Source organism: Capsicum annuum, chromosome 5 (genome assembly GCF_002878395.1).
Source record: "Capsicum annuum cultivar UCD-10X-F1 chromosome 5, UCD10Xv1.1, whole genome shotgun sequence".
NCBI classification, from domain to species: Eukaryota; Viridiplantae; Streptophyta; class Magnoliopsida; order Solanales; family Solanaceae; genus Capsicum; species Capsicum annuum.
The window spans coordinates 111,521,288-111,593,376 of NC_061115.1; the positions used below are offsets into that span (position 1 = coordinate 111,521,288).

General features: G+C 34.3%; 1 protein-coding gene across 1 annotated transcript; it reads right to left on the minus strand.

Moving 5' to 3' along the window:
- Nucleotides 1-34,367: 34,367 nt before the first annotated feature.
- LOC107852993 (PHD finger protein At1g33420) lies at nt 34,368-43,357 on the minus strand. Its single transcript, XM_016698025.2, has 5 exons — nt 42,569-43,357; nt 36,797-36,923; nt 36,265-36,480; nt 35,505-36,122; nt 34,368-35,365 (listed from the first exon to the last, which is right to left on the minus strand). Exons 1-5 carry the CDS (start codon nt 42,885-42,887, stop codon nt 34,546-34,548), a joined length of 2,100 nt encoding a protein of 699 aa, XP_016553511.1. The 5' UTR covers nt 42,888-43,357; the 3' UTR covers nt 34,368-34,545.
- Nucleotides 43,358-72,089: the final 28,732 nt, after the last annotated feature.

Sequence of the window (72,089 nt, forward strand, 5' to 3'; positions counted from 1 at the left end):
ACATGCACCGGCTAGCACGGTTTCTAGTGTTAGTCCTTTGGACTCCACTTTTATAACCCTGCTACACATCCTACTTTAAATCCCAATTAAAATATTTGTTACACATACACAACCATTAATCCATTTACTTACCAAAGGCATCTCACTTGGATCATCATACCAGCCCCACTTGGAAGCGTACAACATACCATAACCATTATTAATCAACTTGGGACTCAAACCTATTGTCTAAACAACGACATAAATTCAATTCAACATTTAGGGACTCAAACCTACTTAGTGTTTCAATTAAATTTATGTACCTTAAAACCCTTACAAAGTCATTCATCCTTCATTAAAATTCTTATGCCAAGCATTAGTTCGAAACATAATTTAAACTTGTGACAAGATCATTCTCTTTGACAACTTCACAAACAGGTTGATGCATGCCATTATCAAAGCAAAAGACCAAAAATTTAGGGTTAATCATGACCCATTAGTTAAACCATAGTTCCCATGCACCTATATGTGCAAACCCATTATCAAAACATGTGTAATCATAATTTAAACCATTAGAAAACAATACTCAATATTGTGTATTCAAACCCTCAACTATAGTTTTCAAAACCACCATTAATGACTCTTGAACAGTGCTCTAAACATATGATTTTAGTGAACTAACAATGAAGGAAGAGTTAAATGCCTGAATTACAAAGATTCAAGGAGAGAATTTGATTCTAAATCCCTTAGATAACCACTTTGAAGAAATCCTAGCCCAATCTTTCTTGAGAGGTTTGAGAGAGAGTTTTAATCTTGTAAAGTCTAAAATAAATGACTAAAAGGTGTCATAAGATGTGTGGTCTTAAAGGCTTAGGGTGGAAAATATCCAAAGTACCCCCAGCTTTAAGTTGTAAAATCTTGCTTTTGGTCATGAGTGAAGCCATTGACTCATCACCACAACATACGACTCTTACAATTGAGTCATCACCAAGATAGATAATTAGACACCACACCTTGTCCAACTTACGTCTTCCTAGTCCCACTCGTCACTAGGATATACAACTCATATGGTCTAGTCGTGACCATCATAGAACACTAAGGTCTTAGACACTGGACAACATACGACTAAATCCTATCCACTCATTACATGATCATACAACTCGTGAGGAGTCTCTCATAACCATGATAGAACTTGGCTAATAACACATTGGTTTGATAATGACTTGGGACCCTAAACCCATAAATATACTATATGACTCGTATGGTGAGTCATCCATAGGGTTGTAATACCTCAAAAACGTGTCCCGATATATAATATGGTGCTCGAGACTATGAATATCCCTAAGCTAACACTATAAGTCTTCTACAAGTCCTAAAACTCAAAACAAGGACAATCTAGGCATGTGATAACACTGAAATACTGAGTATTGTCTAAACTAAACTAAATTTAATTGAACATAATGTCTAAAAGTATTTAACTTAAAAGTTTAGACAACCAACACTTGAAATCTAAAATGTTACTGACATTCGAATAAGCCTCTACTTCTACTAGCTAGAGAGTCACTGGGATAGACCCCCAGCTGACTCAAACTGAATCAAAAGCAACTGATCAAATACTGTAATAAGCTAAGAATATGAATAATTGGGTCCTCAAACTATGAGGACTCACCATCTATCGAGATGTAGTTAGAGATACTTACGGTTAATGACATTGCTGGAACTGAGCACCTGAACCTACATTATTAAACAATATAGCACATAGACGTATATGTGTATTAGTACTTTTAGAATGTACTGAGCATATGGGGGTGAATCCATAAGTAAAACAAAAGTTCGATATTCATACAAAACTTTCAAAGGATACATGCTAAGTGTAAATGACTCACCTTGGGTCGAGTAAAACGTGTACAACATAATAGTAAAACATGAGTATGTAAAATATAGATAATCTTTGTGAGCCATAACACTTAGTTATAAAAGTTGTACTTTTACTCTTTCTATTGGGATTTTCTTCTAACCAACATATACCATGTGAGTTGTCATAGAGTCCAACATCTTACCCATATTGGGGAGAGTTGTTCTACCCTTGCCATCGAAATAGAACCTTATCTTAAGTGATCACTGACTTAGCCCACTATGGGCACTTAAACCTACGGTGGCATGTAGTTCTGGGGCATGATACCTTTGGAATCATACCCAACTCGGTGCTAAATACCACTCTCTTACTTATCACTCAGACTTTAGGAAATCCACCTTAAAATAGCACAAGGGTTTGTAAGGAAAACTAGTTATGCTTCTCTTTGATTTAAATCATAAACTATATGAATAATGTGGATTACTTATCTTAGTTTAGGATCAAAGATCAACTCTTTCTTAAATATTAGTAAACAACTTATAAAAGAGGCTTGAGATCATAGTTTTGTTTAAATCTCAAAACTCATTCTTGGGTTTAAAGCATATGTACTTAATTTTTAGAATTCCATAATAAAACTTCATTCTCAACATTCATCTTAAAATTATTTAACAATCTCAATTCACGATAAGGAAGTGTAATACATGACATAAATCTTCAAGTCAAAGCATTAATCGACGAGATAAACATGCACTCCAATAGTTAAACCACTAGTAAACTCATAAATTCAAAATGAAATACTTTGGGTATGGACCCTAATTTGCAAATCATGAAATCTTAAGTTAAAATCAAGTTTTGAGCACAAGGATGAAAGAGTATCATTGTTCATAACCCCACATACCTTATTAGGATAATTGGATGAAGAAAGTTGACTTTGGATTCCTATTAATGTTCTTGAAGGCTTCTTCTTGAAGTTCTTAAACCCGAAAGCTTGGATTCTTGATTATCTTAAAGAGAGTGTGATACAGCTTTCGATTTCTTGAAGTTAAATTAGGGTTTCTTGGAGAGAAATTTGATAAGTGTAATTTTCTTAGAATAACATGTAATCTTCTATTTTTATGACTTGGGGTGGGGGAACTGACCTAAATGCCCTTCTGGGGTTTAAAATCATAACTGAAATGTTGTTTATGGGCTTGGCATGGTGCGGTGATCATCTCACTATTATTACTGGTATGACGCAGGTTAATAGTACTGAGCCACTTAAATTGCAATCCAAACACAGCTCAAACCTCATCCGAAAATTCTGAAACTTCCCCGAGACATGGTCCGTACTCCCCTAAACATGAATCAACTCAAAAATTATTGTCTCAGAACCCGGATGGTCAACTTAAAAATCCTCAAAGTTAAGAGGTCAAAAATGAGACTAAGTCCCCAACACTTAGTTTTATTTTCATATTCTAAGTGTCTTAAGTAAGTACTAAGGGCTGAGCTGAACTAGAAACGTATGGGGTATTACAATATCTCCCCCTTGGAAACATTCATCCTCAAATGAGATTGGCTAAACTGAGAAATATTGAGGGACTGAGATTATGCATTAAACTTGGATGACTGAAAAATTTCTACATGATTAAACTGATTTATGAATGCGTGAATTTTCATAAGAGTGACTATATAAAGCTAGAACTGAGAATGGAAAAAAAAATAATATGAGGAAACTTGATACCTTAAACTGTGTCTATACTTGTGGCAAAAAAATGAGGGTACTTGGTTTACATATATACTTCCGCTTCCTAAGTGGCACCCTCAATGGACTGATTCCACCAAAGAACTTTGACCAAGAGAACTTCTTTGTTCCTTAGTGTACGAATCTGGTGGTCAAGAATCTTTATTGGAATTTCCTCGTATGAAAGGCTATCCTGAATATCTGCATTTTCTAAAGGTACTACCATAGCTGGATCACCAATACACTTCTTTAATACAGAGACATGAAACACAAGGTAAATGGATGACAACTCAGTAGGAAATTCAAGCTCGTACGCTACCTTCCCAAAACGTATCAATATCCTATAAGGGCCAACATATCGGGGACTAAGTTTCCCTTTTTTGCCAAATCTCTTCACCCCCTTCATGGGTGAAACCTTCAAATATACTAAGTCATCGACTTTAAACTCAAGATCTCTTCTCCTCACATCTACATAAGATTTCTAAGAACTCTGAGCTATTTTCAACCTCTCTTGAATCAACTGAACTTTCTCCATGGCCTCAAACATTACATCTGTCCCTATCAAAGCGAGCTCACTCACTTTAAACCAATCGATAGGTGACCTATATCTTCTTCCATAAAAAGCCTTAAATGGGGCCATCTGAATACTAGAGTGGTAACTATTATTGTAGGCAAACTCAATCAATGGTAAGTGATAATCCCAAAAATCCTTGAAGTCGAAAACACACGCCCTCAACATATCCTCTAGGGTTTGAATGGTCCTCTTTGCCTGACCATCTATCTGAAGGTGAAAAGCTGAACTAAGATGAACTTGGGTACAAGACCCTTCTGAAAGGCTTTCCAAAAGTGAGAGGTAAACTAAGTACCCTTATCTGAAATGATGGACAAAGAAATTCTGTGCCATCTAACTAACTCTCTAATATATAGCTTAGCATAATCATCAGCTGAGTAGGATGTGTGAACTGGCAAGAAATCGGTTGATTGGTCAATCTGTCTACAATAACCCAAATTGAATCATGTTGACGATGCGAATGGGGTATCCCTATCACAAAGTTCATGTTCACCTATTCCCACTTTAAAGTGGGAATACTAAACTCCTTCAAGGTGCCACCAGGTCTTGGTGCTCCACCTTAACTTGTTGACAATTAGCTTACTTTGCCACAAATTCTGCAATATCATTCTTCATACCACTCCGCCAATAGACTTCCTACAAATCGTGGTACATTTTAGTGGCCCTAGGTGAATGGAGAAATGCGCACCATGCGCTTCTGCCATAATCCACTACCTCAAACTATCAATTCATGACACACATAGTCTACTCTGTTATCTCAACACATTGTCTCCCCCTTGGGAGAAAACCTCTACCTTCTGATCTCTAACTGACTCTTTCAGCTTACCAAACTGAGGTCCTTATCTTGTTTCTCTTTCACTTCAAAAACTAAAAAAGATTCTAAACTACTCTGAACCCAAATATTCCCCTTAACTGAGTCAACCAATCGCACACCTAATCTATCCAACCGATTAACTTCCTAAACTAATTCTTTCTTATCACTTTCCACATGAGCAACACTGCCCATCGACAGTCTACTAAGGGTATTTTCCACTACGTTGGCCTTGCCTGTATGATACAAAACACTCATGTTGTAATCTTTAAACAACTCCAACCACCTTATCTAATAGAGATTTAACTCTCTCTGGGAATATACATACTGCAAGCTATTTTGGTCTGTGAATACATCAACATACACCCCATAGAGATAGTGCCTCCAGATTTTCAAGGCATATACAAAAGAAGCTAACTCAAGATCATAGGTAGGATAGTTTTTTTTATGAGGCTTAATCTATCTAGAGGCATAGGATATGACCTTACCTCTCTGCATCAAAACACAACCCATACAAACTCTAGAAGCATCACAGTAGAGAACAAGTCCATCTGTACCATCAGGTAGCACTAAAATTAGGATTGAAGTGAGTTGAGCCTTAAGCTCCTAAAAAATCTTCTCACATGAATCTGACCACTAAAACTTAACTTTCTTTTGAGTCAATCTAGACATGGGGGACGCAATAGATGAAAACCCCTCAATAAACCATTGGTAATAGCTAGCTAAACCCAAGAAACTCCTGATGTCTGATGGGGAGATGGGTCCAGGCTAGTTTCTCACGGCTTTGATCTTTTGGGGATCAACTCTAATGCTATCACCGAAAATAATATGACCGAGCAAAGATATTGATATTAATCAAAATTCACAATTATTGAATTTTGAAATAACTAAAGATTTCTAGGAATTTGCAACACAATTCTTAGATGGTCTGCATGGTCATCCTCACTATGAGAATAGACAAGGATAACACTGATAAAGACTATGACAAACATGTCCAAATTCTGTTTGAACACTCTGTTCATCAAGTCCATGAAGGCTGCGGGGGCATTTGTCAGTCCAAAACACATGACTAGAAACTCAAAGTGAATGCAACGGGTTCAGAAAGATGTCTTTGAAACATCACATTCTCTTACTCTAAGCTGGTGATATCCGAATCTAAGGTCTATCTTAGAGAAGTAACTTGCGCCTTGGAGCTGGTCGAATAAGTCATCAATCCTACGAAGAGGATATTTATTTTTTATTATGACTTTATTCAACTGATGGTAATCGATGCACATTCAGAGACAACCATCTTTCTTATGCACGAACAGGACAGAAGCGCCCCATGGAGAGACACTGGTCCTTTCGAAACCTTTATCTAAGAGGTATTTAAGCTTTCTTTAGCTCCTTAAGCTTGGATAGAGCCATACAATATGGAGGAATAGAGATGGGCTGAGTATCAGGAAGGAGATCAATACCGAATTCTATTTCTCTGTCTGGAGGTACCCCTGGCAGATCTTTGGGAAAAACTTTAGAAAACCTATTGACTACACAGACTAACTGAATTATTGGAGTCTTAGACTTAGTGTCCTTGACTCGAACTAAATGATAAATGCACCCTTTTGATATCCACTTTCTAGCATTAAGATAGGATATGAAATGACTCTTGGGAGACACTAAATTAACTTCCCACTCAACGACTAGCTCATGAGGAAACTAAAACTTTACTACTTGAGTGCGATAATCTATAGATGCATAATACGAATGGAGCCAATCCATGCCTAGAATAATGTCAAAATCGCTCATGTTTAATTCTATTAAGTCTGCAAATATAATCTTGTAAAGGACAGTGATAGAAAACTTTCTATAGACTTGTTTGCCAATAACTAATTCACCTACTAGGGTGGACCCTAAGAAAGGAGTAGAGAGTTTCTTAGGACCACCCCAAAATTTATCGCAACCAATGGAGTTACATAAGAGAGATTTGATCCTAGGTTCAATAATACATAAACATCAAGATGAAAGACACGAAGCACACCAGTAATAACATCTGGTGAACTCTTCTACTCCTGACGAGATGGTAAAGAATAAAACCAATTCTGGTGCTGACCGCCACCTATACTGGATGATGCGCCCTGAAGAGAGACTGGGCGACCTAGTAGAGCTGGTGCACTAGTAGCCTAAGTCTAGGGACGAATATCCCTATTTTCTTGCTTAGCATATGGTCACTCTTTGATTTTATGACCCAACTTACCACATCCATAACAACCTTTCTGTCCCCACAAACACTCACCAGGATGAGTTTTACCACACTTAGCACATGTTGGATAATTGGGCCTTCCACCCAGACTGTTTTGAGACCTCGACATAAGAGTCCTACCCCACTGCTCTTGTTTGGTTTCGGGTATAGGGGCACTAGTTGAAGATGGCGCTAGCATATGTGAGTGACCCTGAAACTGTAAATGAATGCCCCCTCCAAACCTTGCTTGGCCATACTCAAACTGTCCAATTCTAGTTGTCTTATTTTCTCTCCCTCCCCCTTTAATTTCTCTACCTCAATCTGTTGAGCATGAGTCATCAGTCTAGAAAAATCCATGTCACCAATAAGCATGGCAGTCCTACACTCCTTGACTACCAAACCAGACACTCTAGTAACATACTTACTCATACTAAATCTAGGGTCAGCTATCAAATCAGGAGCATACTTAGACAACTGGGTGAACTTAAGCCAATACTCTTTCACTGACATCAAGCCCTGCCTCAGGTTCATAAATTCCTTGACCCTAGATTCTCTCATCTCACACAGAAAGAACCTATCCAGAAACCCATCTTGAAATACCTATCAACTTGTAGGAGTTGTATCCTCTCCTGTACCATTCTTCCATATAACAACCCAATCATAGGCAACATCCTCTATCCTATAGGATGCGAATTCCATACTCTCCTCCTTAGTAATATGCATAACTTGGGTGATCTTTCTCACCTCATCAAAGTAGAGCTATGGGTCCTCACCAAATTTCGACACAAAGAATTCAGGCGGATTCATTTTTATGAAGTCATGAATTTTGGATGCAGCTAAATCACTATTTTGCTAAAATGAGACTGTAACCTGATGGTTGACCAGAACATTAGCAGTCACAGTTTAGGCCAACACCTAAAAAAAGACCAATATTTAGCATAGGACACATTCTCATTCAGAGGATCAGCAGGCTGGGGTGGCTGGTTATCATTTCTGTGTGCATTATCTCAACAAGGAGGCATATTCTATCATATAAGAGCATGAGTTAAAGAAGATAGAGACAACTATAAGCATAATAGATTCATGAGAGAAAAGAATAATTTCCTAAATCATTTCATAGCCTTTTGCTCATAAATATGGTGCATTTCACACCCATGATCAAGACTCTACATAACTTGGCTTGTCTAACCCCTAGGACTCTTTAAACCTTAGGATTTGATACCAAGTTTGTAACGCCTCAAAAATCTATCTCGAGATGTCACACAGTGCTCGAGACTTTGAATAGCCCCAAGCTAACCCTATAAGCCTTGTACAAGTTTTGAAACTCAAAATAAGGATAATCTAGGCATGCGATAACACTAAAGTACTGAATACTGTCTGAATTAAACTTAATTTAATTGAACATAATGTCTGAAAGTATTTAACTTAAAAGTATAGACAACTAACACTTGAAATCTAAAATATAACTAACAGTCGGACAAGCCTCAACTTCTACCAGCTAGAGCCCTACTGGGACAGACCCCCTACTGACTCAAACTAAACTAAAAGAAACTGATCAAATACTGTAATAAGCTAAAAATCTAGATAACTAGGTCCTTGAACTATGATGGATCACCAACTATCGGGATGTAGATAGAGATGCTCGCGGTCAATCATGTCGCTAGAACTGAGCACCTAAACCTACATTATTAAACAATTAGCATATACACGTATATAAAGATCAGTACTTTTGGAATGTACTGAGCATATGGGGGTGAATGCATAGGTAAAACAAAAGTTTAATATTCATACGAAACATTTAAAGGATGCATGCTTAGTGTAAATGACTCGCCTTGGCTTGAGTAAAATGTGTACTGTGTAATAATAAAATGTGAGTATGTAAAACATAGATAATCTTTATGAGCCATAACACTTAGTTCTAAAAGTTGTACTTTTACTTTTTTAATTGAGAGTTTATTCAAAATGGCATAAACAATATGAGCTGTCATGGAGTCCAACGTCTTACCCATGTTGGGGAGAGTTGTTCTACCCTTTCCATCAAAATAGAACCTTATCTTAAGTGATCACTGACTTAACCCACTATAGGCACTTAAACCTATGGTGGCACGTAGTTCTGGGGCATGAGACCTTTGAAATCATACCCAACTCGGTGCTAAATACTACTCCCATACTTATCACTCAAACTTTAGGAAATCCACTTAAAATAGCACAAGGGTTTATAAGGAAAACTAGTTATGCTTCTCTTTGCTTTAAATCATAAATATATGAATAATGTGGATTCCTTATCGTAGTTTAGGATCAAAGATCAATTATTTCTTAAATCTTGGTAAACAACATATAAAAGAGGCTTAATATCATAGTCTTCTTGAAATCTCAAAACTCATTCTTGGGTTTAAAGCATATGTACTTAAATTTTTAGAATTCCATAATAAAATTTCATTCTCAACAATCATCTTGAAATCATTTAAAAATCTCAGTTCACGATAAGAAAGTGCAATACATGACATAAATCTTCAATCCAAAGCATGCAATACATGACATAAATCTTCAATCCAAAGCATTAATAGATGAGATAAACATGCACACCAATAAGCAGTTTCATATGTTATTGATTACTGTTTATCCATATATTTCTTGGCCAAATAATTAGAGTGATCTTGTTATTCTTATTGAGAACTGCCAACATGAGATGAAGGTTACTCAGGTTTGTTGGTCCAAGCCATATCATACAATGGTAAAGATTAACATAGATGAAAGTGCTTTGGAAAATCCCAAAAAAATTAGAGCAGGGGGTACTCAGAGAGATAGTGAAGGCAAGCTGATTTTTGCTTTTGCAGCACCTTTTAGAGTTGGTTCTAATAACCAAGTGGAGGTTCAAGCGTCTATTATTGTATACAGCATGGCTATGGTAGATTTATATTAGAAGTGGATTTAGAACTTCTAGTCAAGTGGCTCAAATATGATATTACACCATCGTGGAGCATTTGCAAGTACATTGAGGAGCTTTAGCATCTTACTAAGATACTTGATTATTTCAAATGTGTTCATGTATACAGGGAGGCAAATTTTTTGGTAGATGTTCTATCTAAGCATAGCCATGAGGTGGATTCTACTTAGTATTAGTATAGCTTTCACCTTCTTCCTCAGAAGACTAGAGAATTCTTTACTCTTGACAAAATTGGTACTTCTAATTTTCGAAGAAGGATGTTAAAGCACATCAAGAAACCACTATAGATAGAGTTGAACTTTATTGCTCTTGGAATCTTATATTTTTTTTATCTCAGCTCTTCTGCTTCATCTACTCTATTCTTTTTAGTTTATCACTTTTATGAAGTGGCTTAGTTTTCTTTTGATTTTCTTTTTACTTTGTAAAGGGAGAGTCTCCCTTATTTATGTTTTCCTAGATTATATTGTACTAAGAGGAGTCCTCTCTTTTAGGTGCTTAGATCTAGGTTCCATTTCTAGTATCGGGGATGAGTTGATCAGCCTTAGTAGGCTAGTCTGCTTTGAACAACCATAGGATAAGAGGTTAGGTCTATGTCCCTCTCCATGTATTTCCTTTTATTTTATTTATGATAAAGCTTGGGGGTGTACGGCTCAACCCCTGACCACTACAAGAGGTGAGACCCTCGGGTAAGGTCCATTTCACTAAAAAAAACACTTGTAAACACATAAATTCAAAATGAAATAGTTTGGGTATGAAGCCTAGTTCGCAAATCATGAAATCTTAAGTTAAAAGCAAGTTTTGGGCACAAGGATGAAAGAGTATCCTTGTTTATAACCCCACATACCTTATTGGGTTAATTGATAAAGAAACTTGACTTTGGATTCCTATTGATGTTCTTGAAGGTTTGTTCTTGAAGTTCTTGAACTCGAAAACTGGGATTCTTGATTATCTTGAAGAGGGTGTGATGAAGATTTGGATTTCTTGGAGTTAAATTAGTGTTTATTGGAGAGAAATTTGATGAGTGATGATGTAATTTGCTTAGAATAACATCTAATCTTCTGATTTTATGATTTAGGCTGGGGGGGGAAATAACTAAATGCCCTTCTGTGTTTAAATTCACAACTGAAATGTTGTTTATGGGCTTGGGGTGATGTGGTGACAGTCTCGCCATTATTACTGGTGCGACACAGACAAATCGCGCTAAGCCACTGGAATGGCAATCCAAACACAGCTCAAACCTCATCATAAAATTCTAAAACTTCCCTGAGACAAGATCCTTACTCCCCTGAACATGAATCAACTCAAAAACCATCATCTCGAGGCCTGAAAGATCAACTTAAAAATCCTCAAAATTAAGAGGTCAAAAATAAGACTAAGTCCCCAACACTTAGTTTTATTTTTAGATTCTGTCTTAAGTAATTACTAAGGGCTAGGCTGAACTAGAAACGTACGAGGTATTACAAGGGCAGTAAGCTCGAGCTCAGGAAATTTGCAAAGGCCAAAGTCTGGGGCATGTCAGCCTTCCCCACTTAGGATCATTCATCCTCTAATGATGGGTCAAGGCAACACAAGCACTATTGGATTCCATATACCTCTACTCTTACCTTTAACTAAGTTAGAAAACAAAGATGCCAGGGGAGATCATCCTTTCCTTTAACCAAATAGAAAATATAGCTGCTAAGAATATATAGATACCTCAAGCACAAATTTTCAGAATAAGGAATAACAATGGGCACTTGGACTTCATGTCCTCCCCAGCTTTTGACCGTGCTCAAGCGCACACGCAAGTGTCCACAGTCTACCAAGTAATATAGTCACCTTCAAGAAAGCTGAATATTGATCCCATAGGGACTTGTGTTAAACAACTACTCAAGTCTAGTTTAACAACTTGAGAAAAATAATCAATAGAGTTTTAGAATTGTAAACTAAAAGTAAACTAAACTAATGCGGAAAAGTAATGACTTAGCAAAATCAATGGATAGAAGACTAGGGTTAAGGCTTACGAACAATCATACTACATTATTGAACTTTATTCATTAGATTTCTAGTCTTGGCTATTGATTCGTGGATTTAATCGCATGATCTTGGTCTCCCGATCTATAACCATTTACCTAACTTGGAAAATACAACGACATCATTGAGTGGGGATGTAAGAATCCAACTAAGTGATTTAAAGTTATCATCCTACGTGTGAATCAACTAAGGCTTCTAAGTATATCCTTGTCCTAAATGCTAATATGGATTCCATATTTTATAAAACAATACAGACCATACTTTGCTTATCCCATGTTCTATCTTCCTATTCCCTCACCCAAGATCATAAGGTCGACAATATATGTATCCTAAGGATATCTAATCCCTAAAATAGTTAAAACAAGGATAAATAAACAATTATAATGACAAGCGAATCAACAAACTTAATTCAAAACGAAAGTATTCATGATCTTGCCTTAACTCCAAAAAGGGAGTTTAGCCTTTAATGGAAAAAATCATCAACCAAACCCTTAGATTGATGATACAAACCATAAATAAAACTAAATTAAAGAATGATAAAACCTAAAAAGATGTTGTGATAGCCTCCAATATCTTCCAAGGACATCCAAAAGTATATAATAATGTTTACAAAGATGTATTTGTAGTATCCAAGTAGTCCTAATCAAAATAGGAGTTGTAGTGTAACTTGTGGCCGTGTTTGGATGGGGGTCGCGATGCGTAATCTAGAAACGGGAGTGTAAGTAGTGTCGTACAAGATGGAAACTGGAATATAGGTTGCATCGAAAGGGTTAAAAGGTTGTGTAGAGGCCGATACGCGCCCTCATCGCAAGGGATCACTATTTTGAGTCCCTTATGAAGCTTTTGGATTATAGAATGCACCAATTTGCCTTTCCTACAATCTACACATGCCCTGGACATTCCAGGACTACAAATTTCATCCAAGTTGTGTATTGTGCTTTCGTTGATCCATTCTGAGCCTTTTTGAGTTGTTTATACTTGATTTGAAGCTTGTATATCATTATTATATCATCATAATCCATTCACCAAACATCCTATAGCATTAAAAACCACAATTTAGAGCTTAAAATAACACAACATCCAAAATGGTGAACTAGAAACACGAGCTAAGCATAGGCTTCATTCACTTTGATTTCTAACTTATTGCTTTGACTCTTGTCTTGATCCAATTGACTCTTGAACATTTCCAAAAAGTTTTTTCACATATAAATATACAATAACAACCTTATAAACTCAGTAAAAATGTTAGAACCCAATAGGATAGACTATACAAACACCTAGCTCAAGCTAGTCACACTAGTTTTCTCGGTTGAACTCTAAATGATCAATTTGAATCAAAACTATCTTGGAAACACCATTAAACATTGTAAACACATACATGGACACTTATATGTATATCAATCTCATTATTAACGTATTAAGAACATGAATCATCCTCAAAACAAGGCTAAATAGTCTAGAATAGTAATGCTAGAATGTATAATTACACCCAACATCACCACCCCGCACTTAAAGCCTTGTTCATCCTCGAACACCTCTTCACTATAAACATCATGAATTGAAGAGACTCCACACTATACTATGTGGAAGACACTCAAGCTAGTACTATAATGACTACACGGAATGCAAGTTTACAACACTAAGCATGTTATACATAATTGAAATCTCAAGAATCCTACTTCAACACATCCTACCTCAAAATGGACTCAACAAGTAGCAAACTCATACATATTGCTCAATCAAGAACATCATAAAAATCAACCACATTCATCAAACATGTGCCCATCACAACAAAAGATTTACCTTTAATCACTCATAATTAAGCAATTTATTACATGACGGGTACAAGAATGAAATAACACTCACTCTCATAAAGAATTCACAAGTTACAAATAATGAACCATAAGATTTCCCTTATTATAGTGCTCCACTAATATAGAAATGATGAATCTTAAGATCAAATAGGTCTTTTCGAGGTTGTAATGTAGGCTAAGGGACGGGTAGGAACTATTTTGATCAGGAATAGTGACTATCTTCCCTAAGCACTTTAATGCAACACATGATCAATTAAAACCATTCTCCAATAACTAATTTACATCACTTTTATCTACCCACATCTTTTTCTTTCACCCCATCTCAGTTAAGCATTTTCACAAACACTATAGTGGAAGCATGCTATGAACAACTTATCCAATTTGAAAAAATTTTTATTCTTTTCATTATTCACTCCTAACCACAACACATCAATTTTAAACACCAATAACTATTTCTTTTGGGGCTTTAATTTCACCTTTTTCTTCTTATTTCTCAAACTCCTTAATTAATTTTTCATTAAAGCACTTAAGAGCTTTTGGATCAAATTATGGTTTATCAAAGAAGGGATTAGGCTACTTATGCAACTGCCAAAGAGAAACAAAAGGCTCAACGGGGCTTACTAGGATTATGCACAAAGGGAAGGTCAAAAAAAAGGTATAAAACTAGGCTATCAAAGAAATGCCTAAACCATCTTCTAAACTCACATTCTTTATTTTGCTTCACACACACACCGGGCAAGTTCTAGACATCACATGCAACAAGAAATATATAAATACCTCACACGCACATGGCACATGTTCAACTCACATAGGATCATCATAGACTCCCGACCAAATAATACAACAAATTCAAAGTTAAGCCAACAAGTACAAGAGTCACAAACATGACCCTAAGAGTCTCAAAAATAGCAATTCACTCTTTCAACATGCTTTTATCAAACAAAACACTTGCACCATGTAATCAAAAATAGCACCAACAAGAATATCTTCTTTATTCCTAAACAAAAAATGTTAAATTGAGTCCAAAATTGGGAATTTCCCCGCCCCACACTTAAAAATCTACTTTGTCCCCGAAGTCAACTTTTAAAGTAAGAGATAGAAATACTCCCAGAGGCCTCTAGGCCTAGCTAGTGGTATCTTTAAATATCAAGAAGGTTTGGGGACCCCACACTCAGTCTTCGCCATGATTCAAGCTCAGATTTTTGGTACTCAGACTTTCGATCAACCTTAACTTGGGTTGCCTCCCAAGAAGCGCCTAATTTAGTGTTGCGGCACGACCCAATCAACTTTTTCCTCCACCTTAAGAATATGAATTTTACCCCTAATATTGCATCCATCTTCTTACCTCGATCATAGGGAGATGGTACAAAAATTAAAGAACTGAGTAATAGAATGTGCATGGTAAACCACTCGGCCTTGAGGTGAGGTATGTTTTTATATTACTTATCCGATGTAAAATCAAGAATATAAGATTCTTGTTCCTCATCTTCACGGTCTTCCACTATTTTAAATGATTCCACAGATAAAATATCATCTAAACATAATATAGAAAAGTGATTTGAATGAGGCCCAACCAATCCTTCTTTAAAATTTACACTATCCACTACACCCTCACTCTTATTTACCTTCTCAATTTCAGTCTCAAAAGAAAGATGACAAATGAATGGTTGTGATTCATATGGTGATGGTAGTATCTCCTTAACATGTTCAACAATTTCAGTTTTTGTGTACTCAGACTTCCTTGAATTGTCAACAACTTTGTATTTAATAGGTTGGGAAGTCAACTCTGCATCTACCTCCTTAATTGTCTTTGGAGGTTCTTCATTAAGCTCTGTACCGTTCCTCAAAGTGATTGCAATTACTTATTCACTGTCACTTGGCAAATCACCTTGAGGGCTGGTATTATGTACCTGTTGCACTTGCCCTATCTGCATCACCAAGTTCCTTATCATAATTTGTTGACACTCTAAGTTGGCCTCATAACTCTTTATATCTGCTGACAATGGTGCTTGATTAGGTAAAATTTGTTTTAGAATCTCTTCCAAATTGCTCGTTTGAAACAGCGCCTGGTAATTCTGAACCTGTGGCTGTTAAAATTGTTATTGCTGATTGTAGGCGTTCACATAGTATTGCCTTTGATCATAGCCCACAAACATTACTGAATTGGGATTGACAGCACACATATCTTCAGAATGACCACTATTTCTACAAACCATAGACCATATAGAATCATCATCACTCGCAAACTATCTATCCCAGGCTATCATGTCAAGAAGTGTGATAAAAAAGAGAAATAAAAGAAACTAAAAGAAACAAAAATACTAAACCATTTACAACTCAATGTAGCTAAACTAAAAATAAGATAGTTGTCAATCTACAAGTCCCCGGCAATGGTGCCAAAAACTTGACAGCTCCCAAGCGCACACGCAAGTCTACATGGTCTACCAAGTAATATAGTGGCCTTTAAAAAAGCTGACTATCGATCCCACAGGGACTTTTATTAAACAACTACCCAAGTCTAATTTAACAACTTGAGAAAAGTAACCAATAAAGTTTTAGAATTGTAAACTAAAAGTAAACCAAACTAATGCGGAAAAGTAATGACTTAGGACAATCAATGGATAGAAGGCCAGGGTTAAGGCTTACGAACAACCATACTATGTTATTGAACTTCATTCGTCAGATTACTTATCTTGGCTATTGATTAATAGGGTTAATGGCATGATCATGGTCTCCCGACCTCTAACCGTTTACCTAACTTGGACATTACAACTACATCATTGAGCGGGGATGTAATAATCCAACTAAGTGATTTAAAGCTATCATTCTACATGTGAATCAAGTAAGTCTTCTAAGTACATCCCTGTCCTAGATGCTAATTTAGATTCCTTATTTTATAAAAGAATACAAACCATGGTTTGCTTATCCCCATGTTCTATCTTCCTATTCCCCCTCCCGAGATCATAAGGTCGACAATATATGTATCCTAAGGGTAGCTAATCCTTAAAATAGTTAAAACAAGGATAAACAAACAACCATAATGATAAGTGAATCAACAAACTTAATTCAAAACAAAAGCATTCATGATCTTGGCCTTAACCCCGAAAAGATAGTTTAGCCTTTAATGGAAATATTCATCAACCAATCCCTTGGATTGATGATACAAACCATAAATAAAACTAAATTAAAGAATGATAAAACCTAAAAAGAAGTTGTGGTAGCCTCCAATATCTTCCAAAGACATCCAAAAGTGTATAATAATGTTTACAAATATCTATTTATAGTATCCAAGTAGTCCCAAGCCAAATAGGAGTTGTAGTGCAACTTTTGGCCATGTTTGGAGGGGGGTATCGATGCGCAATCTAGAAACGGAAGTGTAAGTCGCAGTGCACAAGCTAGAAATGGGAATGTAGGTCACGTCGCGAAGCTTAAAAGGGTTTGTAGAGGTTGATACATGCCCTCATCATGAGGGATCACTGTTTTGGGTCCCTTCTGAAGCTTTTGATCTATATAATGTGCCAATTGGCCTTTCCTACAGTCCACACATGCCCTAGACATTCCAGGAATCCAAATTTCATCCAAGTTGTGTATTATGCTTTCGTTGATCCATTCTGAGCCTTTTTGAGTTTTGTTCGCTTGATTTGAAGCTTGTATATCCTTCATATATCATCATAATCCATTCAACAAACATCCTATATCATTAAGAACAAAAATTTAGAGCTCAAAAAAACACAACATCTAAAACGGTGAACTAGAAACACGAGCTAAGCATAGGCTTCATTCACTTTGATTTCTAACTTATTTTTTTGTCTATTGTCTTGATCCAATTGACCCTTGAACATTACCAAGTTTTTTCACATATAAATACACAATAACAATATTAGGAACTCATTAAATACATTAGAACTCAACATGATAGACTATACAAACACCTAGCTCAACTAGTTTTCTCGGTTGAACTCTAAATGATCAATTTGAATCAAAACTTGCTATGAAACATCATTAATCATTGTAAAAACATACATGGACACTTATATGCATATTTATATCATTATTAACATGTTAAGCACATGAATCATCCTCAAAACAAGGCTAAATAGGCTAGAATAGTAACGCTAGAATGCATAAATACACCCAACATCAGCTTCCCAAGTTGCTTCCTAAAACTTTTGGTTCCGTCATAGAACCTTTACCAAAGCCGCATCCTTTATCCGCAACCGATGAAATTAGCCATCTAAGATACTAGCAGGACCTCCTCATAGTACAAAGAATATGAAATAACAATGTTCTCTAAAGTAACAACCAACGATGGATCACTCACGCATTTCTGTAACATGGGCACATCCAATACCAGATGAATGGAACTCATGCTAGAGGGAAATTCCAACTTATATGCAATATTACCAACCCTTATAAACACCAAGTACGGGCCAACATGTTGGGGCCTGAGCTTTCCATTCTTTCTAAATTGCATTACTCCCTGGGAGACACCTTCAAGAACAATCGATCTCCAACCTCAAATTCCAAGTCCCTTCGCCTCACGCCTATATTGGACTTTTGGTGACTTTGGGTGGTGTTAAGTCAATTCTGAATAACCTTAACCCTTTCCATAGCTTGATGAACTAATCCGGGCCAAACATCTCTTCTTTACCAATCTCTAACCACCTAATAGGAGATCTACACTTTCTACCATAGAATGCCTCAAACGGGGCCATACCAATGCTAGATGGTAACTATTGTTATAGTAAAACTCAATGAGAGGCAAGAGGTCATACCAACTGCCACCAAAATTGATTACACAAGCTCGCGTCATATCTTCCAAAGTTTGAGTAGTTCTTTCAGCTTACCCATCCGCCTCTGGGTGAAAGCCAGTGCTAAGGATCACTTTAGTCCCAAAACCATGCTGAAAAAAGAGTTAGAAATGCGATGAGAATTGAGTACCATGATCTAAAATAATTGAGACAGGCACACCATAAAACTTTATGACCTTCTAAATAAATAACTTTGCATAATCCTTGAAAGGATAATTAGTCCTCAATGGCAAGAAGTGAGCAGACATAGTCATCTAATCCACGACGACCCAAATAGAGTCACACTGGTTCTGCAATAACAGAAGACCAGTAACAAAATCCATATTAATTGCCTCCTACTTCCATACCGGTAATTCAGTTTCTTGGAGTATCCCACTGATTCTCATGTGCTCCACCTTAACTTACTAACACACCATACACTTAGCCATAAAGTTGGCGACGTCCCGCTTCATATTATTCCAACAATACATATCCTTGAGATCATGATACATCTTTGTTGAACTAGGATAAACCATATAACATGATTCATGGGCCTCGACCAAAATCCTGCCTCGCAACCCATCAACATCGGGAACACACAACCTCTTTTGGTACCTCAAGATACCATCACCACTTATATCGAAGGCTATCACCTTCTTCTTACCCACATCATCCTTGATTTTCATCAAGAGAGGGTCTAATACCTGCTTCTCCTTTATTTTAAAACCATGATATGATTGTGCCACTTATTGCACAAACACACCACTATCCTCAGAGTCAAAAAGATGAATTCCAATACTATCTAAATGGTGAACAGGTTTCACCAATTCTATCTTATCCTAATCCATATGAGCTAGACTTCCCATGGATAACCTACTAAGAGCATCATTAACTATATTAGCTTTACTTGGATGGTAGTGAAGACTAATATCATAGTTCTTTAGCAACTCAAGCCACCTCTTTTTCATAAGATTGAGCTCTTTCTAAGTGAATAATTTCTGCAGGGTCTTATGATCAGAAAAGATATCAGCATGCACTCTATAAAAATAGTAACACCAGATTTTCCACATGAACACCACGGCTAACAACTCCAAGTCATGAGTTAGATAGTTATTCTCATTAACCATCAACTAGAGGCATAACCAACCACCTTACCGTATGGCATCAAAACACAATCCAAACCAACCCAAGATGCATCATAATAGACGACGAAAACCTTCGTGCCTTCAGGTAGAGTCAAGAATAGAGCTGAAGTCAACTTATCTTTTAGCTTCTCAAAACTACCCTCACAAGCATTAAACCACAATAACTTCACCTACCTCTGAGTCAACTTGGTCAATAGGGCAGCAATGGAAGAGAAACTTTCCACAAATCTTCTATAGTAGCCGGCTAAATCCAAGAAGCTCCGATTATCAGGTGGAGTTATGGGTTTAGGCAAATTCTTAACTACCACAACCTTTTGTGGATCTATCATGATCCTCTGACCAAATATAACATGACTCAGAAATGTAACAACGTTCAACCATAATTCATATTTAGAGAACTTAGTATACAACTGCTGATCTTTCAAGGTCTGCAACACAATGCAGAGGTGATCATCATGATCTTCCTTACACTTTAAGTATACCAAAATATCATCGATAAAGACAACACGAATAAATCCAAAAATTAATGGAAACCCTATTCATCAAGTCTATAAATGTCGTTGGGGAATTTTTCAAACCAAAATACATGACCAAGAACTCAAAATGTCCATGTTGGGTACGAAAAGTTGTCTTAGGGATATCCGCCTCCCTAATCTTTAACTGATGATACTCGGACTGAAGATCAATCTTAGAGAAGAACTTGCCACCCTGAAGCTGATCAAACAAATCATCTATCCTTAGAAGAGAATGTTTATTCTTTACCATTACCATATTCAATTACCAATAATCAATACACATTCGAAGGGAACCATCTTTCTTACCCCAGAATAACACTGGTGCACCCCACGAAGACATACTAGAACGGATGAAATCCTTATCTAAGAGATCATTTAAATGCTTCTTGAGTTTTTTCAACTCACTCGGAGCCATTTAAAACAGAGGAATAGAGATAGGATGAGCTTCTGGAACAAGATCAATACCAAAATCAATCTCTCTAGCGGGAGGGACACTATGTAGATCATAAGGAAAAAACTATAGAAATTCACTAACCACGAGAATGGATGTCAATAGAGGATCCTTCGAGTTAGAATATTTAACCTGAACCAAATGATATAGACATCCCTTGGAAATTAATTTTTGGGCTCTAAGATACAATATAAACCTTTACTTAGGCTCTAGGGAACTTCTCTACCATTCAACAATTGGCTCACTAGGGAACTTAAACATGACGTTATGGGTTCAACGGTCTACAAAAGCATAGCATGAGTGCAGTCAGTCCATCCCTAAAATAATATCAAAATCAACTATGTCTAACTCAAACAGATCCACCAAAGTCTTCTAACTACCCATGAATATCAGAAAACCCCTATAGACTCTCCTAGTAACTATGGAGTCACCTACCGGGGTGGACACAGAAAAAAGATTAGAAATATACTTAGGACAGAAACCAAAATACACAGCCATAAATAAGGTCACATAAGAAAGAGTGTACCCTGGATTAAGTAAACAGTACACATCATGGGAAGTTTCAACATACAAGTAACGATATCGGGAGATGTCTCAGAGTCCAGACGAGAAGCAAGAGTATATAAGTGATTTTGGCCAGTGCCGGTACCAAAAGTAAAAGTAGCACCCTTTGGTGTTGGAGCTGATGAAGAGGAAACAGGAACCTTATTGTCCCTAGAAGCAACCCTAAAAGGACAATCATACTGCATATGGTTAATTTGACCATAATTAAAACATTGGTTTCTCCCCTTCTCACAATAGCCACGGTACGGCTGACCACAGAATCTGCAAGGAGGATATGATGAAGTGGACTAAGCCCCAACAGCCTAAGATTTAGGCACCCTACACCCCATATCCTCAATCATGCTAAGAATAATAATCGTCCAATGGCTTTGGGTAAGAAGTACTAGTCATAAAGAGAGAACCAAAACTCCCTAACTTCTTCTTAGGACACTTTCCCCTATCTCTACTACTCTACTAACGGCCTCCACCCTTATCAAAAATCTAAATCTCTTACTCTGCCTCTCATAAATCTCAGTCTGCTTCTTTTTTTTCTCCTCAACCTACTACATATATAGCACAAACCGAGAAATATCCATATCCTTATTCAACAAAGCATCCAACTCTCCAGAATCAACTCACGAGAAAACCCAGAAGGAAACTTACGTATTCTACCTCTCATGCTAGACACTAACTCAGGAGCATACCCAGATAACTGATGGAATTTTAAGGCATACTCTTTGACCAACATCCTACCTTGTCTGAGATTCATAAATTCCTTTGCTTTCACCTCTCTCAACATCCAAGGAAAGAAGCAGTCCAAAAAGGCACTAGAGAAGCCATCTTATAGTGCAAAGTCAGTATCATCTCCCCTGGTCTATTCCCACTCTTCATACCATTGGTTTGCCACATCCTTCAATTGATGGGTAGCAAACTCCACACCTTCAACATCTGAAGCATATATAATCCAAAGTATCTTCTCTATATCATTAATAAAATCTTAAGAATTCTCCTCAACCGTAACACCAGTAAAAGTTAGAGGACTCAACCTTATGAATTGGCCAACCCCAGTGGCCTCAGAAGCTAGTGTACTACGATCAGAATGAGAAGCTGCCAACTGAGCCAATATATGAATAAACTGATGAAACTCAGTATTTATCATATCAACTTAAGGAGATCAAAGAGGGCAAGAGAGAATCGATGGAACTCCAGGAGAGTAATGAGGATCTGGACCCCTAGACTGAGTCTGAACCCCATAAGTAGGGTGTGTCCCATCAACAGTGTCCCCAAGTAGAATAGAGGAGCTACCATAAGTTTCGTATCGTCTGGGAGGCATGATCTAAAAAAAAATAGAACAAAAAGAAAGAGAAAAATTCCTAAATGTCTCATAGCCTCTCTCTTATAAGTGTGGCACGCTACACACCCATAAAAGAGACTCTACTTGACACGGATTTATGGATACCTAATTGACTATAAACCAAGGCTCTGATACCATCTTTGTCACAACCTAAACCAGGTCCTGGCCGTGATGGGTATCTCAAGTCCAACATGGACCAGAGAACATCCTCTTTACCTAATCGAACCAACATAAAAATCTCAAGGGTCGAATAAATTCCAAATATATAACAAGATAGCATATAACAAAACTAATGATAGTTCATAATATTTCTATACCAACCATCGATAATCGGACAACCATCTATCACCAAAATAATCAACCAAACCACCCAAGTCCACAGTAATCCAATAAAGCCTTTACAATATCAAAATCAATAAGATATTGGGACATGTCCCCGACAGTAGCCAAAATAAGGACCAAGAAATAAAGCCTTCCAGAGTATGGAAGCTCACCATTTCAATGTCAACTCACAAACTAACTCGAGCACCTGATCACTACGCAAGAAAAGTAGAAGAGGTTCTGGTGCCTACATTACATAGGGATACAACATTCGAAGATAGTTAACAGTTAGAGTGCTAGTATGTAACTCAAGGATAGAAAAATTACCATCATTCAAAACCAAATCAAATAACCATATATAATCACATATATACATATATATCATGTCGGAATTGGGAACAAGGTTTAGCATGTATTTAAAAAACTTAACCTAGGCATGTAGCATAACCATTATATAACAAGGCACCCACGGGCTATATGGGCCCAGCTTTCCCCAAGATGGAAGGGCCCCAGTGCGTGTAACTTTACAAACTAAAGAATATCCATATTCATATATGCCTTTATGGGGGACTTAAACCTCCCAGCATAATCAAGGTAAATTAAGCACCAATGCATACAATAAAGGGGACTCGAACCTCTCATCCATACATCAATTCGGGGGACTCAATCCTCCTGGTCACATATACACCCATATCGGCTAGTGCGATTTCCAGTGTTAGTCCTTTAGAGTCCACTTTTACAGCCCTACTACACATCCCACATTAAATACTAATTAAAATATTCACTACACATGCACAACTATTAATCCATTAAATTACCAAATGCATCCCGTTGGTATTGTCATACCAACCCACTTGCAAACGTACAACATGCCATAACCATTATTAATCAACTTGGGACTCGAACCCATTGTCTAAAGAAAGACATCAATTTAATTCAATATTTAGGGACACAGACCCATTTAGTGTTTCAATTAAATTTATGGTCCTCAAGACCTTTACAAATCCATTCTTCTTTTACTAACATTCTTATTCTAAGCATTAGTTCAAAACACAATTTAAACTTGTGACAAGTTCATTCTCTTTGATAATTTCTCAAACACGTTGAGAGCATGCCATAATCAAAGCCAATGACCCACAAATCTAGGGTTAATCATGACCCATTAGTTAAACCACAATTACCATGCACCTATATGTGCAAAACCATTATCAAAACATGTGTAATCATAATTTAAACCATGAGAAAACAATACTCAACATTATGCATTCAAACCCTCAACCATGGATTTCAAAACCACCATTAATGACTCATAAACAATGCTCTAAACATATGTTTTTAGTGAACTAACAATGAAGGAAGAGTCACATGTCTGAGTTATGAATATTCACAAAGATAATTTGATTGGATGACCACTTTGAAGAAACCCTAGCCTAATCTTTCTTGAGAGGTTTAAGAGAGAGTTTAGAGAGTGTTTTAGTCTTTTAAAGTGTATAATAGAGGACCAAAAGGTGATATAAGACATAGGGTCTTAAGGTCTTGGGGTGGAAAATGTCCAAAGTACCCCCAGCTTTAAGTTATAAAATTTCGTCTTTGGTTACGAGTCAAGCCATTGAATCATCACCATAATATATGAATCTTACCATTAAGTCATCACCAAGATAGAGAATTGGACACCACACACTATTCAACTTAATACTTCCTAGTCCCACTCATCAATAGACCATACGACTTGTATGGTCTAGTCATGACCATCACAAAATACTAAGGTCATAGACACTGGATAACATATGACTAGACTCTATCCACTTTTCATATGATCATATAGCTCGTAAGGAGTCTCCCATAACCAGTACAAAACTTGGCCAATAACACACTGATTTGTTAATGACTTGGTCCCTGGACCCATAACCATACCATACGACTAGTATGGTGAGTCATCTACTGGGCAATGAGATCGAGCTTAGAAAATTTGCAAAGGCCAAAGTCTGGGGCATTTAAGAAAGGTACCTGACTGTCTCTAGTTCAAAGTTCTTATATCTGCCCAAACTGGTGCTCTCACTTCTTGATAGCAGTGGCATATGACTCGACCTTCTGGGTCAATCCTAAAATATTAGCCTTAATCTCTTTAAGGTTGATCTCTTGATTTTCTTGACTCTTCACCATCTTAGCCAGCATCTCTACCATTATGGATTCTACATCTTATCATCCAGGTGGAATGTACCTATATCCCTTCTCTCTGTAGTTATTTTTTTCCTCCAGTCACTTTCTCACTCTCTGCTACGGTCTCTGTATCTGTCTAGTTCTAACCTTGGTTTCCTTGCCCTTGGGCTCAAAAATATGCCATCGGATGATCCAGATAATTCACTTTCTCCTCCACCTATGAATCATAAGCTTTGGAAGCTGACCCCTATGATTCTACTACATTCACTTTCTTAGAAGTCATTGCTGCAAGTTGGCTTTTCTAGTACCTCTAGATTAGTTCTTAGCAATACAATCTCTTGTGTTACTGTGTCATTAGCTACTTTCTGGTCGTAGGAGGCTCTAATAGCATAAGTGTCAGATCCCCCCTCAGCCTTCTGAGATTTTTGGCCTTGTTTAGTGAGTGAAATCTAATCTAACATCTCTGAACCTATCTCTCAACTTAGTTTCATAAAAGCACCACTATATATGGTGTCCTTCATAGCTCTGGAGTTGATAGTCAAGGATCAATAAAATATCTCCAATAAGCTCATCCCTGACAATGATGGTTTGACACTATACTCAGCTTCTTCTTGAATATAAACCATGCCTTGTACATAAATTCTGACTGTAGCTGCCTAAAATTATAAATCTCATCCTTAAGATGCAACATTCTGGATAGAGGAAAGAACCTGTTCAATAATTTTCTGTGAAACTCATTTCATGTAGTGATAGAACCTCTTGGTAGTTTCTATAACCATAAAGATACTTCTCCTATAAGTGAGAAAGGGAACAACCTCAATCTAAGTACTTCCTGATTCGTCTTTTTATTTGTATACAAATTATAGATCTTGATAAATTTGGCATGAAACAAGTTTGCATCATCAGTAGGCAGACCTGCAAACATACCCTTTAGATTTAAGAGCTGGATCATGGCACTCGTGATGTCAAACTTAAAGCCTGGGGTAAAATAGGAGGAATAATGTCTCCATCTATGCCAGCTCGATGCATCCCAAATCTTCCTCATCATCTATATATGGTTGTACGTACTGATATGTTGGGATTACTTGAACACGGACACCTATAGCTCGGTTCTAATTTCTATCAAGTGTTTCTCAGCAGTTTGTTGTTTGTCTCTGCTTTGCTAGCTCTGCCACTCGAGCTACCAACTGATCTTCTTCTATTTCCCTCCTCTCAGCTTTATCTTGAGCTAATATCTCACCAGTCTATTGATCAACAAAATCTTAAACTCCTTCAGGAAGAGGGAGAGGAACAATATCACAAACCCCTTCAGGAAGTTTATCTCATTTTTGCTCAAACATTCTACTAGGTGTTTGTAGAATCCTCTCTGTATTTGGATTTACTGAGAGTAAGGGACTGCCTCTACTCCATGTGTTAGGCATACACCATTGTATACCCAACTAAGAACAAAAACCAAAATATAAAAACCTATAAACTACAACAACTTTAAATTATAAATCAATATTGTGTTCCCCAGCAACAGCGCCAAAATTTTGATGACATCCAAACTACACCTCTTATCAGAAGATAATACGATCTCTATTAAAATATAGTAATCCAAAAAATTTTGGGGTCAAATCCCAAGGGAACATGTGGAATTGTGGATCTCAACAGTTGTAGTCAATGGGCAGAACAAGAAAAGTAAATAGGGGGTATTTGTGTAGTAATCTTGAGAAAGTAACTTTATTAACTTTGGTTGTAATCAGTCATAGGTGAACACTAGGATTATGTCCTCTTGGATTCTCAATTCCATAGGCTTATCATTCTTTGTATAACCAACCCGATACTTTGCATGTAGAATTGATAAGTTAAATACCTTCTACGGTATTTTAGAAGAGTAAAGGATTTTAGCCTTTACCTTTTGAGTCTCAGTATGTCTCCTTTCTAACTCTTATCTTGATCCCAATTATCTATTACCTTTTGGGTCTCTAATTATTAGATAAAATCTAACCATCTTACTAAGATAATACCTAGAAGCGTGGATCGACAGTTAAACTCCATATTACTATTGCTTTGTCTTTTCCTAGTCACTACTACTCTTTTGGAGTAAGTAGCAATATCTAGGCAGTATCCTAATGTGTGCACCCATTAAGAAAACTATTATAATAAAGATAAAGCAATACATACATAGGTATCAGTTCAGAACAACAACAGGACTTCCCCTACTTCGTCAATCCGCCAGGGTTTCCACAACCCTAGCTATAAGTTTTTAGCCGCTCATGCTTATGAAGAAATCAATAACATTCATAATCAAAAGCATAGATGAAATCACAATGATAAGAAGTATAAAAACCTAAAATCGTGAATGAATCAATCAACTAAAGTTAATAAAAGAGAATTCCATGATCAAAATCGAATCTTGGAATCAAAATATATTTGTGAGTATCAAAAGTGTGTAACTCCTACTAAAAACACATAAAGGGTATTTATAGTACATGAGAAAACCCTACAACCAAAGCCCAAATAAAATAGGAGAAAACATGATCGGTGGAAACATGTAGTCTGTACTTGTACCCTGACCCTGGGCGCAGGTAGTACCTGCGGTCAGCAAGGTAAATGCAGGTACAGATAGTAGTACCAGATGAAAAATTTTGTAAGTCAGCTCTCGAGATTTTGGACTTCTGGCACTTACTTTGCCTACTTGCAGTCTGTAGGTCCTACTTGCAGTTCATAGGTTGACTTAATAGTGTTGGGAGTCATCTTTACAGCTCTTCTTCAATTCTTGAACATGTTTTGATCATGAACAAGCCAAAAAAAATCCTGAATATCCATAATTGCTCTAAAAAGTAGCCAAAAATACCTTTTTCATAAATTTAGCATCCAAAATGTGGTTTTTTGCAAAACATACCCACAACACATTATATCTAACAAAATAACCTCAGAAACTTGCATATTTTCCTCGTTTTAAGCATCGAAAGTGCTATATTGCTATAGCACATTAAATACGATCTTATGACTATTTTTTCTAATTAGGGGTTAAGCTATGTGGTAGCTAGTTGTCTATTAGGTGACTATAGCACTTAATGGCTAGGAATGTAATGTACTAGTTAATAAACCTTGCTTAGTTAAAATATGGTAGATAGCGATGGTTGATACGTGCTAATATTGATGTTGGGTTTAGTGTAGGTGGAGATTATTTGATATTGATGACTAAGTTTATGATGTCGATTAGTTGTTAAACAAGGAGTTGTGTATTAATGAGGCTAGAGATAAGAGATGTTAGCGATAAGAAATGACTAGTTAATATGATGAATAGTTGATAAACGAGGATTAGTTGGTAAACGATGGTTAGTTAATGAATGGTGTTAGTTAATAAAATATGGTTAGATGATAAATGGTAGTGTGTTGACTACTAATGATTAACGAATATAGGATGACTGTTAATAATAATAAATAGTGGATAAATAGCGATTATGGTCCAGTTATGAACCTTGACTAGATGTTAGATGTTGGTTATTTAATAGATAATGGTTAGTTGTTATCCTATGAACAAGGATTATGTGAAAGATAATGTTAGCTAATAATTAGAGGTCATGTAATGACTAGCGAATTAGTGGTTTAACAATAATAAGCATTGGTTAGCTAATAATGAGTAGTTGGGAAGTATTGACAAGATAGATATTTTATGGTGATATGATTACGGTTATGAGTACATTAGTATATGTTATTCAGTTATGGTAATAGATGATATTTACATATGTTGGTGAATGGCGTTTGATGAGAAATATGGAAGAACTATGGATAATGAGTAGTGGTAATATATCTATGTATATTGATGATATTGATACCTGGTTCGAGTTTGAAGGATACTATTATGATGATATATTGATACCCAACAAGGCGGGGGGACTTTGTTATGATATGTTGATACCCAAAAAGGCCAGAGGATACTATTGTGATGACATGCTGATACCTAAAAAAGTCGAAGATTGATTATAATAATAATATTGGTTACGATAATGAGATTGTGATATCGATTTTATACTTTTTATTCATTCCTGCATGCGCATCGCCTATCACCAGTATGCACCTATTTCTATCAGCCGGTATGGGACGATTGCATAGATATGGGTGATGAATAAGCCTTGTGTTATTTTATGTTGACTGAACTTTTCAAGCCTAAGGCGATAGGGGTACGCATAGGCTCGGCTAGGTATTTGGTTATCCTGAGTAGCTGGTTATTCACATTATTATTGATATTGTTGTTATCGTTGTTATGATCATTATTGTGGCTAGCTTATGGCAGATTGGTCATTGATTCGATATCAAGATTTAAGGTATGTCTACAGCCTCTTCCATCTTATGATGGCGTTATTATGCACGATTATTTCATGTCTAGGCATGTGGATTAGAAACCCCGATCATGATACTATTAAATCATGATAGTATCATAAATCCTAATATATATATATATAGCTATATGAAGCTATGGCACAACCGTATATCCCTTCCCTCGTTTGTTCATATTATATATTTATTTCTTGTCCTTGTATATTTCTATGTATCTTTCTTTCACTCTTCATTCTTATATTTGTCGGGGATGTATAGTATAGTATTGGCGTTTATTAAATATGGCTGGAATAGGATAGTTCACCCTGATACTTCCTTAGCCTTATTATGTGGGTCTATTGGACATGAACAGAGTAGTTGTCCCTTATTGTTCTTTTTGACTTATTACATGGTTGCTGGACTCTTAGGTGTAGTTTCAATTTTGTTTATATGTTGTATATATCTGCTTTATCTTTGGAGCTCAGTTGCCAGTTGCCTACTGAGTACCATTCATTTGGTACTCATACTACACCTCTGGAGCCTGTAGATCATAGTACGGGCATCGTTGATGTGTGCGTCGTGCGGAGCAGCCATGGTTCAGAGACTTAGAGTGAGCTCCTGACGTTCAGAGTATTACTTATCTCTCTCTTATGTGTTAGACTAGTCTCTATGTTGTATTCACAGATAAGTCGTATTAGTTATTTCTCTTGATATTTCACTTTTGTACTCTTATTATATTAGAAGCTCTTGTACTGATACCACCAGATTTTGAGGTTTTATTACATAATGATCTTTATTTTCATTTATTCAGCATTTCTTTCCTTATATTATTAAGTAGTCCATTGCTAGTTGTTCCGGACTATGAGTTGGCTTGCCTACTGGTGGGTTATGGTAGGCGTCATCATGACCAAAGAAATGGGTTCATGACATGAATGCTTTATTACTGACTATATCTACAGATACTAGAATTTTTGCTAGGATTTCTTTCTGAGATATCTCTTAACTTCCTCATGCCTATAGGGCCATCATTCTATAACTTTTAGAATAAAGTGATAAAATTTGGCATAAAACTGCCTTAGGACGTTGACCTTCTCAAAGCCATGTAGGGCTATGGGCAGCACGCCATGTTGGCCATATACCAGGCCTGCTAAATTTTAGCTTTCTAAATTTTGCGCACTACGGCAATGCGGCGGCCATAAGCCCGGCCTGTTTACCCGCCCAAAATTTTGTCAAGTCATGGAACTTTTTATAATGATTTCTAATTGATCCTTACGCCAAATAATTTGGTCCTGGGGCTCCAACACACACACGAGGTGACTTAAAACATGATCTGAGACGTGAGGTGTTACAACTCCAAGTATGTTAAAGTCTTAAAGGAGTTGTTGGTTGTTACCATTCTATACATATTCTTTATGCTATTAGCATTGTTATTCTCCTTGGAATTCTTAGTTGTGTTTCAATTCTTTGGATTCCCAACTATCTTTCCACTAGTCAGAATTTCACTTACTAGTGCATATTACATTAACTGATTTATCTGTACTTTGATCACAATCCCTGTTATTTTTACCTTGTCCTTTCCCTCTATTGTCATCAATCTTCTTGACTGCCAGTTCAGGGTGCAGAACCCTATAGTTTTCATTTGCACGACCTTGAATAACATCTATTATAGTACCTTGGTAAGAAGTCATATTGAATTCTCACTTTTTCAATCCTCACAACTCCAGTAATCTCATTTGTGATTTACATATTAACACTCTTGGGAAGAGTAGTTACTAGGTCCGCCAGTACTTTGATTCGTGCACAACTTTGACGAGTGTTATTCACATTTGTCATGTCCACATGTAGTGGCTTTCCAGCTAGGAGAACGGGCCTTTTTGACAAAGAAAGTCGGTAAAAGGTTTGGAAAGGAAATCTAAGTCATAGCTTGTATAGTTTCAACATCTATTTTGTATTTTGAATCATATATCAGTGTCCTCGTCAAGTATGTTCCACCATCTTTCAATTTCAACAAATAAAGTTTTTTGACGTGATATTAATAAAATCTTCCATTACCGCACACCAAAATAACACATGTTGATTTGGGAAAAATTCAGTTTTATATTCACCTTTCAAGCCATATTGTGTTGGAATGATTTTTCATAATTCTTCAAGAGAGGCCCCTAATATAAAAATATAATTTTTAAGTTTTTTATGACATCCATCCAATTCACTTTTTCCTCTATCGTTAGATAACAGGTTCTTTATTAATGATAATTTTGCATTTTTTGTGGGAATAGCAGGTATCTCCACCTTGGCACCTCTAATGTAGTTTCTGTGTGAAGTTATATAGTTAGGGTTTGAATCTTTGATAGGTTGGACAATAGGATGCTATAGTGAATAGAATTGAGAGGGAGAAGTTGAACAAAAAACCTGGCCAACTGCCCAAGGAGGTTAACCAGTGATCGGAACGATTATGATTAAGGCTTAGATTGTTTTTGGTAGGATTTTCATGGAGAGAGAAAATAACGCCTTTTCTCTTGTTTTGAAATTTCTTGGCCAATGGGATTTATTTTAAAAAAAAAAAAAGTATACCCTTCCTACATCTCTATGGATTTCATAATTATAGGAATTAACTCTCTAAATGTTATGAGACTTAATATGAGACTTAGGACCCGTTTGGTAGGCCGTATTAAGTAGAATAATCCTTGGATTAAAATTTAGTCTCATTCAATATATTGTTTGGTTACTTATTTTAACTTAATACATGGATTGTTTATAAAACACATGTGGTATTATTTTATCCATAGTAAGTGGAGGGACAACTTATCCAAGGTTTAATAATACATGGATAAGACCCCTAAATGATCAAGTTATCCCTCAATTTCTTTTTCTAAATTTCTTTTATAATTTGATGTCCTCTTTAATTATATTGAGTTAATTATAAATGTCCTATTTAATTTTTCAAATTCGATTCATTGTAATTTGATGATTTCATAATTAATGTTTGCTTCTTCTTCTTTTTTTTAACATATTTGGTTTGCTTTTCTTACTGGATTGAATTTTTCTTGGTGGGGAAGGGGGGCTTTTTATATTAAAAAAAATTTAGTTCATGGATTGGTGACTGGAATATTTATTTTTTTAAAATAAGTTTTAGGTATTTAAACATTTATGTAGCCTTAAATCTATAATTTAAGGCATATTTGACCAATAAAAAAAGTATTGAAAGTACCCCATGCTATTAAGGATTTTCGTAGTGGCATATCACACCTGAAAATTAGTAACAAATTTTTATTAATATTTTTATTTTTAACTTGACTAATTTAATGTAACAGAAAATCTCACAAAAATTCAAGGGTATAAATGTAAAGAAGATTTTTATAAAGTTTTAAATCAAACACAATCCATGATATATTTGGTTTTTAATACAATGAACCAAATACTTGATAAAAAATAATTTCTGCATTACTAATCCCTACATTGTTAATCCATGTATTACCTATATTCCTCCCAAACGACCCCTTAATGGATTGTACGAACAAATTCTCATATATTTAGAGGTGCTGCAACTTTTTTTATTCTTAGGAAGGACTTAAGATAGAACTTGTCTAGTTCATCTTAATGAAATAGGTGAAATAGTTATTCCAAAGCCAAAAATATTCATTATTTTCACAATGCCACAAATTATGTTTTGGAATGAAAGATAATTTCAAATTTTCATTGAATACGAACAAGGAAGTTACACGTAATGCAACTATTAATCTCATAAAAAATTCAATCCTAACTCCGAATGAACATTGGCAGCATGCATAACCCATGCAAGTCAAACGGGAAATACAAAAAATGATGTTTCTAATGACGAACGCTGAGTAATGCGTAAGAACTTAGTCCTTCGAAGAAAATCAACCGAAATCAACGGCTAGTACCTATAAATTGAGGAGCAAACCAAAAATAACAGCTCATGCCCATAAATAGAGGAGCAAATGGAGGGATGCCCAAGGAAGAGCTCGCATCTAATTAGCTAGTTGATAAAGCAATAGATTACCAAAGCAATGATCATAGCCAGTCCAAAGAAAAAAGGATCTACCACATTGAGACTAAAACACGATTCACTCTTATAACAGGCAGTAGAGAGAAACTCTCAACAAAGACAAAAGCATGATGGAGTACTGTCACGTAGAGATATATCTCCACATGTCATAAACTTCTCCCGGAGGAGAATTCATAAAGATATCTAGAGAATAAGCATCGTCTAACTATGCAACATCGATGGAAATAATCAAAATGATGGAGCATAAAGCATATGTAAGAGGCTTTTCAAGTGATCGAAATAATCAAAATGACATAGCATAAAGCATATGTAAGAGGCTTTTTAAGTCCATCGTTAAATCCCAAGGCTCAATCCTAAGCAGTGAAAACTACCAAGATAAAGCATAGCAGGGGCAATGGTAAATTCCAATGAAATCCCAAAATGCATAGAGATCAATATCTAAAGTCATTCGATCCCCAATGAAAAATCTTCATCAAATCACCAACGTAAATCACAACTTTTATCTTACAGTTTCCCACCTCGCGACTTTGGTCAGACATTCAGTAGTCCTTTGAAATGAAAACTTGTCCTTCAACGGACTCCACAATCAAAACCAAGACATCTATATTTATTTATTGTATCCAGTTCACTGCTAATAGTTAAAAAGTAGACAAGACCAATGCAAATAGTTAAAAAGTAAAACATATTTTCAATTAGATTTAATAACAGATTTTCAATTAGATTTAATTAACAGTAATTTTGTTAGTAGTCTTTTTCCTTTTTCCTATTAACATGCTGCTTTCAGTAGTTTTGTAAAACATATTCGGAGATCAAGCGGCAGCCATCTGAAGAACATGTAAAAATACTGAGAAACAAGGATGTGACAACTTGTGAAGAGCATGGAGAAAGAAACTGGCCAGAATGCGCTGCTGAAATTTCTTCTCGCAGCCTGGCCTGTATGTACATATTATATCAAACCTGACAAAGGAAAAAACATAAACACTACTAAAAATCCCAGTACGCTTCAGACAGCATGAGCCAGACTCTTCCCTAATCCCGCACCAGCAACTGAATCATCCTTGCAATTACCGCTTGTATTCATAGTCTGACAAACACATCTGCACCTATGACAAATGAACCTAGCTGGAACAGCATCCAAGTCGGAGATCCCAGCACATCTGGTGTGCTGCCAAACACCACACACATCACAAGCTAACATCCTCTCTCCATCATCATCCTTTGCTCCACAGTAGCAATCCACAGTCCATCTCTCCGTTCCCCTTTCCATTCTATATCTACTCAGCCCATTTTTTCCCAGGAATTTTCCACGGACAGTCACATATTCAGCTGATCCTAGGAGTAGTTTGACCTGAGTAGATTCTTTCACGCCACCATATCCAACTAACTCATCAGCTTGGAACCGTCTGAACATCAAATATACATCTTGAAATGTTCTTGATGTCTCCAATTTCAAGTCAGAAATGGTAGCATCGGAGGGGAGAATCAATAATTCTGGAGGAGGGTTTCTCAAATGTACATCAGATTGCTCCATGATGTCCACCTCACATAGCACCTGGATTGCATCTGATTTTGTGATAGGCAAGAATCTTTCAGGTTGATATACCTTCATAAATTGCTTGCAATCAAGAACCGTAGTAGCAGAGTCAACAGCAACTTCCCTTCTGGTTAAGGGAACATGATCAGACATCGTCAGTGGGTTTAGCATACACTCGTACAAGTACTTCAGATCTCGACGCAGATGTTCCTCGGATGGAAAGTTTGGTGTGCAAGGTAATCTATTCTCGTTTGTATTCACATTAACCAGTGGGTTGCCAGGCTCAAGTCTGCAAAAGGTAAGAAAAATTAGTGAGAAAGCCAAAAAACAGAATAATCTACAACGCCACAAATTGTGCTATATACAAAATTGTAAATATTATTTAGCTTCCAAAAAGAAATATGGAACAGAGGAATTGATCTACTGACTTAAACTCCATGGTGCCGGAACCAGAAACGCTGCGGGCATTGACAACCATTCCATCAGCTGCCTGCTTCCCATGGAGTTCCTTTAGGCAATAATCAAGGAGTTCAGGAGAACCAGCTTTACACACAGCACCTCTAAGAGCACGCCAGCTCACCCAATTGGAACCAGAGACGGCCCGTAGAACTCTAAACATGGCTTCTTCAACACGTAAAATATCACTACTTGTCCATGCACACAAGACCTTGGAATCACAAGTTTTGCGCTTCTTACAACTGGCATCATCAGCGCCCAAGCCAGATTTGCGGGCATCACGGATTGAACTAGTTAAGAAAAGAAAAAGGTTTCTAATATTTACAAGCTCACGCTCTGACAAGGACTGATAGAATGAAATCAAGTCCTGCAAACGAGTGCGAGGCTTCCGTCCTTGACATAGAAAGATGGTCAAGGGCAGAGACGATAGGTTCTCTACAGCTTGTCTGTAGGAATCTTGAGTCAGAGCAAAACTACCAGCACCAAACTCATAACCCCATTCACCATACCACGGATGTCCTTTTGTGATGGCATGTAATAAACGTAACTCCAAACCATACTTCTTTGAAACATCCATCACGCTGATTTTTCTGACCACATACAAGGAGAAGATTAAATCATCAAATATAGCTCATTAGCGAACCAAACTTTAAAAGATTGCTGCAGTACTTGGTGTAACATGTTAAATTTTATAGTTCCTACGACATAACGTCTAAAATAAATGATGCTTACCTCACTCCAAGAACCTTACAAAGTCTGTCCCAGAAATTTATTATACGACTTCCAGAAAGCAACCTGGATCCACCTTCTCTACCGTTTATCCTGAGAAGATGTCCATAGCCATTGGCATGGATCACGCCATGCAGAAGATGACTGGTATCCTCTAACTGGTGGTACATCCAATCTTCAACGTCTTCTGTGGTCATGACATGATTGCATGACTTGCACCTGACAAGACAAACTAATGTATTTAGTTTAAACATAATTAAGATCAAGATAAACAAAAAAGAGTTCATATAGCCATTGGCAAGAGGATTTAAGCAGACCAGATCCACAGAGATAACTAACTCAATTACTCAACAGTTTCCAAAATGACTAAACCACAGAATAAATCGGAATATTGCAAAATTCAATGGAAAAGTGTGAAGGACGTTACTAGGGGAACATATGGACAATGTCATGACATATGAAGCCACATCAAAAGGGAGAAACAACAATTTCAACTTGCCAAAGAAAATCCTAAGGGAAGTATATAAATTTTTACCTAGACTCCGATAAGTGAAGGGCTTCACCACATCCAGAACAGGACTTGTTATAACCCCCAATTGAGTTTCCATCTGCCTTAATAATAAAGTGGAAACGCGTTGCACAAACTGGATTACTGCTCCAACCTAAAATTCAACGAGAACACAATCAATATTCAAATCCCAAAAGATTTCTAAAGAGAAAAAAACACAATTCAACCTAATATTATATTTTTCAATTCCCTTTCAAACAATAAAAGATATCACTGAATATCCAGAATCCATCTATCTTGAATACAACAATTTAAACAAGAGAATCGCACAACTTCTACAATTCTATTCTTCATCACCCAATTCATTCAAATATCAAGATATTTTCTATTTTTAGGAATTATAGTTAGTAGTTGGTGTAAAAAAGATCAAATAAAATAATTTGTAGTTGATTTGGTATTTTAAAGACAAAAGATTAAGTCTCGTGAATAGAAATTGTAGAGAATATCCGGTGGCCATGGAGGAAATGAAAGTAGTTATTTAGGTAACCACTCTATAAAAATTTATGAGTCGGGGTCTTCCTGGAACAGCCTAGCCTCTCTATCTCACCTTCGAGATAGTGGTATGGACTACGTACACTTCCGTCCCAAGAACCCACTTTGTGGGAATACACTGGGTATGTTGTTGGTACTCAATAAAAATTTATAACGAAATTAAGGTGCTTATTTAAAATCTGGGTGTGTTAAGGAGGAAAAAATTTTCAAGTAATGTTTTTCAATTTTCTCATGTTGAATTAGTCAAAAATATTGCTAGGAAAACAAGTTCCTCTGGGAAAAAGACATTCCTAATGGAGTAGAGAAAACAAGTTCCCCAAATTACATTTCATATTGATTGTGTTCTCCTAACCTCCAACAAACCTCAAAACTTCACCTCCCCACATAGCCTCCATCCCCAACAACACCCCACATCTCCTACCCCACCTCTCATTTGTATTCGTCTAGATTATATATAAATGTTTTTAAGGACACTATTTTATTGCTTACATATCGAACACAAAAAAATAAATAAGAAGGCGTACGATAAGGTCCCCAGGGAGGTCTTGTGGAGGTGCTTGGAGGTTAGATGTGTGTCAGTGGCATACACTAGATCGTTTTAGGACATGTACGACGAAGCGAAGACTCGTGTGTGGACGATAGGAGATTCAAACCACGTTCCTGTTTTGACTGGGTACAAAATATGACTCGTAGTCCGATTTTATTCGCCTTGGTGATTGATATATTGACACGGCACATTCAAGGGGAGGCGCCTTGGAGTATGTTATTTGTTGATGATGTAGTGCCTATTGATAAGATCCGGAGAGGAATTACTAATAAGTTGGGAGGTTTGAAGACAAACACTAGAGTTTAAAGGGTTTAAATTGAGCAAGACCAAAGGGTACTTAGAGTGTAAGTTCAACGATTTGATGCATGAGGCTAACGTGGTAGTGAAGCTGGATTCTCAGGCCACTCGGAAGAAAGATAGTTTCAAGTATCTTAGGTCTATGATTCAGGGAAATGGATAGATTGACCAGAATGTCATGCAACAAGGGAGGCTCGCTTCGAGAGACTTGCGTGATAAGAAAATGCCTCCTAAGCCTAAATGTAAGTTCTGCAAAATGGCAGACCGACCGACTATGTTGTATGGAACGGAGTGTTTGCCAGTTAAAAACTCCCACATCCAAAAGTTAAAGGTGGCGGAGATAAAGATGTTGAGACGGATGTGCGGACTTACTAGAAGGGTTAGGGTTAGAAATGAGATTATTCGAGAGAAGGTCGGAGTGGCTTCGGTGGAACACAGATCGAGAAGGTCGTAATGGTGTGCCTAATGGATGCTACTCTAATTTCAACAAACATCATCCTGTGCCACATCATCATACAATTACTCCAATCCAGTTAATTTGACCGATCAAAGGACTATGACAAAAAGAATAGAAGTAGCGGGTTCCAAAAGTGGCCGACCAAAATAGGCCACCCACTTAAAATAAGTACCAAAATATGTCATGTATTTAAAGTAGTACCAAAATAGGCTTAACTCATAAAGAAAAAAGCTAAACCTTTTTCTGTTAATGGAAAGTCGAAAACAGTCCCTCTACCTCTTTTGGGGGTAGTGGTATGGACTGCGTACACTCTACCCTCCCCAGACCCCACTATGTAGGAATATACTGGGTTTGTTGTTGTTGTTGTTGGAAAGTTGGATTACGGAGTTATGTTTTATAAAAAGTGTGAACTCACTTTTTTGTGAGCTATCCTTCTTATTTATATATAGTTCACAAAAAAAGTGAGTTATATTTACGAAAAGTGTAAGGCTCACAAAAAAAGTGAGATATATTTACGAAAAGTGTAACACACAAAAATAGTGAGTTATCCTTATATAAATAACTCACAAAAAAGTGAGTTATATTTATTTTTATAATTGTTAACTTATACTTAATGTACTAATGTCGATCTCATTATATTAGGTAATTGTCTTCTCAAATAAACCCAAGGAAGCAGAAGGAAGCAGAAACCAAGAAGGCAAGAAGAACATTAATCCAAAGTTAGTAAATTATAGTATAGTATGCATTAAATAGAATATAATATACTACTAAAATAATAACATATCCAACATAATTTCATGAGTATATTAGTTTGTGGTGGGTTGGATGTATGTAGTCATTACCCCTATAAAACACAGATAGAGAATTTATTTCCCATAGCTCTTCAACTCAAGAAAAATGTTTTCCAGAACATTTTTGCAAAACAAATTATACACTATACAACTAAAAAAAATTAAAAAAAAAAAAAAAGAAGAAAAAAAATAGAGGAACTTGTTACACCTACTTCCAGATCTCGACTCAACTAACACTATTTGCTTAACCTAAAAAAGGAACATAATTTGGATATCAATAGAATAGAGTTCTACACACAAATATGTGTAGGGTGGCCTCAAGACACTAATTTTTTATGTGCAATCATGTTCACTTTTCCTATGATAAGAATATTAAAAGACTGACATGTTACTCATTCTTAGTGCAGAAATAATGATACACAACACGTGCCAACAACCAAAACAAAGTGCAGGTGAAACCAAGAAGGCAAGAAGAACATTACTCAACAACAACAACAAACCCAGTGTATTCCCTCACAATGGGGTCTGGGGAGGATAAGATGTACGCAGGTCATACCACTACCTCCAGAGAAGTAGAAAGGTTGTTTCCGATAGACCCCCGTCTCAAGATAAGGAATAATAAACAAATCCGTAATAAAGCATGGGACAAGATGACAAGACATAAATACGCCACCCCCAAGGAAAAATAAACAAGGAATATTAAAGAAATTCGTAATAAAGCCTGCAACAAGTTGGCCTAACAAGAATAATACACCTACCAAGTAATGCCCTACCCCAACGACCCAAACTGGCACTAGCCTTCTATCCTAATTCACGTCCTCCAAATCTTCCTATCTAGGGTCATGTCCTCAGTAAGTTGTAACTGCTCCATGTCCCGCCTGATTACCTCTCTTCAATATTTCTTCGGTCTACCCCTACCCCGCCTGAAACCATCCAACGCTAGCCTCTCACACCTACGAACCGGGGCATCCATGTCTCTTCTCATCACGTGACCGAACCATCTCAATCGAATTTCCCACATCTTGTCCTCCACCGAAGCCACTTCAACCTTTTCCCGAATAGTCTCATTCTGAACTCTATCACCCCTAGTAAGCCCACACATCCAACGCAACATCTGCATTTCCACCACCCTCAATTTTTGAATGTGAGAGTTCTTGACTGGCCAACACTCCGCTCCATACAACATGATCGGACGGACTGCCACCCTGTAGAATTTGCCTTTAAGCTTGGGCGGCACCTTCTTATCACACAACACCCCCGAGGCGAGCTTCCACTTCATCCATCCCGCTCTAATACGGTAGGAGACATCCTCGTCAATCTCACCGTTCCCCTGAATCATGGCCCCAAGATATTTGAAACTATCCCTCTTACAAACCACCTGGGAATCCAACCTAACAACCACCTCGTTTCCCTGCCTCAAGTCATCAAACTTACATTTCAAATATTTTGTCTTGCTCCTACTCAACCTGAACCCTTTAGACTCAAGGGTCTGTCTCCACACCTCTAATTTAGCATTCATACCTCCCCTCGTCTCATCGATTAAAACTACATCATCTGCAAAAAGCATACACCAAGGCACCTCACCTTGAATACGTCGCGTCAACACATCCATCACAAAAGTACACAAAAACGGGCTAAGAGTAGATCCCTGGTGCAACCCTGTCAAGACAAGGAAATGCTCAGAATCTCCTCCCGTCGTCCTCACCTGGGTCTTAGCTCCATCATACATGTCCTAGATTGCTCTAATATACGCCACCGGGACCCCACTCACCTCCAAACATCTCCAAAGAACCTCCCTAAGAACTTTGTCGTACGCCTTCTCCAAGTCGATAAACACCATATCCATGATAGTATAGTACGGTATGGATTAAATAGAATATAATATACTACTACAATAATAGCATATCCATGATAATCCCACGAGTGAATTAGTTTGCGGTGGGTTGGATGTATGTAGTCCTTACCCCTAGAAAAATTATTTCCGATAGATCTTCAACTCAAGAAAAATCGTGTTTCAAAACATTTTTGCAAAACAAATTATATACTATATGAAACAGCCTTTCTACTTCTTTAGAGGTAGAGGTATGGACTACGTACATCTTACCCTCCCCAGACCTCACTATGTGGGAATACACTGGGTTTGTTGTTGTTGTTGTAAATTATATACTATACAACTACAATCTTTTATTAAAAAAAACACAGAGAAATTTGTTACACCTACTTTCAATTGGAAAACAACTCAGTGAGGCCCCCCTGCACCATATGTCTTCCAGTATAAAACAGATAATTCAAAGTTACAAAAATAAATAGAACTCACAAAAAAAGTTATAAAAATAAATATAACTCACTTTTTTGTGAGTTATATATAACTAAGAAGGATAATTCACTATTATTGTGAGTATTACACTTTTCGTAAATATGTCACTTTTTTATGATCTATATATAAATGAGAAGGATAAATCACAAAAAATTGAGTCATACTTTTCATAAATATAACTCATATTTTTGTGAATTATATATAACTAAGAAGGATAACTCACAAAAAAGTGAGTTTTACACTTTTTATAAAACTTAACTCCGTCATCCATTTTTCGTCAACACAAAAAGATATACCTCGCTTTTTTGGTAAGTTAAGCATGTTTTGATACTACTTTAAATAGATGACATATTTTGGTACATATTTTAAGTGGGTGGCCTATTTTGGTCGCCCACTCGAGGTTCCACCCTAGAAAAATTACGTAACTGTCAACTCTGTGTGTGACACTAGTTGTTTTCATTCCTTTATTGGGGAAGGTTATGTTTGTAAATTTCAAATATGGTGTAAAGGACACAACAGACTTTGGGAGCTCCGGGGCTGCCACCAACTCGGAAGGACCCACTTTACCATACCTAAACTTCATTGGACCCCACGTTCTAAAAGAATTTGGTATTAATACTTAACTTAATAATTAAGAAAAGGTTCAACGTGAGCTAGCGCTGTACTAGATTTAATTTTCCTCTCAATTTAGCTAACCAGAAAAAGCCAACCATCTGATCCAGAGGAAAACCACACCATATTAGCAAGTCTTAAAATATGGCACCGTCAACGAAGCGAGCTACAAAATGACATAAGAATATTAGATATATCATTTACTTGACTCGGTTGGAAAACTCACCAACGACTCGGCACTGGTCGCAATAAACGGATCTACATCTGGAGACGTCTTCTTCGACGACATCGAGGCAGACGACGGACGGAGAAGAGTCGTTGCCGTCGGTGAGGTCGCCGACGCGGAAGAGGATCTGCCACGTCAGAAGGTGAGGAAACAACGAAGAAGGCGGTGGCAAGAGCGCGTGTTTCAACAAAAACGCCTTCACCGTCGACCTGAACGGCCCACTACCTGAGATATTGTCGTCGGGGAACGTGAGGAAGTCGTTGAGGTCCGCCGTTACTCTCCTCTTCAACCGCTTCATCGACCTACCATTCACGACCATACTTCTTTTGCACTGATCTAGGCGCGTGGCACCCAAATCTCGGCGCGTAACGTCGGAATATTTAAATCCTCGTCGCAGATCTTAACCAGTACCCCAGATCGGACGGCTACTATCCTGTCAATAAACAATACCCCACGACCCAAACTCAACAAAAGAGCAAAGAAACTAAGTTCCGAGAGATAGAGAGAATACAGGGACGATGAGGAAAATAGTTGTATAGGGGAGAGAAAAAGAGGTAAAGAAGAAGGGGTGAGGAGGGAAAGTCTGAAGAACGTTTGTTTCGGAGTGAGAAATTAGGGTTTGGTAATTTTTTTGGAGTTTCTATGTACTTCTATATTTTATTTTATTTTTCCAAATCCGTTTTGGTTTCGTTAAAATGTCCACAACGCAAATTAAAAAAACTCGTGTAGCAAGTGAAGGGACACGGATAGGAGTGAATTAATTTTGGAATAAAATAATAGTTTTGAGAGAGAAATTTTAAGGTTTTGTTTGGTTGCTTAATTTGAAATAATTTATTTCGATATTAATAAATTATATCAGAATAAGTTATTCTTTACATTAGATGGGATAATAATATCAGCCTCGTTTATCCATGGAATAAAGGCCTGAAAAGACACAATTACCCTCTACCAAACTTTTGATTATTTCTTTCACATATATATTCAAGTGCTTTTGTGAGTTTGCTTTTCTGATGATTCTTTTCATTGATGAACTTCATATGGAGAAGCTACAGGAATGATTGAAGAAAATTTTGCCATTACTCACAAGGTTAAAAAAAAATTCAAAATCCATTTCTCTCACTACAGGAATATATATTAGTGCTCTACTTCTGATTTTATTCTATGGCAGCACTAACACAAGAATGAGATCATTCTTGAGAAATCATTGATATATCTAATATCTTTCCGGCTTTCTCTCATATATATGTGTGCGCACATATAGTCTTATATGTGTGTTTTTGTGTGTGCATGCATAAATAGTCATGTATGTGTGCGTGTGTATGCATATGTTTATGCATGACACAGAATGACATTCAATCTCTTTAGTGATACTCTATTATGATATATATGCTTTGCTAGTAATTAATTATTAAATTTTCTCCTATAGCTATTGACAGAAAAGAACGAAAGTTCTCTCTTATTATAAGGTGGTTCCTACCTTGGTGTTATTGAAATTTCAATGGCTGCTTTATGCATTATTGCTAATTAATGAATAGAAAGCTTGCAACATAGTTTTATAGTTGATCCGCAATTCCACAAAAGCATATTCTTTCTTTCAAATAATTATTGAAATTAGTGATTATTGCATCAAATAATCATGTTTGATAAACTTGATGTTTTTTGAGTTTTTAAGCTATTTTCGACAGCTTGAACCAATTTAATAGGTGGATCAATTTTAAGCAAATGAGAGGTTTGCTTGTTCAGGTACATGAAAATAACTAAATTAAATAAGGCGAAGGGTATTTTTATAAACACACAATATATTCTTAGAAATAATGCAATACATATTATTTTTAGTATCACAAACCAAATAACCACTAAAAAATAATACCAGGAGAACTAATCCAGCATAACTAATCACGGTACAACTAATCTAGGTATAACTTGTCTTCAAACCAAACGACCCTTAAGGAATAAGTTGACTATTTCAGGTGAAGAAATCAATATTAGCTTATTTGGGATTACTTTTTCCTCAAGAAAGGTGAGCTTATTTGAAATTTGTTTTAAAAAAATATACTTTTTTGAGAAAGGAAAAAAATTGATTTTTTTTTATGAACTTGTAAAAGTGTTTTTAAAGAGAAACAAAAGCAGAAAAAATTATTTCTGGGAAGAAGCAGAAAATTTCTACAGAAGCATAAGATTATTGTTTTTATAACAAAAATATTTGTATCACATACACACATATATACATATTTAATTAGCATATATTATTAGTCTAATTTTAAAATTTTATACTTTATATTTGCATTATAATTCTTTATTTCATTATATGATTTATATATTATTATTTTATTCTTCACTCATTTTCTTCAAATAAAATTAAAAATATCGTTGATGATGATGACTAAAGAATATATAACTATTTTTTTTACTAATAATGATAAAATGACAAATGAATCGCATTGCAAAATTAAATGGTATTTTGGCAACATTTGTAAATTTGCTTCTCGAATACGATGTTGTTCTGCCACTAATAAGAACTTAACTATTATGCTAATAAAGACATGATCACAGAGATTGAAGAAGGAGATGGGTTTTCTAGTATACTTTCATAAATATCAAATCTTTTATTAGTAGCTGTTTGGCCATGAAAAGTTTTTACTTTTTTCAAGAAAATTATTTTACTTAAGTGAAAAAAGTGAAAACTGTATGTATTTGGCCATGAGAATTACAAATATAATTCTAAAATTATATTTGAAAAAAGTGGAAACAAGTTTTACTTGTTTTCACCTTTTTCACTCATACTTCTCTCACAAAATTCAAAACAACTTTAATTTATATTTATGGTCAAACACAACTCCAACTTAACTCCAAATTAACTCCAACTTCAACTCCAACTCCAACTCTGAAAAATTATAATTTTCATGACCAAACAGGGTCTAGTATGGAGACATAGTATGATAAAATTATGGACGAAATCATTGAACATTTTTGTGATGTATGAAGGACTACTTATTTTTTTGATGATTTTTTTTAGTGTTTTAATTTATGAAATAATTTTTAAATTTATTTTTGTTTGATAAAAAGTAATACTTAAATTATTTAAGTAATATTAGATTATTATTTAATATTTTTTAATAAATCTATGTATATAAATATTATTTAAAAATTTTATAGTACGTAGTCTTTAAGTCAATAAAAATAAAAATTTAATTAAAATATTATAATAGATTTTAAAATAAATTTGCTCCGTAAAATAATTTTAATAGTAGAAGCCTATTGATACATGTCCTGTTTGGTCATTTCTCTCTCAAAAGAACTTCTTAAAAAGGATTGTTCGAACACAATTTGTTTATCAAAAGCAATTTTCAAATGAATTTATCAAACACAAATTATTTTTAAAAAAAATACTTTTCTAAAAAGCTATTTTATAAAAGTATTTCTCAAATAACTCATGTTTAACAACAATATCAAATAGGCTCCAAGTATTATTAGATTGTCTGAAATACCCTTGATGGGTAATTGGAGACACCTTCGAGGAAGGTTCTAGATTTCAAGAAGTTAGGAAAACCGTAATTAAAGAATTATTTCAATAGCCACCCCGTTTAGCTCTTGGTATTAATTTTATGGAAAATGGTCAATGTTTATCTATATCTATATTTATGTTTTATATTACTAGTTTTGGTGTACGCATCTCGTGCATGTATCTCGATTTAAGGAGTTTAATTTTATAAAATTACTTGAATATAAAAAGGCAGATAGTTATCACATAATTATTAACAATTTGAGTGTCGATGCTAATAGTAATAAGAATAAGTGAGACATTGCTAGCTTAACTATCTAACAAACCGTCTTCCCCAACTATAACCTCCTATCTAAGTTCATGTTTTCGATAAGGTGAAATTGTGTGATGTCCATTTCATACAATATAACCAATATAACTACCATTTTATACATCTCATCTTTACTGTTCTTAAACAAAAATTAATCACAAGAAGTAAATTGTTAAAGAAATTTCATACTTTTTTTCATATGGCATCTGAGTCTCAAAATTTGAACTCCAACTTAAGCACATTAGGCACGACGACAACATAAGCATCTATTGGTGCTAGAGAATCAAACCTAAAGTGATATTAAACCTAAATTTGATTAAAGAACACACATAGTAATAAAATCTAATTGTCAACAAAACTTTGAACATATAATGTCCTAATTGGTTGTAAGACTAAGAATTCCAAATAAAGAAAAATCAAAAGAATCCTAAACCTAAAAGCACGCACAAATCAACTTTTTTATTTTTTCACCAAACAAAATGGTAATTATATTAAGATTTTATTCAACATATAATGAATGCATTTATACAAATAAAAAGCAAACAACAAACAAACTCCTTGCTAAAAGTTTTCTAGGTATCCTACGTAATCAACTCAAATCTGCATAGACAAAACATGTCTGGATATTATTTTTTATCTAGATATAAAAAAACATATGCCTTCAAATTCTCTCATAATCAGTATGAGCTCTCATTCATATGTTTCACGTAAATCTTTCTTCACCTGCACGAATATTAAAAATAGATCAATAATGACTTATATACAGAAGTAGATTCAAGAATTTAACATTATGGGAGAAATTTACCTTAAAAATTAAAGAATCTTCGACCTATTAATAGCTAAATTTTAACTAACAACGAAAAAATAAGAAAAAGATTTATAAGATAAAATTTTAAAAAATACATCAAGGAGGATTTTTAAAAAATAATAGTATCAATATGAACAAAAAAAAATTCAGGAAAAAATACTTGCCTTCAAATCCGCTTGTATTGGCACGACGTTTGACGTAATCTTACTTCACCTGCACAAGAATATTAAAAATAAATTAATAATTACTTATATACAAAAGTGGATCTAAGAATTTAAGATTACGAAAAAAACATTTCATCTTAAAAATCAAAGAATATTCAACTTGTTAATAGCCTTATCTTCTATGTATATAAGAAAGGAGGATAGTCTAGCCTAAATATAAGTCAAGTGGCATCTTGAGATCTACCTATTTGAATTCTTACAACAAAAAGCTATCATTATACAATAAAAAACTATTTTGTTAATTTTTTAAATATTTAATATTATTTCTTATTTCATATCTATCTATATATATAATAAAGGAGGATAGTCTAGTCTAAATATAAGACAAGTGGTATCTTGAGACTACCTATTTGAATTCTTACAACAAAAAACTACCATTTTACAACAAAAAAATATTTTGTTGATTATTTAAGTATTTAGTATTTTTTCTTATTTCATATTGTGGTAAAAAAAAATAATTAAGATCGATTTCTATTGGATGAAAACTACTATGATTTTTATTGATTATTTATTTAATTATTTATATCATTTCATATTGTGGTGTAAACAATGAAGATTCATTTCTATTTGATGAAAACTATGTTGATTTCATATTATTTTATTTAATATTATTTCATATTGGAGTAAAAATTAATTAAAATTTATTTCTATTGGATGAAAACTATTATGATTGTTTAATTATTTCATATTATGATTAATAGTTAATTATGTCATATTATTCTATATTTCATATTTATTTCACATTGTGGTAAAACAAAAACAGCTAAGTTTGACTCATATTGGATGAAAAAGCTATTAAGATTGACCCTTATGGTAGATGAAAACAACTTGAATTTTTTCTTAAAACCGTCTTCTCGAATTATATATTTTTAAATTCTTTCAAAAGATTTGTGAGGATTATTTTTTAAAAAAATTATGACGCCACAATCATGTATTGGTCAATTAATATAATCAATCAATTTATATATATAATATTATAGTCATTCCAAAAAAAAAATTATTAAAAAAAGATGTCATCTCTCAAAATATGCAAACAATATAAATAATAATATTATATAGAAAAATATTTATGATTTTATAACAATTGGGTAAATCTAGATTTAAGAAAAATTTGTTAGTGAATAACCTGAGCGGAGGACCTAACTAGCTTCAACCGAGTTTTTGGTAGGCTAGGAAGCATTTCCTTTACTCTTCTATGTCTATTAAGTGTTTTGATCCTTGCACCGATTCTCATCTAACCAATTAGTAATCAACCAACTTATATGAAAAAAAATATTATGGCCAAAAAGTCACTCCAAAATAAAAAATATTTCAATAGAGATGTCATTTCTTAAAATATATGAATAATTAATTTAAACAACATAAATAATAATATTATAAAAATTTAATATTTATGATTTTACTATAATTGCGTAAATCAAAAAAATATTACAAAAAGTCAATTAGTAAATAACAATCAAGCCACTTATATGAATAAGATTATAATAATCAAAAAATCATTCCCAAATAAAAAATATTTCAATAGAGATTCGTTCCTTAAAATATGTGAACAATTAATTTTAACAACATGCATGATAATATTATAAAAGTAAATGTTTATGATTTCACTAAAATTGAGTAAATCAAGAAAATATTACAAAATATTAATTAGTAAATAGTAATCAAGCAACTTATATAGATAAGATTACAATAATAAAAAAGTCATTCCACAATTAAAAAAATATTATGAAAAAGATGTTATCCCTAAAAAAAATTTACACCATTAATTTAAATAATATAAATAATAATATTATTTGAAAATCATTTATGATTTTACTACAATTTAGTAAATCAAGAAAGTATTACCAAAAAATCAATTAAAGAATAACTAATTAATAATCAAGTAACTTTTATGAAAAAAAAATTCTTATGACAAATGAGTCATTCCAAGATTAAAAATATTATGAAAAAGATGTCATCACTCAAAATGTGTATATAATTAATTTAAATAATAATATTATACAAAAAAACCTTTTATGATTTGAATATAATTGATTAAATTAAGAAAGTATAAAGAAATTTCAATTAAGAGGATAACCAAGAAGTAATCAAACAACTTATATGAAAAAAAAATTATAATAATCAAAGAGTTATTCCAAAAATAAAATTATTATGAAAAAGATGTGATCACTCAAATGGTAACTTTGGACTACAAAATGGAAGAAATTTATTTCCATATATTTCAATTAATTTATATTTAAAAAATATGCATTAATATTTATTGCAAGAATTTTCATTCGATATATTTTAAGTAATCTATATTTAAAATAATATGCATTCATATTTAATGAAAGGATTTTCATAATTAAGAATAACTATCAGTAAGTAATTACACTATCATTCCATATTAAGAAATGAATAAATGATAGTTTTGAATATAAAAGGAGGGTAGATTGAAAATAAATAAATATTGAAAAATGTTTAAAATGAATATTACCACACAAAAAAAATTGCATAATGTTTACCGGAAATAACTACTAAAATTACATAGTCTTAATTAATATTTGAAGTCAAATAAAATTTTACTCTACAAAATTATTCTTTAATTGACCAATTATATAACATTTTATATGTCTGTAAGAATAATTCTAAATTTTAAAATAATCAAATTTGAAAAATATACTTCTTTTTTATGAACAAAAATTAATTAAAAATGGTTAAATTATCTTATATAAAAATTTAAATGCGTAGATCTTACAATTATTTTGTACTATTATAATATACATGAAAATATAAATAAATATATTATAATGACTTCTTTGCTTTCAAAATGAATTAGGAATAAATATTTCTTAATAATAAAAGTATCAACAAAATTTATAATAATTTTTATATGATGAAACATAGGCGTGAGTTACTAATAAATTAGAATATATGCAGTTGACATATTATCATAAAAAGAATATTTATATGACAAAAAGTATTTATGATTTCATTCAATATAAGTCAATTAAGGAAGCATGACAAAATTGATTGGTAAATATAAATAGAAAATGAATAATCAATTGACAGTTATATACATTTATATGGAAAAAGATATTGTACCAACTGTCAATTAATCTAGAAGTTCTAATGCCATAGTAATTTACCACTATGTAAGAAGGCTATACTTAGTAAAAACTAATTAATTTCTGCCATCACATGTTGGAAAAGTTGAATTATACAAGTGATATGTATGGACGTTCTAACTAGAATCTCAAGTTACTTGAGAAAATTGAAGAATAGGTGTCTTTTAAGTCTTGAATGAAGGATTGGTGACATTGACCAACAGATAGGGTCAAACATTATTAGAAAACTTGATCAAGTTAATTGTGGACTTGATTAATATTTTCAAAACTTTCTAATCTTTTCAAAAATACAAATCAACCCAACCCACACCCTCTTCAATCCAAATCAACCACTTTCTGCTCTCTCTCAACAGCTTCTCTCAACTCTTTTCCAACCAAAATTTCTACAAAATTTCTCCCTTCAACCCCCGATGATAAATAGTTGGGCTTCGAGTTCCCCTCTTCAATTCGATCAACCTGTCTCTCATCCCTCTCTCGACAGTTTCTCTCAACTCTCTCCTAACCAACTGTTTTGCAAATTTCTTATTTCAATCCTCGGCGACTTCAACATCCGACTACAAATAGTTGGGATTCTAGTTCCTTTTCGACTTCAATCGATGTGACATCCTTTTTCTTCAATCAGTGGAAGGGCTATTAGCATCTGCATCATCTCTTTTGAAACATTCCTCCTCCCCGTGTTCATTATATTCTGCTCCCGATTGAGATAACGCTTGTAAAGCAAGCTCATAGAGTGGTGGATGTAGCCTAGCTGCTTCACTTGTTCCTTTACTTGGACTTGATTCGATTTCTGTTCTTTTGGGAACCATATTATCTAAAATTAATAGAAATATAAAATAATATATTATTGTTGATTAATGCATCGTTAAAAAAGGATAAAAGTAATGATTGAAGAGATGGATGCACATTCTAACATATATTAGCGATGATTTATGCAATGATTTATATGTAATGATTATTCTAGCGATGATAATGTAATGATTGATATAAATCATTACATATATTATTGTTAGAATGTGCATCCGTCGCTAATATATGTAATGATTTATGTTAGAATGTATGTTAGAATGTGCATCCGTCGCTAGTTCCAACCAATCGAGAGTTGGAGATGCTATTTTTTCTTACTTTACAGTTTGTGCAAAATTTATCGGACCCTAAGTTCATCGACAGAATAAAAATGCAATTGTTTGGAGCAACAACCATTACAAAAAAAATAATTTTGGAGGGCGGGCTTGTTGTTGTTGATGGAGCTGTTGGTGGTGGTAGTGGTGCTGCTGTTGGTGCTAATGATGCTCCTCTTGTAGTATTTAAAGTAAACCATTATGAGTATGATCATGCTGGTTATACAGATTTTGCCTCTCCCAGCGAATGTTCTGCATGCAAATGTCAAGACTGCAGGGCGAAACATGATGTAGTGATTAATGCTATTAATGCATTAACTACTTCTGTAAAGGAATTGACATCTAAGAGGGGTCTCATTCCATCAAAGAGAATTTTATTTCCATCTGCTCAATTAGAGATTAGGGCTAAGAGGAGAAGGAGAGTGATTTTCAGGGTATTATCAGGCATCCAAAAAGGTGAAATTACAACTCCTCTGTCTGCGTGTTGCATTGAGCAACATACAATGTCCAAAGGAGAGCAGCACGAGCTGAAGAAGGTGAATATATTATATGTCTTCTAACTAACAAAATAAACAGACACATATCTGTTTCAACAGATGACACATCTGCTGAAAATTATCAAATAGATATATACATCTGTTGTAACAGTTGACTAACCTGTTGCACCAGATACTTTATCTGGTGCAACATATATCTCATCTATTTTAGCAAATCAAATAGCTCTTCGTACAACTTTTATTTGTACCAACAGATGACCTATCTGTTGCAACAGATGATTCATATGTTGCAACGGATGATTCATCCGTTGGAAATTATTACACAGGGTCTTCCTCATATAGAAATTTGTCCCAACAGTTGATTCATTGTTGAAACATAAATATAATATGATTGGGATAATTTAAAATGGGAGGAAGACCTGTTTGATTTGCTGAGTTATCCTTTTTCATTTTGTTGTATCTCCCTGATTAGCATTAACCAATTCTAGCTTTCCAGGTGGATGTAGAGGAAGCTACTGCTGAACAGCATTGACAATATGCTACTCTTTTTATGAAATACAAAGAATAAAAAGCGCAGAAATCGTACGTAAGCGACAATGAAGATCTACAACGAGCAAAGCCGAATTCCATAGCACCGAATGAAGAGTAACTTATCCATACTGAGTAGATCGTTATAGCTTGAGCTTGTCAAAGCAATCCTTAGCAGTATACTTAAACTGTTGTTGATGTATTTATTGAGATCTGTACCCATAATAATTTTTTTACATTTTATTTACTCGTTGACTTATTTCAGCTAATTTATGAAGGCTTCGATTTATTTTATTTTGTCTACGAATTTTATTTATTCCTTAGATTTGAACTTATTAATTGAAAAGGAATACTAGATTCAAATATTACAACAGATAATGTATCTGTTGCAACAGACGACACATCTATTGGAAAATTCAAACAGATTTAGACATATGTTACAACAAGTAGGTGATCTGTTGAAATTTATCAAACAGGTCTTTCCACTGTTGCAACAGATGAACTTTAGATAAAAATATTAAGATAATACAACAGATGATACATCTATTAAAAAAAAAGAACAGATTTAGACATATGTTGCAACAGATGGACTTTATCTATTGCAACAGACGACACATCTATTGGAATAATTGAACAGATTTATACATATGTTGCAATAGGTAGGTTATCTATTGGAATTTATCAAACATGTCTTGCCACTGTTGTAACAGATGGACTTTAGATAAAAACACCGAGATAATGCAACAGATGACCAACCTATTGCAACAGATAAACTATATGTCAGAACAGGTAGGATAACTGTTACAATGGATGGAGAATCTATTGCATTATAAAAATTCAACTTTTGTTGGACATAAAAAATTGCCACTATGTTTAAAAAGGTTTAAGTGAATTGAAATAAAAAAGGTGTAACCCATCAACGGTGTTCAGTTCAAACACCTAAAATAAAATAGACATCAAGTAGACATGTTCATTTTAAAGACGTAAAATAAAATAGACATCAAATGTGTTAGTGTTAGTCCTTGCATATTTCGCTGACTTTTCGTCACTTGGCCCCCAACGGTCATTTTTCCTCCCATTGTCTTATATTCATCTTCCTCCTAAAATTTAACCCTAAATTTCCAAATCTTCTTCTTCATCGTCATCTGCTTTTATCTATCCAAATTCTTCAAATTATTACTTTCATTTTTTCCAACTGACCTTAACAATGTCGAGCGCATCTTCCACTATTTTTTATGATAAAGATTTTTGATATTGTAAGTGTGGTCATGAAGCTCTGTTAAAGACTTCTTGGACTCTACAAAATTCGGATCGTAGGTTTTTTACTTGTAAGATTTTAAAGGTAATATTTTTTTATTTAATTATTAACTTGTAATTATTTTGTAATTGTGTTATGTTTTTTTTATAGAAATTGGGTGGATGCGATTACTTTGATTGGTATGAAGAACGACACCCTTCACAAGCAAATCGTGTAATCTGGGATTTGTTGAACAAAGTCAGGGCTTCTGAACAGAAACAAAATCGAGCAAGAAGATACTGCATTATTGCCGTTATTGCTACTGATTTGGTGTTGTTGGGCACATAGATATTGAAGCCTAATTGCTGAAATTTTCATGGTGATGTGTGTATTTGCTACTGGTTTATTGTCGACGAGCACATGGATATTCAAGCGTAACTATTGGAAAATATCAAAAAGATTTAGGCATATGTTGTAAAATTTAGGTCATCTGTGGAAATTATCAAATAGGTCTTCCCACTGTTGCAACAGATTAAACTTAGATTATTAGATTATTCATAGAAATTATCAAACAGGTCTTCCCACTGTTGCAACAGATTAGACTTAGATTATTAGATTATTCAAACAGGTCTTCCTACTGTTGCAACAGATTGATAATCTAATCTATTGCATTATAAAAAACTCAACTTTCACCAGAAAAAAATTATTGCCACTACATGTACATGTAATAAAGTGAAGGGTGACTTGAAATTAAAATTTTTTATTTCACAAGCTCTTCTATATACAGGCTTCAAGCGTCCAGTTAGTACCTTATAAGCCCAAACCTCTTACAGGTTTGCCACAACGTTGTCGCATAGAAAAGTTATTGGATCAGCCATTTCTGTGCCGGTCAACAAATATTCGATGTGTGCAAGAGCGTACGAGCCGCTCGCTTTAGCGACATCATCTTTTGAAAGGATCATTCCCCTATTTCGAGCTTCAAAATCCCATGATTTCTTCATCAACACTTCCTTTGGTAAATGATTCATCAGTTTACTCTCCCTTAATAAGATGGGTAACAACACCATCAGTGGCTCTACGAGGAGAAAAAGATTGAAATCGTCGATGAGAGGTATGTTGGAGTCATAAACATTGATCTTTCCCTTCTCGAGTAGTATCTCAACAGCCTGATAATGCATGCTGTTCACGCTAATGACTGCAAGAATCCTTTTTGCCTCGGTCCAGCTCTTGCCGTGTGGATTTGGCCTGTCCCTTCTAACATATCTTAACATTTCTTCTTCATCCAATACCAACGTAGGAACTAGGAAATAAAGTCCCAAGCCAAGGGATGAAGCCTCTCCATTGAGTTGATCGTACCTATCCTTGAGCTTCTTATAAAAGTCGAGGTCTATTATCCTATCGGCAGCGTCATAAGCTTCCCGGTACGTTAATTGCCTTTTCCTCATGAGGTAGAGAATTATGTCAACATATTGTGAGATAAGTAGTCAATTTTTAAAGAAGTCAATTTTTAAATAGGTTAGTAATTGTAAAGAAGCTACGGATGGTCCATCTGTTGCATAGGGTTCTCTGAATTAATAATCCAACGTAACTTATGCCATAGATGGATAATAAGTTGCACCAGTATACCCGATTATTGTAACAGATGTGAAATCTGTTGCGTAGCTTCTTCTTCATAGAGTAGATTAGAAGGGCTAGGTTAGGAAAAGTAAACTTGTCTTGTCCTCGTACGGCATACGCATATCAGTCATAGTCTGGAAGTCTTGAGGGAAAAAAGGAGGCCTGGGTAATCTGGTGCGCTTGGCTTGTCGCAGATCCCTATTCTCTTCAGTGCTAAGTTCCGCATATATGTCCACCTTCTTGACTGAACCCTGAACTTCAACAACTTTTGGAGAGGGAGGAATTTCAATTTCTTTTGATTTCTGAGTGGAGAGTTCGTCTCTAATTGCTCTTTTCTTTCTCCTAACCAACGCTGTAGGAGTGTGTGGCTCCCTCACCTTCTTGGATGGTATGACACACCTCTTGGATTTGAATTCCTCGATAGCTTTAGAGATAGCCTCTACTTTTTCAAAGAGTTTTATTTTGTCTGTCCTTGCACTCATCACATTCGCAACGAGAATACGAGGGTGAAGAGGGGTGAGAGGGACCTGTGTAAGGGCGAAAAGGGGTGTTTTCAAACATATTTATTCCTTGGTAGCAGCATCAGCATGCCTGCCACCAACACCAACAACTCCACCAGAAGAAACACCCGGATCTGCCTTAGTAAAAGGTTGGTCATGAAGAGCCTCAGCATTAGGCTGACCTTGCCTAACTGCTCTTCTAATGGCTGTTGCTCCAGCCAATTCCTTCTTAATTAACTCCACCGTTGGGTCTGTAATAGTATCAACATGACCAAGAGTAATATAAAAAGTCATCACCGACTCCTCCTCAGTAGGCACGATCCATGAATGCACAACTTATAAAAAAGAAAAAAAGACAGATGCATTTAAATTATATAATATAATAATTTTCACAGTTGGGCTACATTTTTTTAAAAAAAGACCCATCTGTTGCATAGTTTGCAGTATATGGTTGAAATCTGTTTGAGTCTGGTTCAGAGAAACAGAGCAACACATAGATAATCTGATGTAAAATATTAATCATCTATTGTAATAGCTGCACAAGACGGGTAATCTATTATGCAATAAATGACCTGTACGTCGCAACAGCAGAATGATATGTTATCAGATTAAACATCTGTTACATAATTTGCAGTAGATGGTTAATCTTTTAGGAGTCGGGTTCAGAGAACTAAAGCCACAGATGGGTAATCTGATGGAAGATATACCCCATCGCAACAGATGTTCCATCTGGTGCATCAGATATAACATCTCATGCACCAGATATAATATGTATTCAATATCTTTCTTATCTTTGAGTAAAATTATTTTACTTGAAGAAGTCGTACTGCATTATTTGGAGGGTTAAAGAGATCAGCCTCCTTAATATTGGTGTTGCTCTTTGCAGCCAACCACCTAAACATCCTTGGATGAGAAAACTCATTCGGGTAATCCATTAACTACTTTCGGAGGAGAGGAATGACTTTAAATGCCCAAGCCTAAAAAGTGTATACAGGAAGGAAGCAAAAAAAATCATAATAACTATATTCAATATAAATTAATGAATGAGTAAAATTAGTGATTAATTTTACCATGAAAGCCCAAAGAAAGTCGTATAATATGGTCCTCTTTCTCTTTCTGACTCTTAAATTCCTCCTCTTTCTCACTTTTATTTTCTTCATCACCATCTACGAACCCTTGTCTACCTCCCTCAACGTTGTTTTCACATTTCTCCTCAGCTTCACTTTTTCTTAACTAAGATTGTTCAGGAAGCTCCTTCGAATCCCTCTATACTGTAGCCTTTTATTTTAGTGGTCAGACGTTGATCCACTTTCGCTTTCTTTTCTTTTGGGAGACATGTTTTACCTACATATAAAGAAAAACAAAAATTACATTACAGTTGATATATGCATAGATTTTAAAAAAGACATTACAAACACCATGAATACCAACACACCAACAGCCACCACCACAAATACCATCAACTAATGCCAACAAACAAACAAACTCCACGAATACCGACACCACCACAAACACCACCAACCATTGCCACCACCGGTTCCACCATGACGATCAAAAACACCACCACCACCACTACTACCACCACCAACACCAACACCATCCAACTATACCACGACATTCAACGAAACACTGCAATGGAAACTAGAGATTTCTCGAGTTCTTCCTACGATTTTACCATCAAAACTCAAAATTGTAAACCCATTCTAGAAGATAATACAACTAAAAGTTTTATTTTTCATCATTAACTTAAAAGCCCTTATTTTTTAGAAAAAAAAAACAAATATAGAGCTCTTCTCGAACTCTGTTGCCTATGAATACAAAGAAAACGACTGATACAAGCAAGAATGATATCAAAAATAACACCTATGTGGTCGAAAATGAGAAGAAAAATGATCTGTTGTAGAGGGTTGAGCAAATTTGTTGAGTAGTTGTTGTCTGTACTGTGTTGTGCCAGACCTCGAGATTTGAAATGATGAAATATTTTGTATGGGTTGATTTTTATTTTGGAAAAGAATGACAAGTAGTTTTGAAAATGTTAATTTGGTCCGAAATGATCTTAATTATTTTTAAAATCATAAAATATATGTGTAATTTTTAAAATCATATAAAAATAATTAAAGTTGTAGTTGACCGAGTACTCTAGGAGGTGACCTTGTAAAAACTCACCTCTGATCCTAGATTAATCAATTTAGGAGTCTAACATATGAACTCAATTGAAATTGTAAAAAACAAATGTTCAACATGTTGCGTCAGATTTCTCATTTGTTGTAAATTATCAATCAGATTAGGTAACAACAGATTATGAATCTGATATAACTTATCAAATAGATTAAGTCATCTGTTGCGACAGATTACCCATCTGTTGTAAATTATCAAATGGATTAAAATATGTCGCAACAGATTACCCATATGTTGTAAATTATCAAATACGCGCTGCCATCTGTTGTGGCTGACCCTATGATAACTCACCCCTAGTCCTAGATTAATCGATAGTTTACCCTATGAGAACTCACCCCTAGTCCCAGATTATTCAATCAAGGTATTAGTACCCTAGTCGTAGATTAATCAATTAAGGTATTAGTCTAACATATGAGGTAGTAATAATTAGTTTGACTCAAAGTGATCGATCGCCGACTCTGGTCGGGAGGAACGCAGTACCGTTTCATCATGCAATTGATTAAAGACTCAATTAAAGTTATAGTTGACCCTATGAGAACTCACATTCAATTAAGGTATTAGTCTAACATATAAACTCAATTGAATTATATATAAACAAATGCTCAACCTGTTGCAACAAGTGTCTTTTTTGTTGGATCAAATCAAACAGATTATGTAATTTATTGTAATATATAATACATCTGCTGTAAACTATCAAATAGATTAAGTCATCTGTTGTAACAAATTACACATCTGTTGTAAATTATCAAATGGATTGAGTCATATATTGTAATAGATTACCCATCTATTGTAAATTATCAAATAGGAGCTGTCATCTATTATAGTTGACATTATGAGAACTCACTCCTAGTCCTAGATTAATCAATTAAGGTATTAGTTGGACATATGAGGTAGTAAGAGTTGGTTTGGTTTAGAGTGATCGATGGACAACTATTGTCGGGAGAAACACAGTCCCGTCTCATCATGCATTTGCCAAAAGACTCAATTGAAGTTGTAGTTGACCCTATGAGAACTCACCTCGAGTCCCAGATTATTCAATTAAGGTATTAGTTGAACATACGAAGTAGTAAGAATTGGTTCGTCTTAGAGTGATCGATCGATGACTCTTGTCAGAAGGAATGCAGTACCGTCTCATCACGCAATTGCCAAAAAACTCAATTAAAGTTGTAGTTGACCCTTTTTGCTCATTAATCCTTCCCTAATTCCACCTAGATCAATGTAGGTACTATTATTAATCTTAACATTAAGTTAATGAAGAGCTCATTCTTTCATCCCTAGTTCATCCTAAATCAATTACAATAAAATCCGTTATAACAAACAACTGAGCTATTGGAGAATTTCAAACAGATAACAATATCTATTGCAACAAATGACATTTCTTATTTAATTATCAAATAGATATTTGTATCTGTTATGATGGATGACTGAGGTATTGGAAATTTTCAAACAGATATTGATATCTGTTGTAACAGATGACGTTTCTGATTTAGTTATCAAATGACATTTCCGTCTGTTGTTACAGATGACTGAGCTGTTGGGATTTCTCAAATAGATATCTAAAATTGTTACAACAGACGACATATCTGTTTGAAAATCTTTTTATTTTCTATTAATTTTAAAGCAAGCTACTGTCAGAGTAGATAAAGTAGTAGTACTACTAAAGGCAGTAAAAATGTTTCTTGGATAACTCAAAAATCTCATTGAGTAGTCTTGTCCTGTCTTTTCAATGTCACCCGTTTTCTTCCTCTTGCCCCTCATATTATTAGTGAATATTAATTAATGAATATTGAAACCCCTAATACTTCTTTCTTTTTATATTGACTTGGCACTCCAATTAAGAAAATATTAATTAGGGGTTTATTTTACTACCAAATTAGCTTTATTAATTATGCTTTTTAAATATAAATTTGAATAAATACACTTTGTTTAGTTATTTAATATTAAGGGTACTACATCTAGAAATTAGAATTATCTCATCTATTTCCTCCTCTCCTTCAGTCCTAAATCTCTCATCTTTTTTCTTTCTATCCTGTTTAGGGTTATCACAACCTTTTTTTTCTCTCCTCTTTCTAAAATTTTTTTGTTTGGATCTAAACTGATCGATATCCATATCGTATATTCCTCGACTGAAATTGTTGTTTTGATCCCCTTTTGACATTGTATGTTATGATTCACTATTGCTCTTGCATTCTCGTCTTCTTCTTGCAACTTTATTTATATCTTTTTATTTATTTAATTACCATTTTCCCATATCATATTTATTTAAAAAATTTGAAAGTACTTTTAATTGTTGAACAAACATACCGAGAATTTTTATTATAAGATGCAAAAAAAAGTCATCTATTGGGAGAAGTTTAAAAGCGTTGTTGGTAGTATTATTTTTTATGTATTTTGTTTGTTTCTTTATTGTTGATACTGTTATTAATGTTGTTGGTGGGGCTGACATTGTTGGAACTTGTGGTGTGGTGGTGTTGGTGGGTTTGGCATTGTTGGAACTTGTGGTATGGTGTGGTGTGGTTTAGATGGTGGGTGCTTCTTAGTTTAAAAATAGTAGAGTCCGAACAATCAACACAAGGAGTAAGGGAGAAAAAAATAAAAAGTTTAAAGTGAATAAGAAAAGAAGAGCTGGTTACCAAAATTTAAAAAATATGTGCTGAGTGGGAATTGAACTCAAAACCAAAAGAAATAAATTGCCTTAAGCACCCATAAACAACAACTAGGCTAACCAAACAACTCTTACTATGGATGGTCACTAATTAGATTATATATATTTTTTTCTTTATTTCCACATACATATATAAAGTTCGATACGAGTTCATTCTGTGCTCGCGCACCCGGAGGACTCCATGTGGGTCCGTCCCTTGTTGTTGATGGTGTTGGAACATAGGATGTATGCTTCTTTGTAGTTGATGATGTTGTTGAAACAAATGTTATTGTTTTCTTTGTTGTTGATATTTTTTATTTATTATTTATAGTTTATGTTGTTGTTGATGTTGCAACAGACGGAGCAACTAATGGAACAAATCAAACCACCAACAAGGCTGATATGTATTCCAACAGATTCTATATCTGTTGCATCAGACTCCATATCTGATGCAACAGACTCCACATCTGACGTAAACTATCCGAGATTTATGTGTTGTGTGTGTTACTTAAATAAAACTGGTGACTTTATTAATATTTAAATTAAAAAAATGGATCTAAATACAATATTTTATCTTTTTGTTATATTTTCAAAAGAAACAGATTGGTAATCTGTTGCAAAATATATTCCACCTATCAAATAACTTACAACATATGGACAATCTGTTGTAACATATATATATATCAGTTTGCTTTTCCATCAGCTGTGGCGTCTGTTGCAACTTGCTAATCATCTGTTTATTCAATTTCATCGAGAGCAATAGATTTTTCTAAACACTTCTTGGCTAAAGTCAATTTTTTCTCTTGGACTGCTTCTTTTTTTTTCTTTGCATCCTTCAAGCTGGCCTCCAAATTCAATTTTTGCCCTTAATCCAATAGCAAAAATTTAGTTTGGTTGAAGGATGCAAAGAAAAAAAGAGAAGCAATCCAAGAGCAAAAATCAAAATTGGCCAAGAAGTGTTTAGAAAAATCGATTGCTCTCGATGAAATTGAATAAACAGATGACTAGCAAGTTGCAACAGACGCAACAGCTAAAGGAAAAACAAACTGATGTATCCATCTGTTGCAACAGATTGTCCATATATTGTAAGTTATTTGACAGGTGGAATATATTTTGCAACAGATTATCAATCTTTATCTTTCAAAAATACAACAAAAAGATAAAATGTTGCATTTAGATCTTTTTTTTTTTTCTAATTTACTTATTAATAAATTCACCAGTATTATTTAAGTAACACACACAACACATAAATCCCGAATAGTTTCAGCAATATTGCATTAAATCCTGGATATTTTGCTAATTACATTTTATCCCAGAATTTCGAATTGTGATACAAATGTTAAGCAGTGATACATATAGCATATGTATCACTAGTAAATATGAATCCGGGATTTTATGTAATATTTTAAAATATTAAGGAATATAGTGTAATATGGTGTCTTAAATATGGGATTTGTGTAATTTTTCCTTTTAAGTGATATGAACAGTCGTGGCTTTTTGTTTGACTAAGTCCAGTCCCTTCCAATTCTCAATCATTTTATAAATAGGTCCCTCCGGCCTCCTCACTCACTCTCGTTCATTCTACTATACTTACAATACTAATATGTCTGATCCAGATTCGTACAAGAAGGTTCATATCGAGTCCTTGCAGGAATTTCAAAGGCAGTTTGATGAACTCTAGAGGGATTTGGCCGACTTTCTAGCAAGGCTGAGGAGGGCCCTACTGCTGTCGGATGAAAATTGTCAGATGACAATAATAATAATAATAATAATAATAATAACAATAATAATAATAATTAGGTTATGTTTTTTTCTTTCTTTTAGCGTATGTATTTCTCCTTTTTATATCCGATCTACCTATAAGGGATTCAAAAAAATCCATGTATATGTTTGGTTTGGTTTGGTCGATTTTGAATTTTTAATTCTTATTCAATATTTAATTATCATTCTATTTATTCCGTATTCAAAACATGTCGGCGGTTGGAGTTAGGATGCGGTCAGGATGAGAAATTCTCCTAAAAATGGTTCATTAATAAATAATAAGGAACTAAATGATACTATAATCGTAAAAGAAAGATTATTTAATTTAAAAAAAGTCACAACATTGGATTAATTTAATTAAGATATATATATGATGATATGATTTTTAAGGAAAAAGTTAATGAATAGTCGTGACTGTGACTTTTGTCTAAACACATTCAACAAACAAACAAAAATAAAAAATGCTTCTGATGCATCAAATTCTTTATCTGTTGTGACTAATGAATCAGTTAGAAGAAATAAAAAAAGCTCCTTAAACAGATGGTCGATTTGTAGCAATAGATGGTATATCTGTTAAAACAGATGGGTTATTTGATGCAACAAATATACAATCTGTTGCCATAACTTAATTAATAAAAATGGTTATTAAAGAAACGGAAAGATTAAGTCACCATCAGCTTGATTTAATTAAGTCATTTATTTTCACAAAAAAGAATAAGGAAATAAATGATAAACACAATTTAAACCGTAAAAAACTTACCAGAAATATTCTTGTTTTAAAATCTTCTTTATTAATTTATATAATTAAAAAGTCAAAAAATTTGAATGTCATGAAGATAATATATTTTTTTAAAAAATATATATATTATATGTTGCAACAGATATTTATCTGATGCAACAAGTTAGCTATTTGTTGCAAATCATGATATATCTGTTGTAACAAATGATTTATCTGGTGCAACAGATATATTATCTGTTGTGCAACTCAGTGTAAAAAATAAATGGTTGCTGGAAAGAACTAATTATTTTAATAATTATTAAGCTAAGCTTCAAGCTGAAAAGTCACGACCTATCATAATATTGATTAATTTAATTAAGTCATAACTTTTTACAGTAATCAAGAATGTCATTAATAAATGGAGGTGAACAATTGTGCCTTTAAATCTGCTTTATTAATTTATATAATTAAAAAGTCAAAAAATTTGAATGTCATGAAGATAATATATTTTTTAAAAAATATATATATTATATGTTGCAACAGATATTTATCTGATGCAACAAGTTATCTATTTGTTGCAAATCATGATATATCTGTTGTAACAAATGATTTATCTGGTGCAACAGATATATTATCTGTTGTCCAAGTCGGTGTAAAAAAATGGTTCCTGGAAAGAACTAATTATTAATAATAATAAAGCTGAAAAGTCATGACCTATCATAATATTGATTAATTTAATTAAGTCATAACTTTTTACAGTAATCAAGAATTTCATTAATAAATGGAGGTGAATAGTTGTGCCTTTAAATCTGCTTTATTAATTTATATAATTAAAAAGTCAAAAAATTTGGATGTCATGAAGATAATATATTTTTTTTAAAAATATATATATTATATGTTGCAACAGATATATTATCTGATGCAACATGTTATTTATTTGTTGCAAATCATGATATATCTGTTGTAACAGATGATTTATCTGATGCAACAGATATATTATCTGTTGTCCAAAACAGTGTAAAAAAATAGTTCCTAGAAAAAACTAATTATTAATAATTAAGCTGAAAAGTCAGGACTTATCATAATATTGATTAATTTAATTAAGTCATAACTTTTTACAGTAATCAAGAATGTCATTAATAAACGGAGGTGAACAGTTGCGATTTTTTGCCTAACTCATTCAAGTTCAATCCTCTATAAATAGGTCCCTCCTTATTCAATCATTCGTTCTACAACATACTATTTATTCCTCGCTCTTGTTACACCTTCAACTACTTTCTCTTCAAGTACTTGATAGCTTTTTCCTATCTCTGGTAAGTTTTTTTCTTGATTTTTCTGTAAATATACGTTGTATTACATTACATTACATTCAAATTCTTTCTTTTCTGTACTTTTGTGTTTACGTGTGTGTTTTGTCAACTTATGTGTTTTTTAGATATGGCTGATCCTGTGTGGGATGTTGCTATTTTACGAGACACCATGAGGGAACTGCAGAAGGAGGTTCATGACCTGCATTGGGAGTTGGCCGCCGTCAGAGTAAGGATGCTGCGGGAGATTTGCAGGCTGCGGAGGGCGCTGCTGCTGCCCTTTGAAGATTGGTCGATTGGCCATACAAATAATAATGATGTTAATAATGATGATAATAATAATTAAGCTTTTTTTTGTTATTTATGCATTTTTTTGTTTGTTTTATAAAAAATTATGTTTGATGCAATTGACTTATTATTTCTTATTTACGTGCTGTCTATTTCTATTTCTTAACGAATGATATGTCTACAATTAAGGAATAATTTGATTCCAGTATCAATAGCAAGAACATATGAGTTATCTGTTAGGTTTTGTGTGTGACAGGAGCTATATTTTGTTGTTCGAAACACATTAGTAATCTGATGAAACAAATTATTTATCTGTTGAAATAGATTACTAATCTGGTGCAACAGAATACCCATCTATTCGATTCATAATCATATTACGGGCACCTAGAACCCTTAAACATGAATCCAACATGTGTCTACTGTTACAACAGAACATTTATCTGGTGCCGCAGATAATGGATCTGTTTAAACAGATTGCTCTTGTATTGCATTCATGTTCGCGTGCAAACTAGTGTTGAAAAAACAACACACTAGCAGTTACCCAGATTCAACTAAAAAGCATAACCTGACTTACCAAAGTCTCCTCTCAAGTAAATTCTAAAGTTGAAAGTGATTTACGAAATAAAATTTGACATAAGAATTTGATCAAAGAGCAGTAGTTAGGGTAACAACAACAACAACAACAATGGTCAACAAGAAGAATATGAAGTTGATAATGAAGTATAAGATAATGATAATGAATCAGAAGATGATGAATAAAGAAGCAACAACAATGAACAACAAATATCGTGAAGAGAGAGAAAATAACAACGGATGAGGAGAGAGAAAAAGACGTCTTTTTTCCTTCGTTCCCCGTTATATATTAACTAACATTTGAATCAAAGTGTAAATTTAAAAACTTGTGGGTTATTTTAAAATTTTCCAAACTTTCTTAAACCATAATGAAGTAATTGTCACCTTTACTCGATTATTAAGACTTGTGCTACCTACACCTCATTTTAAAACTCTTTTGTCACCTGTGGCCCAAACTTGAGTATTGTTTTAGAATATATTTTTCTTGATTTGTCGAGTCAACTAAACCTACAGGTTATGTTGCATATTCATTTTATTTTCTACATATTTGGTGAAAATTTTATGAGCAAGTATTCATGTACTTTATGTTTTATAAAAAATATAATTTGTACTCTTTGAAGATTTAAGTTAGTGATCTTTTAATATATCATACGTTTTTAAAGACATAAAAATTTATCTTGAAATCAAAATGTGCAATGAGAATTTTAGCAATAATATAAAATTTACACGTTATACATTAAATATGAAGAAACTAAAATTGATATTAGATAGTTAATTTTCTTACATTGCAAATATATTATTGCTTTAGATTTTACTCAGATAATAATGTGATTTTAAAAATTTATAAACTATGATACTAAATTACTAATCTATTATATTTCTATATGTTAGGATTAACACTTGATTTTCTATACTATATTTTTATATGTTATGATTAACAATTAATTTGTCCATCAAATTGTGTGATTTTAGTAGTATACTACAAGTTTAGTGATATTGTATTAGGAATGATAGTTTAGCGACCTTAGTAAAAAAAATGATACTTGTATAACTATCTATGAAATTTACCCGACACTAGGGTTAATATCTCAAAAGCTATATCTTAAAGATAAAAATTTGGGTAAGTATCTCGTGGCGGGTGCTCAAATTGAACAAATCCAATACTTATGAATATTATTTTTTTCAAGTTCATTATATTTAAATTCTTACTGCAAATATTATTAAACTTTTACGTAGCATATTGTACTAATGTGAAATTAAAGGTCATTTATCAATTATTATTTATAAACATTATACTACAAACTTGCTTGTTTATTTGTTTTAGTTGATATAATCATGCAATGAGTTAAATCATGTTTATCTTTATATTTGTAACTCCAACTTTAGAATGTTGTAAATCTTTTGATGTAATAATTATTTTGATCTACTTTGTAGAATATAAAGGATAAAGATGAATAAGATTAATATCTTATTGTGCTGATGAAGTGAGGGGTTAGGTATTAGTTGAATGTTCTAAGATGGGAGGGAATTCAATTTCAATAGTGATTAATATTTATAATTTTATTCAAATTGAGTAAATTGGGAAAGTATGATAGGTTTGATCGAAAATAGAGTTGAAGAGTGAATATTCAAACCTATGAAGGACTAAACCATTTATTCGAAAAAATAATATACAATAAGATTCATTAATATTTGTTGGTTTATTATCATAAGAGAATAAGTGACATTGTGAAATCATGCAAACACGTTAGGAATTTAGATAATGTTATAAGTTATTTGTTGAAAAAATGATAATGAAAAAAATGATGGAGTGAAAATTGACTATTATTGAGACTTTACTCAAAATATTTGCCTTGAAACAAAAATATTTTTAAATTTATACAAAAATATACTATGACTAAGATTGTGCAAAGAAATACAAAATCTATTTTGAAAGAAAAATCTATTAAGACAAGAAAAGAGAAGGGGGGACTCATTTCTTCCTCTTGATAGGAGGGTGCAAATTAAAATATTTAATATGAAAGAATTTAAATTTCAAGTAAAAATTTTACAAAAAAGTCTCATGTGTATTCTCACGACCCAAAAGCGAGGGTCATGATGTTACTTGTCGCGGCGTACCTTGATAAGTAAGCCTATCACCCAAAATGATATAAAAAGAGGAAAAGACAGAAATATCCCAAGGTAAGGTTTCTAGAATGAAGCCGAACCATATAAGTAATCATAACAATGCGGAAAGAATTTATCTAAAATATCAATCATGCCCAAAACCAAGTGTCAATAGTGTAAGAACTACTAATACAATCCAGGAGTCAAATACATCAAAAAAATAATCAAAAAGGAATAATATATGTCTCCGAATACTAATAAAGACATAACTACTATATAAAGATAGAGGTGAACTCTGGACACATAAATGTTCAACCGCTACCTTGAAAGCTCCAATAATCGTCCGAGTCAAGGAAGCTGAGGCGTACTCGAGCTAGGAACTGCACCGAAAGGGTGCAGTAGGCGTGATTACGATCCACTTATACTTACTAGGTATCATAGGCCGACCAAGCAAAGTAGTACATAATGCATACAAAATATACACTAAGGGCACATCACTTGCAATCAGAAAATATCCCACAACGGCAGCCTACATCGCTTGCACTAACAGTCCTATAATATCCATATATAATACAACAACACACAAGATAGGGATACAAATATACATAATATCACATAAAGGTAGAGCAAAAGAGGGACATGTATAATCAAGATCATTAAGTATAATTAAAAGAAGATAAAACAATTAGACATTAACAAGTTAAGCTATAGAACATATAGGTAGATGACAAGTCAATATGGCAATTCAAACACAACATAAATACAATAAAGCAGGTGCAATGTATATGATGATGATGATGATGACGATGACAATGATGATGATGCTAATGCATGGTATTGGTACACAACCTCAAGTTTGTCTCACAGCCTCAAGTTTGGCACACAGCCTCAAGTTTGGCATACAACCTTAAGTTTGGCACACAACCTCAAGTTTGGCGTACAGCCTTAAGTTTGGCACACAACCTTGATAACGCTCAACTTACACATCAATTTAGTGCAACATGGTCATCGTCATTATATTTACACAATTTTGGAGTCGGGGTCGAATCCACAGGGAACAATGTGAGTAGCGATTAAACTAGATTGAAACTAAAGCTACAAGTTAAATTCAAACAAATGATACAAGGAGATAAAATGGGGGTTTTCAATGATCAAACAAATGTTAAAGTTTAATTTGCTTCAGAGCTCAAATCTTAAGCTGTAATATTTTAAATCAATGATATAGAGAAACCAGAGTTGCGATTACTATGATTAGTAATCCTCCATTGAATAACAGTTGCAGTATTAGATTCTCGTGACTTATGGGAAATACTAAATTATCAGTTTCGACAGTACATCTAAGTGTTTCTCAATCTACCTAGATGTTGAACTCCCTAATTCTCTCAAACTTAGGAAAACAATCTATTCATACTGATTTTATCTTGAGTTGATCAATCTTGTTACAACATTAATCATTAGATGAGAACTTAACCTTCCCAAATCCTCGTTGATAATTCACTTCTTACTAGGGTTGATTTCTTATCTCAAGTAAATAAACAATAAGCAAGGCCTATTGTTTGCAACCAACAGAAAATAATTAATACAAAAGAATTATCAAGATGTTCCCATAATCACTCGAACCCTAACCAAATATTAAATCCATGGAGGAATAATCATAGATCCCACAACCCTAGTTGTGGGTTTTAGTTCTACGTGAGAAAGAAAGAGATAACAATAATTATATTTATCATTCAACGTAATTAAACTTACAAAAGATGAAGTCTGAAATTGATTCTCTTCCAAGTTCAAGAGTAAAATCTCAAAACCCAATCAAAGAGTTGAATATTGAATTCTAAGTTAAGAGCCCCAAAAAGAAAAGTAAACTCCCCTGGAATAAGTTCGAGATGTTCCCACTCGATATGTTCAGCCTCCTTTTATAATTAGAAAACCCTAACATATGCTTTAAATACTTCATCCTAATTATGGAAACAAAATCTCAGAGTTCTGTAATTTCTCGGACAGGTGATGATATTCTGTGACGCCTTATCAGGAGTCTGGCGACTTATCACAGATGTCGTCAGCTCCTCTTCGCTTTTGACATTCGCTGCCTTAGGCTAACGATGAATCGTGATGGCTTATTAGATCTTTGACGACTTATCACAGATGTCATCGATGATTTACTTCCACTCTCATGTTCTGTCTTAGGCTAACGACAATCTTAACGTCTTATCAAAACTGTGACGACATATCAGACAATGTCGTCACTTCTCCACCCCAGCTCCCATGTTCTGTCTAAGGATGACGGCGACTCTGACCGCTTATCACAAGGTTGATGGCTTATCATATGTCATCGTCACTTCTTCCAATTGAATTCCATTCTCTGTTTAAGGATGACGATAAAGCTGATAACCTATCAGAGTGCTGACGACTTATCACAAAATGTCGTTAGCCACACTTCTCTTCTATTTTCTTCAGATTTTAACTCTTTTATTTCCATCATTGTTGGTTCTCTTACCTCTTGACTTACACTGTAAAATCAAAGATAAAACAATAAAAAACGACAAAAGTTGCTTAAGACTTTGCAATTATTCTCAGTTAAAAGCCTCAAATATGTTAGCATCTGCTCACACATCAAGCCTCAAGATCACCAATATCCACAACTTTTCTCCGGCATGATCCTTCGAAGATGGTTCATAAAATCCAATATCCGATACCAATATCCCGTATTCCAGTATTTCCTGTATTTTCAAAGCACATACATAACATATGATATAAATCAAGTACATCTATATGACAACAAGTATATATAAAGCAGTAAAACGAATAAGTGAAATGGCGCATATGATGACATGAGAATGGTGATGTAATGTTCACAACCATTCAAAATGAGTATTTCCACAACCTATCCACGTGATGTATTTTCACACCCAATCCATATGATGTATTTTCACAACCAACTTAATGTTTCAATTCTACAACCACGTGAGCCAATATCCACTCATTTCTTACATTTCATTCATGAATTTTTACACGTCTCATATACCAATAAGTATGGATATATCACAATATATCAATGAAACCACATTAGGCATTTCAACAATACAATACAATTATTCATATGTATTCAAGGCTATCAATGTCACATAGGACCCCACACGGTCATACATATCACATAATATCTCAATTTCGATAATTATATCACATATAGGCCCCCACACGGGCACAACACATAGATAGATATTTTTCATGATTAGTTCCCACCCTTAACATGCGTTTTGTACCATCATTTACTACCCAGCCTAGTCTGAAAGAGTTAATCCATAACCTACCTTAAAAGCCAAAATCGGTCTGCGACACTTCGAACACACGGTCTTACTTTTCACGAACAATCTCAAACTCTACTAAAAACATCAAATATAAAATCTACATGTCAAAACAAAACCAACGACATCCATATTGACAACTTTGGGTTCGGAGTCAAAACGGACCCCCAAAATGAGGTTCCAAAAAAGAAAGGCAAAATCGAAACTTTACTTCAAAAACATGTTTTTCATATTTTTAGGAATCTACAGCTGAAAACTCAAGTCAAATCGAGGTTCAAATTGAAGAAAAAATATTTTAAAGCTTTGCCGGGTAAAACCTTTGAAATCCGCATTAAAATCAAGAATTGGAGTTGTTTTGAAGGTTAAATTGATGAAAAAATAGTAATTATAAGATAAAAACATTATTCAAGTGCAAAGGAATGAAATTGGGGTTTAAAATCAAGCCCTAAGATTTTTGAGGTTTTGAGAAATTAATCAATAAATTACTAAGAAAAAGGTGAATTTTACCTTCAATCCGCAATAAAACCAAGAAATATATGTTAATCTAGCTTCCCAAGCTCCTACAAGCTTCACTTTTAAGCCCGCACACTATTTTAGGATTTAACTCTCAAGAGACAAGATGAAAAATGAGCAAAATGAGCCCAAAACGTTGCTTAAATAGTGTAGATTTTCTGCACTGTTATAGCAGAAAAAACTGTTATTTTTTTCTCAAATCCAATCCGGACTTCGATGGGGGTGCCCAGGATTCATTAGGAGTTCGATATATGAAAATAAACTATGCAAACATACTAAATTTAACATTTCGGACGCGATGGCGATATCAGATTTTTAAAAAAAATATCATTTTCACAAAGTTGACCCCGAAATCCTAAATATGGGAAAAACTAGATGAATAGTTGATAAATTAGGGGACAAAGCCAACTTATAAGCCATATCACCAACAGTCTGAAGAATCTCAAATGGACCAATATACCTGGGGCTAAGCTTGACCTTGAGTTGGTGATGGGGTTCCCAGGATTCGTTAGGAGTCCTATATTTTCAATTTTCCAACTTTCCGATTAATAGGTCGAAATGAACTCGGGTGCACCCGGATTCGAACAAAAGGTCTACCTAGCCTAAAATCGATATTCCAGAGCTGCTGGCATAGTCCGTTCGGCCATTCATTACATGGATCAAAAGATATACTCATAATTCTA

What these genes read in the sequence shown, in the direction of transcription:
- LOC107852993 (XM_016698025.2), bottom strand. Translation starts at nt 42,887, where the DNA reads ATGGTCGTGAATGGTAGGTCGATGAAGCGGTTGAAGAGGAGAGTAACG. An exon ending in CTTCACTTATCGGAGTCTAG is followed by an intron (nt 36,481 to 36,796) that starts GTAAAAATTTAT and finishes TTGTCTTGTCAG; the next exon opens with GTGCAAGTCATGCAATCATG. An exon ending in TCCGGCACCATGGAGTTTAA is followed by an intron (nt 35,366 to 35,504) that starts GTCAGTAGATCA and finishes TACCTTTTGCAG; the next exon opens with ACTTGAGCCTGGCAACCCAC.